This window comes from Pan troglodytes, chromosome 3 (assembly GCF_028858775.2).
Source record: "Pan troglodytes isolate AG18354 chromosome 3, NHGRI_mPanTro3-v2.0_pri, whole genome shotgun sequence".
In the NCBI taxonomy this organism is placed as follows: Eukaryota; Metazoa; Chordata; class Mammalia; order Primates; family Hominidae; genus Pan; species Pan troglodytes.
Genome location: NC_072401.2, coordinates 172627183 through 172699271, shown reverse-complemented (window position 1 = coordinate 172699271; position 72089 = coordinate 172627183). Strand labels below are relative to the sequence as shown.

Genomic DNA, 72089 nt, shown 5'->3' with positions numbered 1-72089 from the left:
TTCAGAGCACTGTTTCTGTAAGGTGTTGGTCACAAGTGCCCGTGGTTCGTTGTGGAATACACAAACTGAGAGCTCGGCAGTTTGTCAGGACAGGGGCACGCTTCCTAGAAGTGACTGGTGGAGGTCTCCCAAGAGAATATCTCCAAATTTCCGGAGACATCATTTACCTCTCATGTGGTTCCCTTAAGCAGAACATCTTCATGCCATCTCTGTGATTGAGTCCCCTAGGTCTGTTTCTCTCTCACTATGTTTTTACTTTCCATTCATGTAACTGGAGTGCCAAATAAGCTGTAGTTCACACACGCAAAAAAACTGCTCTTATTCTAGTTGGGTAGAAAAAAGTCTTATAAGCAAAAAGAACACATGGGTGGAAAAAGTCCTTTTAGGATAACAGATGAATCAATGTAAACACCTACTCATTCACAGAGCCAGAAGTTTTCAAGGTAAGGGAAAGAAAGAACTATGAATAAGAGCTATTTTTCCCAATATAAATTTGTTTTATTATTCCCATTTATTACTATTTTTGAGAAACATTTTTCAGAGTCAGAGAGTGTTTAATTTTTTAAAAGAATGAAGCACAAGAAAAAATAATTTATGGTGAAAAAATGTTTTTATATAAAATGCTGATCCCTCCATAAAACTTTAAAACAGTGAGGTTTTAAACTCACACCAGTCCTTGAAAGCAGAAAACTGTCCACAACTCAAACAAATTTACTTCTAATTGCTTAAATTAGGAAAGTTTGTATGTTTTCAAGACGTTTTGGTGTATTTAATTGTAGACTGATTGCAACCTAAATTGTTTTAATTAGAGAAGTTCATATATATCATAGATTTTGGAATAGAAGAATTTAAAAAGACAAAATAATTGAAACATTAGAATCCATCTGAAAAAAGCAGATTCTAGGGCCATGCCCCAATAACAGTGTTAAAATTTTGGTCAGCAATATAGAAATAAAGCTCATAACTTTAATAGAAATATACCTGAACAGAATTTAATTAAGAAAAAGTGAGCCAAAGGAAATTGCATTGTTCATGGCCCTCAAAGATTGATGTGTGAGGATAATCATTTTGTACTTACGGAATTCTTCTTATGTATACTTCCCATTTATTGAGCATGTGCTATATTCCATACATTTCTCTAAACAAACCCACAAACAATGACAACAACAAAAATACAGATTAGGTATTATTTTTATTATACAAAAGAAGAAACTGAAAACAGGTTAACTACTTGCCCATGGTCAAATAGCTAGGTAATGCGACGCCAGGACTCTAACCCTGGCAGGCTGGCTCCAGATTCAGCATTCTTCACAAATGTGCAACACTGAATCCCATATATGCTTCCCTGTAGTGTCAAGGAGACTTTCTTTTCCTTTTTTTTTTCTTTTGAGATGGAGTCTCACCCTGTTGCCCAGGCTGGAGTGCAATGGCACCATCTCGGCTCACTGGAACCCCCACCTTCCAGATTCAAACGATTCTCCTGCCTCAGCCTCTCGAGTAGCTGGGATTACAGGCACCCACCACCACACCCAGCTAATTTTTGTATTCTTAGTAGGCACGGGGTTTCACCATGTTGGCCAGGCTGGTCTCGAACTCCTGACCTCGTGATCCGCCCACCTCGGCCTCCCAAAGTGCTGGGATTACAGGCATGAGCCTCAACACTGTCTGCCAAGGAGACTTTCATAGCTTGTCTAGGCTGGGTCCTTGTTTCAGAGAATTCTGCCCAATATTAACCCATCACATTTTTGACCTCCCTCCCTTGTGCCTTCATTAAAACCTAAGACTGAGCTGCTTTTCTAGACTGTAAAGCCTGTGTGCATTATTGTTTGATATCAAGGAAATAAGATCAAAGAGGGAAAGACTTTAGAATCCTATCAAAGAATTGCCTCTAAGTCTGTTCTAGAAATGTCTCCAAAGAGCCCATGTGGCTGTCCTCTCTTGCAGTGCACACAAAGGACTCCATACAATCAACAATGGTGGTGACAGGTGCTTTCAATGTTCATTATATAGCTAACCAAGGGCATATTCAATCGATTCTGAACTTCTGATAGTAACATGATTAACAGCCATGTTAAATCAAATGTAACCAGCATATATTAGCAGTCAAGTTTTTCTGGAGAAGTGAAATATTCCAGAAACAAAAGCAACAACAACAATGACAACAACAAACCACCATCCCACTGAGTTCTGTTTCAATCAGGGCGTTTGTCTTGTGGTTGTTTTGTTTTGTTAATGTTAGAATGTTTTTCAATGTGCTGCTCCAGCAGTCAGGGCCTCATTGCTTTGATTTCAAATGTTAATGCTGCTATTTTGCTGAGGTTATTGTTTCTTAGGTTTGCTGCATGCATTAGTCTCTTTTAAATTATATTTTAAGACTGTAAGACTATTTGATAAATCAGAACTTTTTATTTCCCCCTGTAACCCTATCTAGAGTATTTAAATTAAAAAAAATCTCATTGTTTTAGCCTTTAAAAAAAATGAAATCGAGTTTTTTTTAGAAAACTTTTTTCTTTAATTTTTTATTTTAAGTTCTGGGGTACATGTGTAAAATGTGCAGGTTTGTGTAAAATTTGTAAATTTTTAAAATGTGCAGGTAAACGTGTGCCATGGTGGTTTGCTGCACAGATCAACCCTTTGCCTAGGTATTAAGCCCAGCATCCATTAGCTGTTCTTCCCAATGCTCTCCCTCCCCACAGCACCCCACAAACAGGCCCCAGTGTGTGTTGTTCCCCACAATATGTCCACATTTTCTCATTGTTCAGCCCCCACTTATATGTAAGACAATCCAGTGTTTGGCTTTCTGTTCCTGCGTTAGTTTACTGAGGATAACGGCTTCCAGCTCCATCCATGTCCCTGGAAAGGTCATTTTTAACCTCTGTAAACAAAAAAAGAAAAGTTTTAAAAGGAGAATTTTCTTTAAATCTATTTCATATTTATATATTTAATATTATAATGTTCTATATTATTTTTGTATGACTTCTGAAAAATATGCATAAATTAAAACAAGGAGTAAATGATGTTTTTTTAAAAGCTGCTCAGTTGGCTCATACACCTTTTCTTCACCCTGTTCTTCATTCTGGACAAAGTCATATTTACTGCTCTCAGTTCTAAGAAGAAAAAAGGTCTGAAAATTTGCCCAATTTAAACCGATGCATATTACAAATAAAAAAGATTTTGTTGTTGACATACCAATAAAGAACAGTAAGTTCTCACTTCATGTCATTGGTAGGTTCTTGGAAACTCTAACGTTATGCTAAATGACTCACAGCAGGTCCTTGAATAATATCATTTCCTTTAATGTCCTTTCTCTATAATGTTAATGAGAAAAAAATGGTTTTGTTAAAAATCATTTTCCTTAAAGTTGCAGTTTCCAAGGACATATTGACAATGCATACATATTCTCTCAATTGATTGCGAATAGCCTTCTAAGACATTCAATTGATGTAGGCATAATTAATTACCTTCACCATGTAAATGTAGGGTAACATTTAACATTCATATTTTCAAGAAAAGATTATAGCTCTATAAAAATTTAAATCTAAAGAGAATTTATTCTAAAGCATAGATAAAGTTAACTGCGAAAATTACCATTTTAAATGACTGGAGTCTCTGGTCTTGCTTTACTGTACCATTTTCCTCTCTTTCATAGAAGTCCCATTCTTTGCTTTCAGGTATTTCAGACTTTTAATCCTTTCTTCCTTTCAAAAGTCTCCTAATCACTATATGCATTCAGAAATTTCCTGTTTACAGAGATAGTAGATAGGTCATTCAAGATATTTTTCCAAATAAAAAATCGCTGAAAATCACATAAACAAGCAAATCCTTGATAAACTAATTTTTAAAATCTTAAATCATGAAAGTGTTACTGGAAAGTGGTTCTGATCCAGACTCCAAGAGAGGGTTCTTGGATCTCACGCAAGAAAGAATTCAGGGTGAGTCCACAAAGTGAAAGCAGGTTTATTAAGAAAGTAAAGGAATAAATGAGGGTTACTCCATAGGCATAGTAGCCTTGAGGGCTGCTGGTTGTCCCTTTTTATGGTTATTTTTTGATTATACGCTAAACAAGGGTTGGATTATTCATGCCTTCCCTTTTTAGACCATATAGTCGTTAAGTTCCTGATGTTGCCGTGACGTTTGTAAACTGTCATGGCGCTGGTGGGAGTGTAGCAGTGAGGACGATCAGAGGTCACTGTCATCGCCATCTTAGTTTTGGTGGGTTTTGGCCAGCATCTTTACTGCAAACTGTTGTATTAGCAAGATCTTTATGGCCTGTGTCTTGTGCTGACCTCCGATCTCATCCTGTTAAGTTAGAATGCCTTCAAGATCTGGGAATGCGGCCCAGTAGGTCTCAGTCTCATTTTACCCAGCTCCTATTCAAGATGATGTTGCTCTGGTTCGCATGCCTCTGACAAAAGTCAAAAGTAGTGACAAGACAGTAATAATTTACCAAGTAAAAAGTTAAGAGAACACTAGAAACAAGCACAAATATCACTACCACTTTTTGCTACAAAGGCATTCTCAGATTAAGGGAAAGTAAAACGTTTAGTTTTATGGCCTCAGCGAACAAAGGTAATTGAAATAATATCCTAGGACTTTTGTAAGTGGTCTAGCAGTATAACCTCTCCATGATAAGCCTGGACAGCTATGAACTAAACCCTTAATGCAAGAATGAATAAGTGAAAAAGCCCACATAATAATATAGTATTGGATTGAATTTCTAATATTAAGTTTGAATTTTATGTAACATGTCCTTATGTTGGTAATGTCTCCAGAAACTTTGTAAAAACAAGTGTAAATTCTCTCTGGAGGAATACATATTCATTTTATGTCTTAAATTATTCCTGCAAATAGTTTTTGACATGCAATATTCCGTAAAGAGTCGAAGATAATCAGACAGACAAAGAAACTACACCATATGATAAAGAACCAACAGAAACAACATACAACAGAAAAAGACTTATATTTGTATATGTATATGTCCTAGGTGCGTGTATGTGTATATAAATAAATAACAATATCTATGTCATATCCAATACTTATCCATACTATAAGCAATTATGCACACACTATGTGTATGTGTATACATATTATATTACATATATATACTAGAATATATACATATGTATAGTATACACACACTATATGTGTGCATATATATGTGTGTATATTTAATATATATAAAATTATATATACAAATGTGTATATAATTATATAATATTAATTATATATACACACATACAGTATGCATAGGTATTGGCCTTAATATATATGAAATACTATGAAATACTTTTATTTCATATGTATTACTTTTTTTTCATGAACTCTGTATATGAAGTAACATTCAGGCTATTTAAAAACATAGAGGATAAACTTAAAAATATATATAAAAGACACAGATTTGAAAAAAAAATAGGTAAAAAAGTTTTTTAATTAAATTAAAATTTTAGTTAAAGTGTATAAGGCTTCCAGTAAGAACAAAATGAAATACATCCATATTTTTTAAAGTCTGCAAGGCACATTAGACACAACATATGAGCAATAAACTAGAAGGTAGATCAGGAAAACATATGCCAAATATGGCATATATGCACACGTTAGCATAAAGGAGAAGACAGAAAAGGTGAAAAGGAGGAACGTAAAGGAGAAAACATTATCTTAGTAGGAAAAACAAAAGAGTACAAAGAGAAAGCCAAATTGCCTTCAGAAGGTGATTTACACACCCACTGGCCATGTAGATATTAATTGTATACGTGTTTGATTTTTATCATTTATTTTCATCTCTTATTTTAGCCAAATTTGGATATAAGAAAACCTCAACAAAAAAATAAAATAATTTATTAGTTCACCTCAGTAATATTTAGTTTCCTGAAGTACTGATAAAACTTGCAGATTTCAGAATACAATTTCAAGGGTCAGATTGCTCGAGTTTGAAACCACGTAAATTACTATGTAATTGTTGAAAAATAAATAAAGTGCACTTCTCCGAGGCTTTATTTACTCCTGTATAAAATGTAGATGAAAACATTTCTCATCCTTTAGATGATATTGTGAACACCATAAAAAATTGCACAGTGTCTGGCACAAAGTAATTGCTATTTTTAGTAGAATTATATTCACAAGTCATGTATGAAAATTGTAATAGTATTTAATATATAAAATAAGTAGTATAGGTCTAAGTATTTGCCTACAATACAATTTCTTTGTGCATCTCAATGAGAAAATCCCTAAGGAGAAAGTCACAACTTCTTCCTCTTTCTTCCTTGGCTCTCTGCAACCTCCACCTCCCAGGCTCAAGAAATCCTCCCACTTCAGCCTCCCATGTGGTTGGAACTACAGGTGCATGCCACCTCGCCTGGCTAATTTTTGTAATTTTAATAGAGATGGAGTTTCGGTGTGCTGCCCAGGGTAGTGTCAAACTCCTGAACTCAAGCCATCCGCCTGCCTCAGCCTCCCAGAGTGTTGGGATTATAGACGTGAGCCACCGCGCCCGGCCTCTTCCTCACTTTCAAACACATACTCACTGTTTAGCACGTCATTCCTTGTCATGATTATAACTTGTAGAATAGCTGCACTTTCTGCTTTGGTAAAGCTTAATTTTATCTAAATTGGGTTGGAAAATGCTATAAGATTATGCAAGGATATGTATTTCTAGTACTAATGCCTTTTTGAAATTTACAAGTTGCTAGTTGCAGATACAAAATTATCTTAGTTCTTCTTAAAATTGTTACACATTTACAGATGTATAGTTTTCCCTTCCACAGTTGCAGCTACCAAATTCTTTTTGCAGCTTCGCTTTGTCTTTAAGAGCATTTTTTGTAGTCACTCCCAGACTCTGCTCAATGCGTTTTCTCACATTTTAAGCTTTAATCTATCATTTCAAAAATAAATTTACACAATACCAGGATATATTAGTTTTTTTAGACCATATAATTCCTACATTTGATTATTTAGAGGAGTAATTTTCAGATTTCAAAATTTACTATAATCTATACCCTGCTTACATCAACATATTTCACAAAATGTCAAAAGATGATGTAAATATTTAATGGCATAGAAATGTAGATTGCTTGAAAAAGTAGCTGGAATGCTTTCCTTCCATGTAATCACTCATACTTGCAATGTGACTTCTCATGTTTTTTCCTCTAGAAATATAATCTGTCTGCTTTTGTGGCTCACTTGAATCAGGATTGTCTTTTGAATTCTTTTGACAAATAGAATGCAGTGAAAGAGGCATATGTCTCAAGAGGTCTTTTGTTCATCATCTTGGAATGCTGCTCAGACACTATGAGAATAAGTCCAGGCTAACTAACCTGTTGGATGATGAGAGACAATTGAGAATCCTACTGTCCCAACAGACAGAGAGCCAATCACCAGACATGTGAGTGAGACTATCCTACAGGAGCCAGTCTCCAGCCAACTGCCATCTGACTACAGATGCATGAAGGAGCTAAGCTGAAATTACCCAATCCTAGAGCATGTTGCAGAACTGCTGAGTGCCCAGTTAACCCAGATTCCAGACTCATGAGCAATATATATATACACACACACACACATATATAGTATATAATGTATAGTGTGTGTATATATATATATATATATATATATCTTGCCGATGAGTCTGGAATCTGGGTTAACTGGGCACTCAGCAGTTCTGCAAATGTGCTCTAGAATTGGATAATATGTATATATCTATACACATATGCATATGTATATATACACATATATGTATATACATATATACGTATATATGTGTGTGTATCTATACGTATATACACGTATGTACGTGTGTATATATACGTATATACGTGTTTATATATGTATATACGTATATATGTGTGTATATATACGTATATACGTATATATGTGTGTATATATGTGTGTATATACGTATACATGTGTATATATACACACATATGTATATACACACATATAGATATATGTGTGTATATATGTGTACATATATGTGTATATATATACAGACACATATATACAGAGACACACACACACATACATATATATATACTCAGACACATATCAGTCATTCTGTTACACCAACAGATTTTAGGATAATAATGAAATCAATCCTCTAAAACCGATTTAGCATGAGTTTAAACCTGGTAAGTTAATGTAACTCTTACCATTAATTGGCATTTTAGTATGTATCTTAATTATGATGTTTTTGTTGTTTTTATTTAATCTCTGAAGTTTTTTAAAACCTAAGGATTTTCATATTACTTAGAACCTTTAGTTAACCATTATCTTATAAGATTGTCATTTTTATTATTCAATAGATTTAGTTTTCAAGTTTGATAGATACTAATTTGATACCTCTTTAGGTCCACCTACTGGCTTTTTCTGTCCAAAAGAGATTTTCAAAGATTTAATTTCTTTATTATATGTATTTAAATAATTGTGCTTTCTGAACAATAAATGTTAATACTGTCCAAACAAAGAACTCATGTATAATATAGCTGTTTAGATAGTGTGTCTGAATTCCACTCTTTCAAAAGACAACTTTGTTCTCTTCTTTTAGTCACTTTATGGTATGTATTTGTCTATATCCTTTCTATATTCCTTAAAATCAAAGCCCAATTCTTTTAATTAATTTGGGATGTCCTAAAGTTGATGGAGTCTTTAACTGAGTTTTCCTGGAAATTCAATATTTTTAAATATTTAATGGTTACTTAATATTAATTTAAAGATTAATTCATGGACATTAAATATTCAACATAAAGAAATATTAAATAAAATAATACAACTATTTCTAATTTTATAAATGTTAATTTTTTAATTATTAAAAAACTATCTAAACACAGAAATGATTCTCCAGGAATCTTAAGCAACAGACCATTGTGCAGAAATGTTTTGTTTCCAGTGTAAACAAAAAGTACTCTAACATATAATTTTCTCTAACAATACTTTTTCATGTGTTACATTACAGAACAAAATTAATATTTTCCAAAAAAAATCTTTTACGGTTCTCTCAAAAAGAGTTAGCGCACATATTTCTGTGCTCCCAGTAAGTTTTTCTCTTTGTATTTATTTACTTGTCTCCCCAGTTCAACTATTTCTTAGGTTTCTGAAGCTGATGCCATTCTCATACTAAGGACTTTACAGAATTGTACAATCTAATGGCCCCTCAAGAGTGAATAAATAAATTCAGTCTGCATTAAGCAGCCTTACTGTTAATAAATGTTTCTGCTACTCAATTACTATGGCCTTTAAAAATGTGTGGTTTTTTTTTGCTTGAACTCTAGAAGTAAGAAAACATTTTATGTTTTCATTGGAGGACAGAGTTAAGGGACTAATATTTTATTAGCTTTTGGAATAGATAAATTAAAAGATTACATCTTCTCATTTGAATACTTCTTTCCTTCCTTCCTTTCTCCCTTTCTTCGTCCATGTAGACACAGCTAGACCACAGGAAGATATGTTGATAGTATTTGCAAGCTTACTAGTCTGGGAAAATATGATAAGTATTTTTCCCTAAAAGTTTGAAAAATGATAGAATAAATATGCAAAGGGAAAGTATAAAATTGAAGAATACACTTTGGATATTGCTATATCTAAAATTGCCATGTTCTTAAGTACACAGAAAAGACAAATTCTGATATACAGTCTCCATTTTTTTAAAGAGGCGAAAGAGATTAAATGTGCTCTTTGATTTTCTACAGAATGATTGGGTTGAAGCAGCAAATTTGACAGAGACACAGGTATCTCTTTTTCAATGCCATTTCTTATTCATTTTTATACAATATATAAGTATATATATGATAGACAAATTAGAAAGATAAGTTATAGATAAATGGATAGATAGATAAGCAGATAGATGTAGTACAATCTTTAAGTGCATAGGGGTAGTTTGCTCTGTTTTGTAAACGTTTGCTTCAGTAAACCCTCCTAGCATAATTTCTAGTTTTGCCAATGATTTTTTGGATTGTTATATGTACTTACACATATGCATACTCACAAAGGTCTTTGACACACTGAAGGCTCTTTTCTAAAATCTACTCTTACTATGACAGTGCATTCTTGCTCCCATCAGAGTTTTTTCTAGGTTTCCTTGATTTTATGTCTTGGAGCAAAAGCATAAAACATTGTTTTGATTTCAGATTTCATAGCAACTAAGAAACTGGGAAACTGATGTAGTAAAACTATTGTTCAGTGTATAGGCCTGTTTATGCCTTTGATACAGCATTCTGTTAGAGCCAGTGAATTATTGGGGTGTATATGTCCTTCAATCTCCTAGAAAACTTTTAGAGCTCTGTGTGCTGTTAAAGAAATTTGCCCTTTGCCTCTCTGTTTCCTTAAATTAAAATTTGTCAACAGTTCTGAAAGAATGTTCTAGTGGAGATGTGAATATCTTATATCAAAAATTGCAAGGTTTTAGTCCAATAACAGGGACTAAAAAGAAATGATGTTTATTTATTAGTGTAACATTCATTATGTGTGAATACTAAAGCGTATGTAAGAATTTGACATCTATAACATACTTGAATTATGGGAGGTCTTACATGCTTATCTATGCATAGGAAAAGGATATTCGATGTCAAAGAGGCATCTAATTCATTTGAACCAGTCTCATACTGTAGGATATTTCAATTATTTTGTGCGTAAACACCATTCTAGGAGTTTGAATAAAATCTGGGGCATCAATGTTCAGAAGTGTGTGAATTTTCAGGGATATTTTTAAACCTATGCAAAATATTCATTGGAGGAAGCCTAAAGGAAGAATCAACTTGTTATATACTTATTGATTAGAAGTTAGCATTTTGGAACATATTCTTAAGAAATGACTGCATAAGATACAGCCTCTATTCACTTGGTTGTAGGCTGACAATAATGAATGATATGGACAGAAGCTGTCAGGAGGGATGCCCATAGACAGGGTCTTCATTAAGAATAGTAATGGTGATACTTACAGCTCCCTGCAGTGACACCACAAAGACAAATGTCCATACATGGATACTGACAGATGGTGAATGACAGTTTTATAGTTCGATAGTAAGTTGGAAGCTAGCAGATAATGTTCATGTGCTAGATTTATATTTTACTCACTTGTGGGCTTTTGAGAAACTTACTTTCTATAAGAATTATGTCCGCCTTTGTATTCTTTATCTTCTCTACTGCCATGTATTCATTGCATTTGTTTCCTTTTTAAAACACCGAAAATATTCTTTTTGATATTTTTTCCAGAATATTTCACCATGACCTTTACAAAATGAGCTTTCTGAATTATTTGAAAGAAAGCATTAGACAAATGAGAGTGAACTGAAATTTACTCAAATTTCTCTAGATATCATGATGAGTTTATTTTGAAACATTTTTGTAATGTATTTGAAATCAGAACAGTTCCAAATCAAGTGTATAATGGAGGAAAAAATCATATTTATTCCTTTTAGAGAAGTGGAATAAATCAACATTAGCAGGATTGTAGACTCTCAATTCCCTTTAATCACAAAGAAGTTTAAAATATACACTTTTATATCCTTGTACCAGTAGAAATATCTCACAGCAGTTTCCAATAAAATATAGTTGTACAAAATAATGAAAGATTTATTTATTTGATTTATTTTATTACATAAGTGATTGCTTATAATAGACTTTTTCCAGTTTTTTTTAAACCACAAAATTCTAACAAACTGTATGAAAAATTTCAAAATAGTATAATAGAAACATTTCCTAGTGACCCCAGGTAGGCGTGTGTGGTATAAATATGAAATAATAGGGTGTACTAGGCCGTTCTTGCATCGCTATAAAGAAATACCTGAGGCTGAGTAGTTTATGAAGAAAAGGGGCTTAATTGGCTCAGCGTTCTGCAGGCTGTGCAGGAAGCACAGTGCCAGCATGTGCTCTTCTTCTCATGAAGGCCCCAGAAAGCTTTCAATCGTGGCGGAAGGCAAAGGGGAGCAAGCACACTACATGGTATGAGTGGGAGCAAGATAATGAGGGATAGGGAGGTCCCAGACTTTTAAATAACCAGAGTTCATGTGAACCACTTAAGGGCGAAGTCACTTATAACCAAGGAAATGATGTTAAACCATTCATGAGGGATCCACTCCCATGATCCCATCACCCCTCCTCAGGCCCTACCTCCAACATCGAGGATTACATTTCAACATGAGATTTGAGGGGACAAACACTCAAAGGACATCATTCTTCCCCCGTCTTCAAATCTTACATCCTTCTGACATTGCAAAATACAATCATCTACTGCCAGTAGTCTCCAAAAGTCTTAAACTTGTTCCAACCTCAAGTCCAAAGTCCTAAGTCTCACCGGAGACTTATCTCCTTCCACTGATGAGCCTGTAAAATCAAAACAAATTGTTAACATCCAAGATACGATGGTAGTACAGGCATTGACTAAACATGACAATTTCAAGAGGAAGAAATTAGCCAAAAGAAAAGGATAATAAGCTCGACAGAAGTCTGAAACCCAGCAGGGCAGTCATTAAATCTTTAAACTCCAGAATTATCCCTGACTCCATGTCCTGCATCCAGAGTGATAATAGATTGCGTATCCCCTCCAAATCATGCTGCGATGTAGTCCTCAGTGTTGGAGTTGGGGTCTTGTGTGAGGTGTTTGGATTGTTGGAGCAGTTTTCTCATGTGTGGCTTGGGCTATCCCCTTGGGGATAAGTGAGTTCTTGCTCTGAGTTCACACAAGGTGTTCTTTAAAAGTGTGTGGCATCCCCCCACTCCTTGTTCCTGCTTTTTCCATGTGATGTGCTAGCTCCTGCTTTGCCTTCTGTCATGTTTGTAAGCCTCCTGAGGCCTCCTCAGAAGCAGATACCACTAGGCTTCCTGTGCAGTCCACGGAACTATGACCCAATTGAAAAATCTCATAAACTATACAGCCTCAGATATTTCTTTATAGCAATACAAGAATTGACTAATATACAGAGCATACTGGGACAAGGGGTGGACTTCCAAGGCCTTGGGTAGCTCTGCTTCTGTGGCTTTGCAGGATGCAGCCCCTGAAGTTGCTCTCACAGGCTGGAGTTGAGTGTCTGCAGCTTTTTCAGGAGCAGGATTCAAGCTGCTAATGGATCTACCATTCTGGGATCTAGAACAAGGTGATACCCTCCTTGGCATTGCCTTAGTAGAAATTCTCTGTGAGTGCTCTGTCCTTTCAGCAAGCTCCTGCCTGGGCACCCAGGCTTTCCCATACATTCTCAGAAACCTAGGTGGAGGCCACCAAGCCTCCTTCACTCTTGCATTCTGTGTACCTGCAGACTTACCACCTCCTCCAGAGGGCACCAAGGCTTACAGTTGGTGCCCTCTGGAGCAGTGGTCCAAGTTGTACCTGGGACCCTTTGAGCTGGAGCTGGAGCAACCTTGATGCAGGGGGCAGTATCTCAAAGCTGTGCAGGCCTGCAGTGTCCTGGACTTAGGCCCTGAAACCATTCTTTGCTCCCAGGCCTCTGGGCCTGCAATGTGAGAGTCTGTCTTCAAGATCTCTGACATGCCTTTGAGGGTTTTTTTTTCTCATTATCTTGAATATTAGCACTTGGCTCCTTTTTAGTCATGTTAATTTCTCATTCTGCAAGTAAGTGGTTGCTCCACATCCTACTTGGATTTTTTTTTTTTCTCTGCTACATGGCTAGGCTGCAAATTTTCCAAACTCTTATGTTCTGCTTTCCTTTTGAATGTAAGTTCCAAGTTTAAGTCATTCCTTTTCTCCCCTATCTGATTATAGGCTGTTAGAAGCAGCCAGGCCTTGAATGCTTACTGCTTAGAAATTTCTTCCACCAGATACCCCAAGTCATCACTCTCATCTTCAAACTTACACAGATCCCTAGCACATGAACATAAAGTAGCCAAGTTTCTTGTTAGGGCATAACACAGATGGCCTTTACTCCAGTTCCCAATCACCTCTTTATTTCCGTAAGACCTTGTCAGCCTGGACTTCACTGTCCATATTTCTATCAGTATTTTGGTCACAACCATTTAACTAGTCTCTAAGAAGTTTCAAACTTTCCTTTACCTTCTTGTCTTCTTCTGAGACCCTCAAGCTCTTCCAACTTCTGACTGTTAACTAGTTCCAAAGTTGGTTCCACATTTTCAGGTATCTTTATAGCAACACACACTCCTCCATACCAATTTGCTGTATTAGGCCATTCTTGCATTGCTATAAAGAAATACCTGAGGCTGTGTAATTTATGAAGAAGATTGACTGGCTGGTCGTTCTGCAAGCTGTACAGGAAGCATGATGCCAGCATCTTCTTGGCTTCTGGTGAGAGCTGTAGAAAGCTTTTTTTTTTTTTTTTTTTGAGATGGAGTTTTGTTCTGTCACCCAGTGGCATGATCTTGCCTCACTGCAACCTCTGCCTCCTGGATTCAAGCAATTCTCATGCCTCAGTCTCCAGAGTAGCTGGGACTACAGGCATGTGCCATCATGCCTGGATAATTTTCATATATTTTTTTTAGTAGAGATGGCATTTCACCATGTAGGCTAGGCTGGTCTCAAATGCCTGACCTCAAGTCATTCACTCAACTTGACCTCTGAAAGTGCTGGGATTATAGGTGTGAGACACTGCCCAGCCTGTAGAAAGCTTTTAATCATGGTGGAAGGCAAACATGAGTAGACACATCACCTGGTGAGAGAGAGAGCAAGAGAATGAGGTGGGAGAGGTGCCCTGTTTTTAAACAACCAGATCTCAGGTGAACTGAGAGAGAACCCACTTATGACCAAGGTCAGCCTTAGCAACATAGCAAGACCTTGTCTTTAAAAAGATAAAAAATAAATATTAAAAAATTAGATAATATTAAACAAATAGCAAGTAAAACATATAATATTGATCAAGAATGCAAAAAACCTTTATATTTTAGTAACTTTAATAGCACTTTCTTAATAACTTTTTTTGAAAATGGGACCCCACATTTTTGTTTTAGAGTAAGTTTCACAAATTTAGTTGCTGTACCTTATTAGAGGCATTTTCCCTTACTGTGAAAAGAGATTACATGCATTTATTTCTAAATATGTGCTAATTATAATTCTGCTCACTATTAATTTCTCAATATAAAAACAGGGAGTGTTTTAATGCATTGTGTGCATTGTTCCACGCCATTTTCACACATGTGAAGGTATGTGTAAGCACTGACACAAACGAAATTTAAAAATACTCAGTGATCACAAAGCTATCTGTCATGGAACCCTTTGATAGTCTCAATCATGTTCCTCTCTCCAAGCCCATGTAACCCGTGGTCAACACTAACCATGTGTATGTACCTCTTTTGTATAAATATTTTACTAATCACTCTAGGTATTACATTAGACATATAAAATTTATCACAATCTACAGATGTCAACATTTTACTAGTTTGTATGAAGTGTAGAAAACTTGAGGCCAAGGGGTGGATCAGTTGAGGTCAGGAGTTTGAGACAAGCCTGGCCAACAGGGTGAAACCTGTCTCTACTAAAAATGTAAAAATTAGTCCAGGTGTGGTTGCAGGCGCTTGTAGTCCCAGCTACTTGGGAGGCTGAGATGAGAGGATTTTTTTAACCCCGGGAGGCAGAGGTTGCAGTGAGCCGAGATCGTACCATTACATTCCAGCCTACGTGACAAAGCAAGACTCCATCTCAAAAAAAAAAGTAGAAAACATCTACCTTTAAGTTTTCCTATTGTACTCTTGCTATAGAATTGTCCTAAATATTTTCATTACATACATTGAGAATGACATCAATGTTTTAACATTTGTTTCAACTGTCAAATATAATTTTTAAAACTCAAGAAACTGTCAAGTCTATTCTGTTTACCCATATTTTAAAGTTTGCAATTTTTTTTTTTTTTTTGCTTACTTCCTGATGTTCCAGGGTTTCTTTTTAAATAATTTCTATTTTGTTTCAAGAACTTCCTTTGGCTATTTCACTAAGGGTAACTTTTCTGGTGACAAATACTCTCAGCTTCCTTTCATTTGAAAATGTCATGATGTTTTCTTTTATTTTCAAGGAATATTTTCACTGGATTTAGAATCCTGGTTTGATAGTACTTTTTCTTTTAGGATGTCATCATTTTTCATGAAAAATCCACTTTTATTCAGATTGGTTTTCCCTTATAAATAATGTATTGCTTCTTTCTGGATGCTTTTAATTTGCTTGTTTGTTTCTTTTTAGTTTCAAAAGTTGATTATAATGTTTCTTGGAATTTCTTTGGATTATCTGATACAAAGGTTCACTCAGTTTCACACATTTTTATTTTAAGGTACTTTTTGGACCAAATTTGTGGGAATTTCAGCAATTATTTTTTAAAATTCTTTTTCAGCCCTCCCTTTTTTCTCCTCCCATTTTGATACTTCCATTTTACAAATATTAGATATTTTGTTATAGTCCTACAAATTCCTGAGTCTCCAACAATTATTTTTCAGTCTATGTTCTCTGTTATTCCAACTGGGTCATTTTTAATTATCCTCAAGCTCACTGGCTGTTTTCTTTGTCCTCTCCATTCCACTGTAAAGCCCTTCTTTTGCATCTTTTATTGCATGTATTGTATTTTTCAAATCTAAGTTTTACGTTTGGTTCTTTTTATGTCTCTATTATTCTGCTAGGATTTTCTTTTTAGTTGTTTCAAACAGGTTTGTAAGTGTTTAGTGATTTTTATTGTTACTGCTTAAAGATCCTTTTCGGAAAATCTCTTTATCTGTGTTATTCTTGGTGTTGGCATTTATTATCTTTTCTTGTTCAAGTTGTGATTATTTTATTTCCTGATATGATAAGAGTTTTCCCTTGTATCCTAGACATTTGTGATTATTATATTGTAAGACTTTGAGTAATGTTTAGATCTCTCTTAGCTGACTTTCTATAATGCCTGCCAGTAGGAGAAAAGAGAATACCCCACCTGCTGTTGTCAGGTGGGAGTAGAATCCAAGTTTTTCATCTGGCCATTGTTTACACCCTAGGGACTGCTTTCTTACTGCTGGATAAAGGATGGGAGTTCAGACTCCCCAGTAGACCTCCACTTACATATCTTGGCTGAGAGTAAGGGTACACCTCATTATTGCTTCCACGTGGCCTCCACTAATACCTTTGTTACTTTGGGGTGGTGTTAATATTTATGGGTTCCACTAAGCTTGTGAGACATCCTCTCGCAAGAAAGGGGAGGAGTACCTCCTTATTGCTGGGTGAGGGTGGAAATCCAAGCTCCAACATGGTCTCCAGTGATACTGCTGGGGGGAATTGGGCTTGCTATTATGAGGGGAATACGGAAGTCTCAGTTCCCAATTTATTCTTCTCTGAAACCACATGACACACAGAACAACAAAAACAAAGACAAAGAACACATTAGAGTAGTCCCCCTTCTACAGGGAAAATACATTCCAAAAGCCCTGGTGAGTGCATGAAAGCACAGACTGTACTAAACCCTATATATACTATATTTTTTCCTGTACCTACATACCTATGATAAAGTTTAATTTGTATATAAATTAGGCACCATAAAAGATTAAAACAGTAACTAATAATAAGATAGAACAATTATAACAACAGTGTAATGAAAGTTATGTGAATGTTGTCTCTCTCTTTCTGAAAATATGTTATTGTATTATACTAATGGTAAATGAAACTGTGGAATTTAAAACTACAAATTAAAAAACAAAGCCTGCACTTACAGAAGCACAAAGAATAGAATAGCAGCTGACTTCTTACTAAAACCTGTACATACCAGATGACAATGCATTTATATTTTAATTAATTTATATTTTAAACAATACTGACTACAAAAGACAAAACAATAAAAATGCTCACCTTAAAATTCTATTCTCCACTAAATAAAAATGTTTTAGATCCGTAAGAGCAGAGAAAATGAATCCCTACCTGACCTGCACTACAAGAAATGTTAAGGATGTTTATTACTCAACAGAAAAATCCTACCTGATTTATGTATGTATCTACATGAAAGAATAAAGATGGCTAGTAATGATACTTTTGAAAGTGAATATACAATATTTTATATTATTTTTCTTTATAACTGTTAAACAAATAATAATAATGTTATTTTTATACCATATGAAGAAAAATATATGGCAACAATAGCACAAAGAATCAGAGGGAGCAAATACTGGTCATATTTTAAGATTTTTACATTATTATTGATGTAATATAATGTTATTTGATAGTAGAAGGCAATAAGTAAAAGATGTGCCTTGAAATCCTAGAACAACAATTAACTAATAAAATACAGACATATAGCTAAAATGCTAATACTAGTGATCAAATGAAATTATTAAAAAATAATCAAACCATGAAAGGCAAGAAATAAAAAGAAAACTGCACATAGAACAGATGGGAGGCACAGAAAATAAAAAGCAAATTGGAAGACTTAATATCAAGTATATTGGTAATTACATAAAATATAAATTATTTAAACATGTGAATTAATGTGGAAGGCACAACCCACAAGCCTGACACATAAGAATTATGTGTTTTCTCTGCCCCTGGTTTGTCTCATTTGGTCATTACGAAGATTTTAAGAGGAGTCAAAAAATTCTGACACTGTTAGCATCTTTGATTAATTAAGCCTAGGGCCTACAGTAATGTAAATTAAATCTTATTTGTGAATTCAATTGTAACTATAAGTAAAAAATTAGATAAATCTGTTTTCTTTCTTGTGATCAGGTGCTTTTCTATTCAGTCCTCTGGAAACCAGCCAAAGTATTCCATACCTTTGTTTATGTATATGTTATCAAATGAACTAAGATCTCTAGATAGTAATTGAGTTTGTAATTCCTTTTGCAATTAATTCTATCAGAAAAAATGTTGTTGAATTTTATTTCTTATGCAATTTTCTCTATTTATATTTATACAATATTGTAACATCTTGGTTTTGTCATTCATTGACACTGTTTTGTTAACATTAATTTTCAAAACACTTCTGAGAATTGAAAGTTTATAATAATTGCCATTTGCAGTGGATAACTCTTCCCATTTGAAAGTATAAAGTTAGTCAGTGAGGTGTTTAAGCCTATAAATTACATATCCTTGATTAAATAGTGTCTATACAGTGTAATGAAGATTTTGAACAATTTGACAAGAATGGGTTTCCATTACACAAACAAATACAATGAAGATATATGCACAAATTAGAAAATCTAGAGAAAATGGATAAATACCTGGAAACATACAAACTCCCAAGATTGAACCAGGAAGAAATAGAAACCCTGAACAGACCAATAACAAGTGATGAAATTCAATTAGTAATAAAAAAAATTCCAACGAAAGAAGCCCAGGATCAGACAGTTTCACAGCTGAATTTTGCCAGACATACAAAGAATGGCAGATAACCAATCTTATTGAAAAATCGTATCAAAATAACTGACAAAAAATTTATCTATAACTCATTTTACAAATACAGTATCACCCTGATACCAAAATCAGTCAAATACAAAATAACTCCAAAATAAACAAACAAAAAAACCAATGGACCAATATCCCTGATGGATATAGATGCAAAAAATTCTCAACTAAGTACTAGGAAACCAAACCCAACAGGACACCAAGAAGATAATTCATTACAATCAAATGGGCTCTATTTCAGATATGCAAAGATGGTTCAACATATGCAAATCAATAAATGTGATTCACCATATAAACAGAATTTAAAAGAAAAACCATGTGGTCATCTCTATAGATACAAAAATAATTGTATAAAAATCCAACATCCTTTTATGATAAAAGTCCTCAACAAATTAGAAATCAAAGGAACTTACCTCAAAATAATAAGAGCCATATATGACAAACCAATAATCATCATCATACTGAATGGGGAAACATTGAAAGCATTTTTCCTAAGAACTGAAACAAGGCAAAGATGTCTACTCTTATCATTCCTATTAAACATAGTAGTGGAATTCCTAGCCAGTGTAATCAGGCAAGAGAAAAAAAAATAAAAGGCATCCAAATTAAAGAAGCGATAGTCAAATTTTTTTTCACTGTTGACATCATCCTACACCTACAAAACCTTAAAGACTCCTACAGAATACTCCTAGACTTGATAAATGACTTCAGTAAAGTTCCCAGATCCAATCAATGTAAAAAAATTAGTACCATTTCTATACACCAATAATGATCAAGCTGAGAATCAAATTAATAACTCAATTCCATTACAGTAGCCACACACACACTAAGAAAACCTAAGAATATACTTAATCAAAGCAGTGAAAGATCTCTACAAGAACCACAAAACACTGATGAAAGAAATTGAAAAAGACACCAGCAAATAGAAAAACATCTTATGCTCATAGATTGGAAGAACCAATATCATTAAAATGATTATATTGCCCAAAGACACTTATATATTCAATGAAATTTCTATCAAATTCATTTCATTTTTCACGGAATTAGAAAGAACAATATTAAAATTCATGTGGAACCAAAAAAGAGCCCAAATAGCCAAATAAATTCTAAGAGACATTACATTGCCTGACTTCAATTTATACTATAAGGCTATAATAACTAAAACAGCATGGTACTGATACAAAAGTAGACACACAAATCAATGGAACAGAATAGAGCACCCAGAAATAAAGCCTCATCCCTACAACTAACTGATCTTCAATAAAGTCAACAAAAATAAACAATGGGGAAAGGACACCATATTTAATAAATAGTGCTGAGAAAACTGGCTAACCATATGCAGAAGAACAAAACTGGATCCCTAACTCTCACCATATACAAAATTCAACTCCAGATGAATTAAAGACCTAAATTTAAGACCTGAAACTATAAAAATTCTAGAAGAAAACCTAGGAAAAATTCTGGATATCAGCCTAGGTAAATAATTCATGAAGAAGACCCTAAAAGCAAATGCAACAAAACAAAAAATAGACAAATGGGAATTAAACCATAAAACTTCTGTACAGAAAAAGATAGAATCAACAGAATATACAGACAACCTACAGAGTTGGAGGAAACATTTACAGATGATGCCTCTGACAAAGAACTAATACCCGGAATCTACAAGAAACTCAAACTGCTCAATATGAAGAAAACAGCCTAATTTAAAAACTGGGCAGAGAAAACGAACAAACATTTCTCAAAGAAAGACATGCAAGCATCGAACAAAAACATTAAAAAATGTTCCACGTCACTAATCATTAGAGAAATGCAAATTAAAACCAAACTGAGATCTCATCTTACACTACTTAGAATGTTAAAAAGTCAAAAAACAGACATGGATGAGTGCTGAGAGAAGGGAATGCTTATACACAATTAGTGGGAATGAGAACTAGTATAACTTATATGGAGACTAGTACGGTGATTTCTCAAAGAACTACAAGTAGAACTACCATTCAACCCAGCAATCACACTACTAAGTATCTACCCAAAAGAAAATAAATTTTTATATAAAAAAGACAACTGCACTTGTATGTTTATCACAGCAGTATTCACAATAGCAAAGTCAAAGAATCAACCTAAGTGTACACAGACTGTTGACTGGGTAAGAAAATGTGGTGTAAACACCGTAGAATGTGATGTAGCCATAAAAAATAAAATGGTGTCCTTTGCAGCAACATAGATGGAGCTGGAGGCAATTATCCTGGTGAAACAACTCAAACAGAAAGTCAAATACCACGTGTTATCAATTATAACTGGGAACTAAAGAATGGATACATATGGACATAAATACGACAATAATAGACACTAGGGACTCCAAAAAAGGAAAGGGTAGGCAGGAGCGAAGTTTGAAAAATTAACTACTGGGGATAATGTTCAATATTTGAGTGATGGATACACCAAAGTCCAATCCCCATCAACACAAAATATACCCATACAACAAACAAACATATGTATCCTTTGAATTTAAAATAAATATAATTTTAAAAAGAAAAAAATATACAAAAGGAAATTCTTTCCAACTTGGTAGCACGGTCTCATGGGTGTACCACACACTGAAAACAACAGCATTAGGTGACTTTGGCTAAAATTCCATTATAAAAGAGGTTTTTGAAACTGGATTTATGGGATTTTACCATCAAAATCACATATGATACATTTATCAGAACTTTCATGACTATAGCTCAGGTCTACCAAATCAGAATTACTATAGGTTTGGTCAGGATTCCACAATTTTAACTAAGTAATTCCTGTGCACTCTAAGGTGTTGCTAACACTGATTAAGATACAACTTCCTTCATGGTCCCCAAATGGCACCTATTTGCCTTAGGTAACCTAGAAATAGCATAATCATTGGATCGCCTTCATGTGCAAATAATTGTAATATTTTTCTCCGTAAAAGTTGGACTGTAAGTATATTGAATCAAATCGTGCAGTACCCTTGAAAAGGTTGGATACCAACCTGAAGTTATTATATTGCTTCCTTATATTTTTAACACTTTTTGATATAATTAATGATTTCCTGATGTTTATAAAATTATATTTTTCAAATATATTTCAAAAATTTAGCACAAGATATGTTTTAAAAATTTATAACATAATGAACAACTTTCTTATGGCTATGAAATATACTCTTCAAATATATTTCAAATATTTAACACAAGATAGACTATAAAATGGGAAATGATTCGTATTTTATCTCAGTGAAACACTCACTTGACTTTAAAGTAGCAACGCAAGTGATCTATTTTTGCTTCATCAGCTAAAATGACCTTGATGATTTATAAAATTGTTATTCATTTACTTATGATAGAAAACTGATAGTCAGAAAACTTACAAAGGGAAAAAGAATATTGAAAAGCTGATGAGTAGAAGATGGGAAATTTTCAGAATCATTAAACTCTTTCACACAGTATTTTATCTATATCTTTCCAATATAAATAAAATGATAGTATATCAAATAAAAGGACATAAATTTAATTGTCATCCTGATATAATTCATTCTAGGAAACTAAACAATTCATGTAACAATTTTATTTCATAAATAGCTTACTAAATCATTGAAAGTTAAGGACAAAAGCATATATTTAGAATTGTAGATTTCATTAGCAATTTCATGCAGACCATTTTTACTGCTTATGTGGAGTTTATTTCAAACACATGGATTGATACACTATCACTGTTCTCTAAATCTAGTATTCTGTCAGGGGATTGTATGTCTTTTGAGTTTAAAAATAACCTCATTGTTAGATATATGTAAAGGGGAAACAATACTTTGAAAGAAAAAAACAACATATTTCATTGAAATATTTCTGAAGCAGCAAATCAGAGTAAGTTTATAAAATATAGTAGTAAAACAATTTTATTTTCATTTTTAATTGAAACATGAATTTTAAATAATCCTTTGTTTTCATTTATGTTAGCACAATCTTTAGGAATAGAAATTACATAGACCTTTCATGTTCCCATGAATCTCTATAATTTATCAGTAGCTTTGCTTACAATAAAAGTTTTAGAGGTAGAGTTTATATGTGTGACATAAATTATAATTCTTCAGTAAAGGAATGAAGTCTACAGTCAAGAAATAAATGCCAAGAAAGGTCTGTAATGAGAGACGTTTAGCAATAAAAAGAAAGAAAAAACACGCTCAAAACGTTGAATATTTTCATTTGTTTAATTTAAAACATCTTTATAGTATTTTTAAGTGATGCATACAATGTAATAAATTAATCTTGACTCAAATAATTTTGTGGTGTCTAAATCTGAGTTTAAACAAAGAATCACCATTAAATTTAAAGGATGGGCCTAAATTAAGTATAAACAAATACAGGATTTCAAAGACATTGGATTAATTCTTTTGTTTTGTTTTGTTTTTGAGATGGAGTCTCACTCTGCCACCCAGGCTGTAGTGCAGTGGCATGATCTCTGCTCAATGCAATCTCCGCTTTCCGGGTTCAAGCTATCCTCCTGCCTCAGCCTCCTGAGTAGCTGGGAATACAGGCGAGAGCCACCATGCCCAGCTAATTTTTGTATTTTCAGTAGAGATGGAGTTTCACCATGTTGGCCAGGCTGGTTTCAAACTCCTGACCTCAAGTAATCCACCCGCCTCAGCCTCCCAAAGTGCTGGTATTACAGGTATGAGCCACTGCGCACGGCCAGGATTAATTCTTTTTTTTTTTTATTTTGAGATGGTGTCTTGCTCTGTAGTCCAGGCTGGAGTGCAGTGGTGCGATCTTGGCTCACTGCAACCTCCACCTCCTGGGTCCCAGTTCAAGCAATTCTCTTGCCTCAGCCTTCCGAGTAGCTGGGATTACAGGCACAAACCACCATACCCAGCCAATTTTTTTTGTATGTTTTAGTAGAAATGGGGTTTCACCATGTTGGCCAGGCTGGTCTTGAACTCCTGACCTCGTGATCCGCCCACCTCGGCTTCCCAGTGTGCTGGGATTACAGGCGTGAGCCACCATGCCCGGCCAGGATTAATTCTTAACAATCTAAAAGTAGTATGCCCTTTTCCTTTGTCTTTAAGCCACTCTCGCTTTTGCTGCTTTTACTCTGCTATAGCATTCCCTGAAGAGAGTATTTATGCTAAGGCCCATTTTGGTCCCAGAGCAGTAGGCATTTCCTTATGCTTTCACACTGTTGGGGCTAAACTCTCTCACGGCCTTCAACTTTGCCTGCATTTCTGAACACAACTGTCCCATACTCTTCTGAGATAGAAATGATGTCCCAGACCTGGATTCAGGAAACATAATCTTTGCTAGTTCCCTCTAAATCTTCACTTGTGTGTACATTCTACATCATTCAGAATAGTCTACTTAATTTTGCGGTAGCAGGTAATTCTCAAATCTTCATAGTTTAAATTTACAAGCATCTATTTCTTGTAAAGTGTATTATCACCTACAACCGTGCTTATTATTGTAGTTACTTAGGTTTCCAGGGAGAAGAACCTGAGTGAATATTTCAAATATTACCAGGTGAGGAAAAAAGAGAGCAAGGAAGGATATTGCATTTACAATTGTCTAGCCTGGAAGTGAAAAATGTAATTTCTACTTCAAGTTCATTGGACAAACCAAGTCACAAGGTTCCATTCAACCACATGAAGCCTAGAAAGTGCATTGTTGCCATGATATAGAATAAAAGTGGAAACATTTGGTGAACAGAACAGAACTACCACACTCCCTGGCATCTTTACCCATTTGAGAGAATTTAACACCCCTCCAACTTTTTCTACCACCCACCCACACCGCAAGACGAATGGGATTCCGCTATTTTTTTTTAATTTATGAGATTCCTCTCCAATGAGACCACTAGAAACTATTAAATTACTTATTTATAATTGTTGTTCTTGTTTTAGTATCAACAGTAGAGGCTTTGCTAATTAGCACTATGAACTTAACACTGGGTAAAATCAGTGTTGTTCAAGATATGTGCATTAACTAAAATAGTTCATATACATCCCTCACCATTATATTTTAAAAGCATAAAAATGTACTACACACTTTACTATTTGTATTAAGTTTCAATTTCTGTGTTATCAAATTACCAGAACCATAGACGCTTAAAGAAACACAAATTGGCTCACAGTTCTCCACTTCAGAATTCTGGCAAGTCTCAGCTTATTCCTACTTAGGGTCTCACAAGGCCAAAATCAAGGTGATAGCACGGCTGGGGTCTTATCTACATGTTCTAGAAAAGAATCCACTTCCAACCTAATTCAGCTTTGTTACCATGTTCTGTGCCTTGAGACTGCAAGAATGAGGTCCCTGTTTCTTGGTGGTTGTCAGCTGGGCATCTCTCTTGACCCCTGAAGTTTGCCTGCATTTCTTCTCATATGGTCCTTCCACCTTCAAAGAAACAATGGCACATTAACCTCCCCTAATGCTTCAAATTCATCTGACTTTCTCTCCTGCTTTCTTCTCTGTCTTCCTCCTCTGCCACTACCTGGAGTAAGTGTTCTGTTTTTAAAGAACTCAGGTGACTGAATTAGGCCCACCAAGGTGGTGTCCCAATCTTAAGATCAATTGTGTTATATAACATAACATAGTCATAGGAATGAAGTCTGAAGATATCTATGGGTTTTCTCCTACTCAAAGTGGAAGGGATTATACAAAGATAAAGGTCATTGGAGGTCATTCATAAATTCTGCCCATGGACAATTTTTTCTTAGATTTTGCATTCTATGCTTGATCTTTAAGAGTTCCTGAGTCCTACTGCTAATTCTGAGGATTTAGGTTCATCAATAGGTACTTAACAAAATCTTATCACTATGATTTTATGATTTTGCTATGAGAATCTTACTTTCAAGGTGCTCAGGAGCACAAAAAAAAAAACCAAAAAATAAAAACAAACAATAGTTTCAAGTGAGAATACGTTAAGAATGTATGCAGTGTTGTCACTGATACTGTTGGTGAGCTCTCCCAAGTCTCATCCTTCAATTTAGATCACCAGGAGCTACAGCAGGCTTTTTGCAGCACACGTGGTACCTACCACTTCAATCACAGCATTTCTCTTCTCCGTTTGAGGTGATCTCTGGCTGACACTAAGGAAACGTTTTCTCTCAGCTTCAAGCAGATACAACTAGGAAAATGTGAGCATTAAATTTCTTGTGGTCAACACTTATTCAATGGTGGCATAAGTTTCTTAGGCTGCTACAACAAAGTACCACAAACTGGGTGCTCTTCACATGATATTCTCCTTCTCTGTGTATCTGTTCCTATGTTTCAACTTCCAAGAGACACAGTCAAATTGGATTGGAGCCTACTCTGATGCCTTCATCTTAATTTGGTAATCTGCAAAGAGCCTCTTTCTAAATAAGGTCACATTAGCAGTTGCTGGAGGCTAGAGCTTCAACAACTTTTTGGAAGGACATAATTCCATCCATAACAATGGGGATAATAGCAGGAAAATGTCTCAATGCTCAAATAACAAGATTTTGAGGTGTATGATTTCACACAGGATCGGTTGCCAGTTTCCTCCATAATAACCAGCACTACATTGTGTGTTGAGCAGGGGGTGGTTTCTGGCCTTCTCTGTGTCACTCTTCTCACTTTTTCACATGTACTACCTGAGATCACATTCAAAATAACTTATTTGCACTCAAGTCCTTGTCTCATGATCTCATACTTCTAGAATAAACCCAAATAAATCTGTAGATAGCACAAGTAGCTCTTAAAAAAATCATAGTGCAAGCCCAGTATCAGACTACTTACTTGCCAGATGACAATAAAAACCATTTTGCTTATGGTAAAAGACCTTGTGCTACTCCTGGCATGCTGTTGAATAACAATTCGTAAGACTCTCATCTATAATAGATTAAAGTGAGATACTGGTGAAAATGGAAGACTGTTTATGCCTTAACTTTAGCACTTTAAATATATGGTAAAATAGTAATTGTAGTGATTGTAGAGTTGGCTTTTAATCATCTGGGAAGTACTGCAGAGCTCAGGTGTGCCAGCTCTCAGCTCATGGGTGGAAACCAGAAGACCTCCTTGGCAGAGAATCTCATCTTCTGAAGCTGGACAGAAAATCATATTGACGATAAGGCCCAGGATTTAATCATAAGAGCATTGATGGAAAAAGAGGCTGACATGTTCTTAAAACAAAGTCTGGCAGGTCTTCTAAGCTATAGACAGGAAAAGAAAAGGAAGGAGTGGGAGCTAGAGATGTGGACAAGAACATCTGTGTATATGCACTTGGCACTTTTATACCCTAAGATATCCCAGAATCCTGGAGACGGGAAGAAGAAGGAAACACTTTACCAAAGGAAAAGGTCCTTGCCATTCACTGAAGAACACTTAAGGCCATACCTAAGTCAGATGACTCCCAAGATCATGTGTATTCTTTTCAAGATCTACCATACCTCTCCATGGCATATAAGCCATTGGCTGTCTGGTTTTTGCACAGTTTGAGTAGAGAAAAGTAATCCCAGCTATAGGATGCATTAGCTTGTTTACTAAAATAGTTGCAGGACTTCAATACTACATACCAGCAGGAATTGAGGGAACATGATGAGAGTAGATATTGAGGGTGTTGAAAAGAAGTGAGAGGTGTTGACCAGAGACAGAATAAAGCCCTGGAGGATATGTTTATGGACAAAGGGACACTTTCTCATAATTTTGTTTTTAATATAATAAAAATGATACCTATAGTTGATAATAATTCCCTTCAGGGACCATTTCTTAAAATTCAGACATGACAATGGCCTATAGAAAATGAGTTGGAAATGCTAGAAATGTGTTGTCAAAATATATAGGAAGATGTCAGTAAGCTTAAAGGCTGGAGCATGGTAAAAATAAATTTTACCATGTGAGAATAGAGAACTCACCCTATGTTAATGTTCTTCCCGAGAGTCCATAAAGCATGCCCTTCACCAAAGCACAAATATTTTGCATGTGTATCATTCCATAGTCAGTGGCAGCTGCAGCTGTAGACTATGGTTGAAGGTAGGAGATACTTTCATATAATTGAGTCCATTCTTGTAAACAAGAATGTTTTATTGGTGACGGTTCTCCACAGAAATAGAACAAATAATATATAAATACGTATGGAGAGAGAAAGAGAGAAAGAGGAAGACATAGACAGAAAGACAGATCTATTTGAAGGAATTGGCCCTGATAGTGGAGACTTGCGAATCTAAAATCTTCAGGGGGTCTAGCAGTCTGGAGATCCAGGGAGGTTTTTTGGCAGAACTGCCTTTTCTTCAGAGGAGGTGAGTCTATTTATTTATTCTTTTCCATTAAGGCCTTAAACTAATTGGGTGAGGCCTACTCATATTATGGAAAGTATTCTGCTGCACTCAAAATCTACTAATTTAAATGTTAATCTTATATAAAAAAAATACCTCATGGAAACTTCTTGAATAACATTTGACGAGATATCAAGGTACTGTGGCCTAGCGAAGTTGATGCATAAAATTAATCATCACATTGTGATTAAATTGGAGAGATTAGCCAATAGTACCTAACCATCCAGAATAAGGTAGATATAATTAATTATCACAGTGGGCCACTAAATGTCTACCAGGGGATTGTGACCCACAGGAATCTGTAATGACGGCTAATAGATAAGAATGATAGAATGACAGTGAGGCTATAACAAAAAAATAAATATCTGGTGAGCAGAAAGCTAGTATCAGCCAACATAATGGAAAACTATAATTTGTTTTTCAATATCCAGAGTACTCATGCCCAAATACTATTATAAGTTAGTTCCTCTATGGAAGGAACCTTGAACACCACTGCAATTATATACAAAAGCTGATCTTTCCATCTTTCACCAGTATCTCTATAGCCATTGTTCTGTGTGACTGTTTATTAGAAAGAGGGATATCAGATCTTTTTGAGGTTATTAGATACAGGACCTGAACCTCCATTAATTCTAGGGAAACCAAAATGCCATCATAACTTAACTGTAGGACTGAGGGTAAATGGTGGCATGATAAAATTTTAGCCCAAGTTCTTCTCACAGTGATGGATCTAAAAAAGCTGTAGAACCACCTCATTTCTTTTCCCCACCACCAAAGTACATAATTTAGATAAATATAACTTGCAGCTGGAACAACCTCACATTTGTTCTCTAATCTTTGAAGTGAGTTCCCTAATGAAAAAATTAGGGTAACTGATAAGCCCTAAAACTCTACACATCTTTCTCCTGGGAAAAAATAGTAAATCAGAAGCCAAATGATACTCTGGGTGAAACAGCAGAGGTTAATGCTGCCTCAAATACACAAATGATTCAGTGATATTTCACCTTATTGTATTCTCAATTTAATTCACTTACATAGTTCTTAAAAAGGAAACAGATGGATCATGGCAGACGACAGAGAACTACGGCATAATTAAGCATGTGAAAACTCAATTGCAGCTCTGTGCTGGATGTAATATCATTACCAGAAGAGATCAATACCTACTGTAACTTTTGGTAAGCTTTTATTGATCTGGAAGATACGTCCTTTTTAATCGCACAAAGAGTGTAAATGTAGTAGTTCAAATTCACCTAGGAAAATATAGACAACACTCACTATTGTATCACAGGGGTAGACTACCTCCATCCTCTCTAGAAGAAGATACCGTTTTCATCTTGGCATTCAACAGAGCATCATTGTGGCCCTCTATTGTAATAATATTGTGTAAATTGGATTTGGTGAGCAGACCATGGCAAATAATTTCCTAGCAAACATGGCTGCCAAGAATCAGAGATAAAACCTATAATCATAATTACACTGCCATATTGGTTATTACTTTAGTGATTTAATGATCTAGTCCACATCAGAATATGTACTCTAAACTCAAGGTCAAGTTATTTTTCTTTGTACCTACTACCTCCAACAAAAAGGCACAGTCTTGTGTGGAACTTCTTGGATTTTGGAGGAAGAATATATCATGTTTAAGAATATTGTTTTAGCCTATTAGTTAGATAATTCTTAAGGCTGTCAGTTTTGAGGTTCATAGAAAAAGAACTCTTAGGAATAGATTTAGCTCTGTTGCTACTTGACCATGAGACCTAGAAGATTCTATGTTAATAACCAAACTGTAGAGTTTCTATGGAGTGTTGAAACATGCTTTTTAAAATTTATTCATTTTATTTTTATAGATTCAGTGGGTATATATGCAGATTTGTCACATGGATATATTGTGGAAAGCTGAGATTTGGGCTTCTAATGTTCCTATTACCTGAATAATGAACATTGTATCCAGTAGGTAATTTTTCAACTCTCAAGTCCCTCCCAAGCCCCTCTTTTGAAGTCCCCAGCCTTGATTATTTTTCTCTGTTTGTACATGTCTCCCATTTATAAGTGAGAACATGTGGTATTTGATGTTGTGTTTCTGAGTATTTTGACCTCCAGTTACATCCATGTTGCTGCAGAAGACATAATTTTTTTTTCTATAGATGTGTAGTATTTCATGGTATTCCACATTTTCTTTATCCAATCATCTTTTGATGGAAACTTAGGTTCATTCCATGACTTTGTTACTGCGACTAGTGCAGTGATAAACATATGAGTGCAGATATATATATATAACAATTTCTCTTTCTTTGGGTAGATACCCAGTAGTGGGATTGCTGGGCCTAATGGTGGTTCTATTTTTACTTCTTTGAGAAATCTCTATACTGTTGTCCATAGAGGTTGTACTAATTCATATTCGCACCAACGGTGTATAAGTGCTCCCTTTTCTCTGCATCTTTGTCGACATCTGTGGTTTTTTGACTTTTTAATAATGGCCATTCCGACCGGTGTGATGTGGCATCTCATTGTGGTTTTAACTTGCATTTCACTGACGGTTAGTGATATTGAGCATTTTATTTTATGTTTCTTGTCCTCTTGTATATCTTCTTTTGAGAAATGTCTGTTCCTATCTTTTCCCCACTTGTTAATGAGATTATTTTTTCTTGTTGAGTTTAGTTCCTTGTAGATTCTGGATTTTAGTCCTTTGTCAGATGCATAGTAACAGGCATTCCTGAGGGAGAAAAAGAAGAAAAATTAAAATATCTGGAAAACATTCTGGATAGGATAATTCAGGAAAACTTCTCTAGTCTATCTAGAAGCATACTTCTTTAAAGATGTTTCTTACCAAGAAGGTGAAAAGCTTTGTTGCAAACAGTGTTATTTCAGGGAGTGGATGTATCATATGTAATGAAGTTGTCTTGAGATGCATAAGAGCTCTGTGTAAAGGGCAAGCCCATTTATACAATTCACAATACATACCCCCAGTGCTTTGGAACAAGGCTCTTCTTTGTAGCATAAACCACAAGGTTAGGTGACTGCACCTGTTCTCATAAGCTCAGATCTCTCAGATACACCATATCCCAAGGTGAGACAGGTACAGCATCAATCTATCACACTATGAAAATAACATTTTGGGATCACACCAAGTAAGTCCAGAGGACAGAATTAATTTATGCAAATAGGCGGCTAGAATCCTATGCCACTTCTCACTTTAACACTGACTCCTCTCTCTAAATTTAGCATCTAATAGCTTCATAAACTTTCTTTATGATGAGTTGAAGAAAGAAAAAGAAAACTTGGACCAGGTTTGCAGCTGGTTCAGCTTAATGTGTTAATGGGACCAAAAAATACTGGAGCTGCATTAAGTGGCACTTAGGGGTGACTGTAAAGAAAAATAATGAAGGAACAAATCCTTCCTGTACACAGATTTATAAGTAGTGCACTTGGGCATTTACATTGTATATAGAGGGATGGTCTGAAATAAAGATATAGACTCTTGGTCAGTGGTAAATAGTAAATGATTGATTGGTCACTGGTATAGATTAAAAGATTCGAGACAAGCAGTTTGAGGGAAGAGGTATTTTGGCTCAAAGTGCTCAGATGTTGTACCTTACATCAATTTCCACCTGAGATCATTCATTACAGAGGAGACAGTTATCCAGTGATGGTAAGTCACCCTCTATCGTCAGCAACCCCAGTACTGCACAATAGGCTCATGAGTAGGAAAGTCACAGTGGCAACATGTACTTCTTTTCACAAAATATTTTAAAGCAGCTGTTTCTACTAAATTCCAAAATTATTAAGTTGTATGGATCAAAGAGTTCGATGAAGGTCCAAGACATTATAATAAACAAACAGCCACTCAGTGGCAACTCGATTACACCAAACATCTTCCAAGTATAAAATTCAGATGTATCTGATATAATAAAATAAAATGACTCCATATAATATCAAAAGGAAACTTTGGTGAATTCCTCTGTAGAACAGAAGATTGAAAAACTTTTCTATGACTCAAAATCCTAAAAAAAAAATAAAGGAAGAGTGAGGTTTCACGGAACTAAAATAAAAGGTAGGAGGAAGAAAGGAAGGAAGGAGGAAGAAAGAGAGAAAGATAGATGATAGATAAGGGAAAGAGAAAGAAAGAAGAGAGAAAAGGAGAAAGAAAATAAAAGAAAAAAATAAAAGTAATGAAAGAGGGTTTTCTGAAAGATGGATGACTAGATGCAACCAGGAAGTGCCACTCCCACGGAGAGGGACCAGAATTTTGACTAAACCAACATAATTTTAACACATTTTCAGAGAGAAAATGCTGAATGTGGATGGAGAAAGGATGCACACACCGAGCCTGAAGAGGAAGGAAGCTGGGAACCCCATGTCGGGTACCGAAATGGTAGGGCTGGCTACTGGCCCTGAATGGGTCCTGGAGAAGGGGTGAGTGAAGGAACTGGGGGACTGCCCACTCTCTCCATAGACCTCTGGTATCCTGGTTCCAGAGATTAGATGGAGATAAGGCTTCAGCAGGTATGGAGTGATCTTTGTGCATAGGACAGCTTCTATGGAACCCAGCCATAAGTGCCATCCCCCAGGGCTCCCCATCTTCCTCTGAGCGACTTTGGCACCAGCTAATAGATGAACTGGAAAGAACAGGGCTGGCTTCGCTGCAGGGTTGGGGTACCTCTGTCCTATAGGCCTACTTACCTGCCAGCCTCTCCCAGGCTCCTGCTTGGCCACTCTGCAAGAACATGTACACAATGCAGCCCCCACTACCCGGTACTGATGCTTTGCTCCATCTGAGTGCAACCTAGCAGACCAGGAGCCTTTCAGATCCTCCAGCACATCCAGAACTCAACCCTAAGTATCTGGAGCAGGGAGCTGAGAGCAGGTCCTGGTGCCTAAGAGCTCTGGCTCGTGATTCAGGAATACTAAGTTGGGATCGCTGCCCAGCACTTGAGGGAGGAAGGAGGCCACACCCCCATAAAACTAAGAGAGGTGAGTTCCACAGGTTGCAGGCTGTTGTGGGACCTGGTTGTGCCTCCCTCCACAGGGCTGGTCTAGTAAGAGTGTGACCTGTCTCCCTGAAAAACCTCTACCTAAGGGAGCCCCCACTCTGAAACGCCTAACAACAACAACAACAACAACAACAAAAAGTCAGACACAGTGCCAGTGATCGGAAGTGACCCAGGAGTGTAGCCGGTGAGAAAGTCACATCTCTCCTGCTCACAATACAGAGCACAGCTGCAAACCAGAAGATGCACAAAAGGCTCATGCAACAGAGTAAGAGCCTATCTACTACTCATTGCTCACAAGCGCTATCTACTGGATCACAGTCCAAACTACAACACCAAAAAGCAGCTGCTTCTCTCTCTTGGGAAGCCGAGGGCAAGAATTCAACAACAAAGACCCTGTACAGAGCATTATAAAAACTTTCAGAAGTAAAATAAACTGACTATACTCAATTTACCTACAGTTAAAGCAACACCAACCCTCCCAAATGAGAAATAATCGGTGTAAGAATTCTGGCAATTGAAAAAGCCAGAATGTCCCCTTACATCCAAACAAGCTTAGTAGGACTTCAGCAATGGTTCTTAACCAATCTGAAATGGCTGAAATGACAGATATGGAATTCAGAATCTGGATAGCAAGGAAGCTCATCAAGATTTGGGAGGAAGTGGAAACCAAATCCTAGGAAGCCGAGCAATCCAGTAAAATGATTCAAGAGCTGAAAGACAAAATAGTAATTTTAAGAAAGGCCTAAACTGAATTTCTTGAGTGGAAAAGTCAATACAAGAATTTCATAATGCAAACAGAAGTATTAAGAGCAGAATGCATCAAGCTGAAGAAATAATTTCAGAGCTCAAAACTGGTTCTTCAAATTAACTCAGACAAAAATAAAGAAAAAGAATTTTATAAAATGAACAAAACCTCCAAGAAACATGTCATTATTTAAAGAGGCCAAATCTATGACTCGTGTGCATCCCTGAGAGAAAAGGAGAGAGAATAAGCAACTTGGAAAATATATCTGAGTTTATAGTTGATGAAATTTTCCCTAATCTCACTAGAGAGGTAGACTTGCAAATTCAACAAATATAGAGAACCCCGGATATATACTATAAAAGATGACCCTCCCCAAGACACATAATTGTCAGATTGACCATGTTCAACACAAAAGAAAAAATCTTAAGGTCACCTAAAGACAAAGGTCAGGTCACATACACAGGGACCCCCATCAGGCTGCCAATAGATCTCTCAGCAGAAACTTTACAAGCTAGAAGTGATTGGGGCCTATTGTCAGTATGTTTAAAGAAAACACATGCCAACTAAGAATTTAATACCTCATTAAACTAAGCTTCAAAAGTGAAGGGAAATAAAATCCTTATCAGACAAGCAAATGCTAAGGGAATTCATTTCAACTAGACCACACTTATGAGAGGTCCTTAAGGGAGTGCTAAACTTGGAATCAAAAGAATGACACTTGCTACCACAAATAGTCACTTAAGCACATATCCCACAAACACTGTAAAGCAACTACACAATTAAGTCTACATAACAACCATATAACAGCATGACGACAAGGTAAAAATATCACATATCAACACTAACCCTTAATGTAAATGAGCTAAACGCCCCACTTAAAACACATATGAAATGGCAATCTGGATAAAAAGATGAGAATCAATAGTATACTGTCTTTAAGAGACCCATCTCACACATAATGACATCCGCAGGCTCAAAATAAAAAGTTGAATAAATATCTGCCCTGCAAACAGAAAATTTTAAAAAGCAGGAATTGCTATGTTTTATATTAGATAAAACAGACTTTAAACTTTTTACAATTAAGAAGCATAAAGAAGGACATGACATAATGATAAAGGGTATAATCCAACAAGAACTAACTATCCTAAATGTCTGCACACCCAGCACTGGAGCACCCGGATTCATAAAACAAGTTCTTCCTGACCTACATGAAGACTCAGACAACCACACAAAAATGGTGGGAAACTTCAAAAATCCACTGACAGCGTTAGACAGATCATTGTGGCAGAAAACTTACAAAGAAGCTCTGGATTTAACTCAACACTTGACCAATGGACCCAACAGACATCTACAAAATATTTCACCCCATAACCATAGAATATACATTCTTCTCAATAAAATATAGAACATAGTCCAAGAAAGACCACATGCTAGATCATAAACAAGTTTCAATAATTCAAAAAAATCAAAATAATACCAAGCAGATGTTGGACCATAGTGCAATAAAAATGGAAATCAGTATTAAGAAGATCTCTTAAAACTACACAGATATATAGAAATTAAACAACTTATCCTGAATAACTCTTGGATAAACTTTGAAATTAAGGCAGAAATCAAAAAAATCTTTGAAATTAATAAAAATAGGGGCATAACTTATCAAAATATCTGGGATACAGCTAAAGCAGTGTTAAAAGGAAAGTTCATAGTGATAAACACCTTCATCAAGAAATTAAGATAGATCTCAAATTAACATTCTAACTTTTTTCTAGTTTCTATCCTAAAGAAACCAGAAAAAAAAACAACCTCAAAGCTGGCAGAAGAAAAGAAATAACTAAAATTAGAGAAGGATTGAATAAAATTAAGATGTAAAAATTCATACAGAAGATCAATGAAAGCAAGTGTTTGTTCTTCAAAAGACTAAATAAAATTTATAGACCCCCCCCCACAGCGAGATTAACAAAGAAAAAGAAAGACAAGACCCAAATAAACGCAATAGGAAATGACAAAGGTGGTATTACAACCAACCACATAGAAATACAAAAGAACCTCAGAGACTACTATGAATGACTCTATTCATACAAATTAGAAAGTCTAGAGAAATTCCTGAAAGCACAAAATCTCCCAAGATTGAATCATGAAGAGAATGAAACCCAGACTAGAACAATATTAAGTTCTAAAATTGAATCAGTAATAAAGATCTTAACAACCACAAGAGCTCTGGGCCAGATGAATTCACAGCTGAATTCTACCAGACATACAAATAATTGATACCAATGCTACTGAAACTCTTCCAAAATATCGGGGAGGATGGGCTCCTCCCTAAATCATTCTATGAGCCAGCATCAGCCTGTACCAAAATCTGGCAGAGACACAATGAACAAAGAAAATTTCAGGCCCGTATCTTTGATAAATACATACACAATAGACACGAAAATCTTCAATAAAATACTAGCAAACCAAGTTCAGCAGCACATCAAAAAGTGAATTCGCCACAATCAAGTAGGCTTTATTCCTGGTATGCAAGCCTATTTCATCATAGACAAATCAGTAAATGTGGTACATCACATAAACAGAATTACAAGTAAAAACCATACGATTATCTCAATAGATGCAGAAAACGATTTCAATAAAAATAAATTTCCTTCATGATAAAGGCTCTCATCAGACTAGGCACTGAAGGAACATACCTCAAATAATAAGAACCATCTATGACAAACCCACAGCCAACATCTACGGAATGGGCAAAAGCTCTAACCACTCCCTTTGAGAACTGAAACAAGACATGCATGCCCACTCACACCACTCCTATTAATAGTACTGGAATACCTAGTCAGAGCAATCAGGCAAGAGAAATAAATTTTTAAAAATCCAAATAGGAAAAGAATAAATTAATCTCTCTTCACTGATTTGTTTCAATACCTAGAAAATCCTAAAGACCCTGCCAGAAGTCTTCTAGAACTAGAACTAATAACTGACTTTAGTAAAGTTTCCAAATACAAAATCAATGTACAAAATTCAGTAGCATTTCTTTACAACAACAATGTTCAGGAGAGTGAAAAAATCCCACTTACAATAGCCACAAGGAAAATGAAATACCTAGGAGTACAGCTAATCAAGGAGGTGAAAGATCTGTACAAGAAGAACTAGAAAATACTGCTAAAAGAAATTAGAGACCACACAAATAAATGGAAAAATATTTTATGCTCATGGAGTGGAAGAATCAATATTGTAAAAATGGCCATACTGCCCAGAGCAATCTGAAGATTCAACACTATTCCTATCAATCTACCAATGTAATTTTTCACAGAATTAGGCAAAACTATTCTAAAAGTCAATTGAAACAAAAAAATAGCCCAAATAGCCAAAGCAACCCTAAGCAAAATGATCAAAACCAGAGGTATCACACTACCCTACTTTAAACTACACTATAAAGCTACAGTAACCCAAACAACATGATACTGGTACAAAAACAGAGACATGGACCAATGATACAGATTAGAAAACTCAGAAATAAAGGCACACACCTACAACTATCTGATTTTTGTCAAGGCTGACCAAAACAAGCAATGGAAAAGGACTACCTATTCAATAAATGATTCTGGGATAACAGGCTAGCCATATTCAGAAGACTGAAGCTGGAACCCTATCTTTCACTATATACAAAAACTAACTCAAAATGGATCCGATTTAAATGTAAGACTTCAACCTATAAAAATTCTAGAAGACAACTTAGGAAATACTCTTTTCAACACTGGCCTTGGCAAAGAATTTTTGCCTATGTCCTCAAAAGCAACACAATGAAAACAAAATCAGACAAATGGGACCTAATTAAACAAAAGAGCTTCTACACAGCAAAATAAACCATCAACAAAGTAAACAGACAACCTACAGAATGGGAGAAAATATTCACAAACTGTGCATCTGACAAAGGTCCAATATCCAGAATCCACAGGGAACTTAAACAAATCAACAATAAAAAAAAAGAATAACCTCATTTAAAAGAATAGGCAAAGAACATGAACAGACACTCTCCAAAAGAAGACAATACAAGCAGCCAACAAACATATAAATAATGCTCAGCATCATTGATCATTAGAGAAATGCAAATCCAAACTTCAAGAGGATACCATCTCACACCAGTTAGAATGGCTATTATTAAAAACTCAGAAAACAACAGATGCTGATGAGGCTGTGGAGGAAAGGAAATCCTTATACGCTCATAGTGGGGATGTAAATTAGTTCAGCCACCGTGGAAAGCAGTATGGAGATTTTTCAAAGAATTTAAGATAGTGTTGCCATTTGACCCAGCAATCTCATTAGTGGATGCATACCCAAGGGAAAACAAATCATTCTACCAAAAAGACACATTAACTTATATGTTCATTGCTACACTATTCACAATAACAAAGACATGGAATCAACCCAGGTGCCCATCTGTGGTAGACTGGGTAAAGAAAATGTGGTACAAATACACCATGGAATACTACACATCAGTAAAAAGAATGAAATCATGTATTTTACAACAACATGGATGCAGTTGGTGGCCATAATTGAGCAAATTAACACAGGAACAGAAACTCAAATACCACGTTTTCATTTATAAGTGGCAGCTAACATTGAGCAAATATGGGCATATATATATATGAACAACAGATACTGTAGACTACAAGAGGCGGGAGAGAGTGAGGTGGCCACAGGTTGAAGAATTACCTATCAGGTACTATGCCCTCTGCCTGGGTAACGGGATTCATACCCCAAACCTTAGCATTATGCAATATTTCCATGTAAGAAACCTGCATATTTACCCCTTGTATTTAAAATAAAACTTAAAACTTAAAAAATAGTTTTAAATTTTGATGACAAGTAAAAAGAATAGAAAACATAAAGAAAGAAAAAATGGCCGGGCATGTGGCTCACGCCTATAATGCCAGCACTTTTGGAGGGGGAGGTGGGTGGATCACTTGAGGTCAGGAGTTTGCCACTAGCCTGGCCAACATAATGAAACCCAGTCTCTACTAAAAATACAAAAAATAGCTGGGCATGGTGGCAGATGCCTGTATTCCCAGCTACTCGGGAGGCTGAGGCACGAGAATTGCTCGAACCCGGGAGGCGGAGGTTGCAGTGAGCAGAGATTGGAGTGAGCAGTGGAGTGCACCACTGCACTCCAGCCTGGGCAATAGAGCAAGACTCAGTCAGAAGGAGGAGGAGGAGGAGCAGGAGGAGGAGGAGGAGGAAGAGGAGGAGGCAAACAACAACCGAAGAAAGTCATCATTTTTGAATGGCGAAATTATTCTAGACTTCCTCTACAATACTTTAAAATTCCTTCTTTTAAAAAAATCAGCACTTTTATTACAATGTGAACATTTTATTAAACATTCCTTCATTTTACCATTTTTAATGTATTTAGTGGCTTTGAAAATTTTCATGGTATTATTACATTTTTAAAAGTGAATTTGTTAGCTATATTCCAAACTTATTATGTGCGATAGCAATCTACTTTGAAAAATTCCTCATGGAACGTGGTAATTTGTCAGGTGCCTCCAGTGAGATAACTTGTGTTGATAATATAAAGAAAAAAAAACTTGTCCCAAAGCATAAGCTTGTTCAGTGCGAAAGTGGCTATCTTCAAAACTGAAACAGATCCCTTAATATGTTGCCTCTCAAATGTGGCAGTGATGAACGGGCTCACAACAGATTTCTTTCTCAGTTGAGTTATATTGAACTGTCTTTAATCTTTCTACTGTCTATTATATCCTTGACATACTTGCCAGGTTTAATTTTTTGAAGGGTAGACAAAAAAATTACTCCTCTATTTAAAAGAAAAGAGTCTAGGTTCCCTAGAAAGGCATCCAAGCATCTCTCATTAATCCCAACCATAGTAAAATTACTTTATAAGCAATATTTTAAAAGATAAGTAAACAATCTAAATATAATTGCAACATATATTGTAGAAAAGTGTTAATGTTCTTAATATAAAAAATACAGAATAAAAATATAAAGACCAACAACATATGGAGAAAAATTGCAAGGCATAGGAACACAGCACTGAAAGAAAAAGAAACAAGATGGATAAGATGAATACTTTAAAATGTGGTTACATATATGGTGGGAAGAAATAGTATAGAAGAGCAAGGATAGTAATGGAGAATCTCTAAATCTCCTTTTTTTATTTGACATTGGAACTAAATAAGTTTGTTACTGAAGTCCTTCATAAAAAAGATGAATATAAGTAAAAATTGCATTGTTTGACATGGCTTATTTTTTACATGTGAATTTACAGCTAATATGCTCACAAAATTAGATATTAGAATATAAATTTATTTGAAAGCAGGAAGAATAGATTATTGTTAAATTATTTCACATAAATCCAAAATAAGTAACTTAAAAATAATTCCATAATTGCAGAAAAATTTCAAGAGAGATTAACACTCTTGAAATTTAAAAACTTAAGAGCTTTGTGAACGAATATAACTGGTAGTTAGAATTTCAATTCTATTGATAGCCATAAAATGTACTTTTATTTATGCCTAGATTTATATATATTTTGTTGCTTTAAATGATTCCAGTAAGAGTATCATTCATATTTTAGCCCCTACTCATTTCCACAAAATCTTATTTCTAAGAAATGGGTAATTAAGAAATTCATTCATAGGAAAAAAATAGAAGTTATCACATATTTTTTGCTTACAGGATTCTGTGAATTTCTACTTTTAAATTTCTTACTCTACTTAGCTTTAGATATTAACATATAGTTAATAATACAACTAGATTTTAAGATTTTTAAGGGATTCTTGGACAAATTTTTTTTTAATATAGCAAAAGTATCAACAAGAAAAAACAATCCAATTTTTATTTATTTTTATTTTTTATTTTTTGAGATGGAGTCTCACTCTGTCCCCCAGGCTAGAGTGCAGTGGCCTGATCTCTGCTCACCGCAAGCTTCGTGTCCCAGGTTGAGGCCATTCTCCTGCCTCATCCTCCCGAGTAGCTGGGACAACAGGCGCCCGCCACCACGCCAGGCTAATTTTTTGTATTTTTAGTAGACATGGGGTCTCACCGTGTTAGCCAGGATGGTCTCGATCTCTTGACCTCGTGATCTGCCTGTCTTGGCCTCCCAAAGTGCTGGTATTACCACCATGAGCCACCAAGCCCGGCCAACAATCCAGTTTTTAAAATGTGCAAAGGATTTGAATGCACGTTTCCTCAAAGAACATATGCAAATGCCCAAATAGGCACAGGAAAAGATAGCATCACTAATCATTAAGAAAATGCAAATCAAGCCCGGTGTGGTGGCTCACGCCTGTAATCCCAGCACTTTGGGAGGCCAAGGTGGGCAGATCATGAGGTCAGGAGATCAAGACCATCCTGGCTAACATGGTAAAACCCCGTCTCTACTAAAAAAAATACAAAAAATTAGCCAGGTGTGGTGGCGGGCACCTGTAGTCCCAGCTACTCGGGAGGCTGAGGCAGGAGAATGGCGTGAACCCGGGAGGCGGAGCTTGCAGTGAGCTGAGATCGAGCTACTGCACTCACTCCAGCCTGGGTGAGAGAGCAAGACTCCGTCTCAAAAAAAAAAAAGAAAATGCAAATCAAAACTACAGTAAGATGAGCTATCAATTCACACCCATTAAAATGGCTATTATTATTCAAAAAAAAACCAAAAACTGAAAATAACAAATGTTGAAAATGTAAAGAAATTGGACCCCTTGTACATTGCTGTGGGAAATGTAAAATGGTGCAGCTACTGTGGAAAACTGTATGGCAGTTCCTAAAAAATTAAATAATATTACCATATGATGGATGGAGCAATTCTGCTTCTGAAAATAGAGTTGTCCCTCAATATCCTCAGAGAATTTGTTCCAGAAACCCCCGAGGATAGCAACATCTGTGGATACTCAAGTCCCTTATGTGAAATGGCATAACATGTGCATATAATTTATATACATCCTCCCGTATACCTTAAATCATCTCTAGATTACTTTTACCTAATACAATGTAAATGCTATATAAATCATCATTATACTGTATTTTAAAAAATTTGTATTATTTATTGGTGTATTGTTTATTTTTATTATTTTTATTTTTAAAAAAATATTTTGGATCTGCAGTTGGTTGAATACGCAGTTGCAGAGCCCACAGATACAGAGGGATGATTGTTTACCATAAAAGAATTGAAAGCAAGGACCAAAACAGATATCTGCATCAATAGATAAACAAAAGTGATATATGCACACAATTGAATATAAATAAACCTTATAAAGGAATGAAATTTAGATATATGCTACAACTTGAATGAACCTTGTGGACAGTGCACTAGGTGAAATAAGCAAGACGTATTTCACTTATATGAGGTACCTAGAAAAGTCAAATTTATGGAGACGGAAAGTAGAATAGAGGTTACAAGGGGCGAAGAGGAGGAAATAAATAAATGAGGAGTTACTGCTTCATGAAGACAAAGCTTAAGTTTAAGATGATAAAAAAGTTCTAGGCATAAAAAATAGTGATGGTGAGCAACAATGTGAATATTACTTAATGCCACTGAACTTTACACTTAAAAATTATTCAGATGGTAAATATGATGTACACTTTATTTTACCATAATAAAAGTCTTCAAAAATAACTTTCTTTGTAGCTAAAGAAAAACAACAAGATATATTTCTGTGTAATTTTTATTATTTGATTATTTGACCCTGTCTCTGTATACCCTTGAGAGCAAGAAATGTAGTTTATATTTGCAAAATCACCTGAGCTAGATGGTTTTAAGGAATAAACATTACTTATTTTTTCATTCTGAGTAAAAATGATTCATATTAAAAATGATTCATAAAAAGTAAAATCAAAAAATTAGATATTAAAGATTGAAAACATTGCCTCTCTCAATAATAATGTAATATCTGGTGAATACTATTCCAAACATGACTCTTGAATATAACTTTAAAAATTAACTTGAATTTAACTTAAAAATTTTAAGATGAAGGAATTCCTAATTTTTATACAAGCATTTTTCTACAACAAAAATATAACTACTACAATATAACTGCTGGGCCAAAAACCAAGTCTTAAAAGACTGTAGAACATTAAAATCATCATATCCTTTCCAGCCACAATGGTATGAAATCAGGAATAAATACACAGAGGAAGATTTTCAAATATGTCCAAATTAAACAACATATTCCTGAATAATCAATAGGTCAAAGAAGAAATTAAAACTGAAGAAAAATGTATCTTGAAACAAATGAAAATTTTTAAAAAATGTGAAAGCTTATTGGATACAGCAAAAGCAGTAAAACTGCAGCAATAAAACCTGCATTAAAAAAAAAAAGTCAAATAAAAACCCTAATGTTGCACCTCAAGGAACTAGAAAAAGAAGAACAAAGTAAGCCCAAAGGTAGCAGGAGGAAGAAATAAGAAAACTTCAATCAGAAATAAATGAAATAGAGACTGGAAAGACAATAGAGAAGACCAACAAAACTGAGAGTTGATTTTGAGAAAAGAAAAACAAATTTGACACATTTTTAGCTATGCTAATCAAGAAAAAATGAGAAACAAGTCAAATCAATAAAACCATAATTGAGGACACATTAAAACGGATACTACAGAAATACAAAGGATCATAAAATAATACTATTATGAACAATTATACTCCAACATATTAGATAGCCCAGAAGAAATGGATAAATTCCTATAAACATACAATCTTCCAAAATTGAATGATGTAAAAATAAAAAGTCTGAACAGGCCAATAAAGTACAAAGATATTAAATCTGTAATCAAAACTTTTCCAGCAAAGAAAAGCTCGGGACTAGATGGCTTCACTAATTAATTCTATCAAGCATTTAAAGCCAATTCTTCTCCAACTCTTCCAAAAAATTTAAACTTATTTGATAAAGCCAATTATACCAAAGCTAAATAAGGAGACTACAGAAAAAAAAAATTATAGGCCTAATAAACACACATGCAAAACCTCAACAACATACTAGCAAACTAAATTCAAAAGCCCATTAGGAGGATCATACACCATGATCGCATGGAATTTATCCTTAGGATGCTAGGATGGTTCAATCAATAAACAAGATACATCACATTAACAGAATGAAGTATAAAAAGGTCATCCCAATAGACACAGAAAAGTCTTGGACAAAATTCAACATCCTTTTGTGAGTAAAACTCAACAAATTAGGAATAGAAGAAACACTTCAACATAACAAAAGTTATGCATGTCAATTTCATAAGTTCGGAGTCAGTGTTATAAACTCAACAATTAAAAGCTGAAAATTTTTTCTTTAAAATCAGAAATAAGACAAGGGTGGTCACCTTCATCACTCTTACTCAGCATAGTACTGGAAGTCCTTTCAGAGAAATTATGCAAAAGGGAAGAAAAAGGCATCCAAATTAGAAAAAAAATGAACTTGTTGATATTTGCAGATGACATGATCTTATATATAGAAACCTCAAAAGACTTCATCAAAAAAACTGTTAGAACTAATAAACTAATTCAATAAACTTGCAGGATAAAAGTCAACATACAAAAAATGAGTTGCATTCTTATACACTAACACGAAACTATCTAAAAAAAGAAATTTAAAAAGAATACCAGGAAAATAGCAGATAGGAAACAGCACTAACTTTCAGCTCCCATTCGGATAAACAGAGCAGCCTCTGGAGACCCACAGTGTGAACTTTTGCTCCAAGAACTATCGCAGGAACATACCAGGAAAGCCAAGAGAATCCACAGACCCTTTGAAGGAGGTGGATAGCCACTGCAGGCTCTGTGGGAGAGCCAAGAAACTGTGAGTCAGCTTGCTTTTCTAACTTGTATAAGATCATATACAAGCCAGGAGTGAGAGTGAGAGTATATATAAGATCATATGCAAGCCACACAGTGGGAGTGAGACCAGCCTTTCAGGCCGCGGGCTGCGTGGGAGCTGGGAGAGTTCTGTGACTGGCCGCTTTCCCCCACTTCCCTGGCAACCTGTGTGATGCAGCAAAGGCAGCCAATACCCCCAGGAACATAAATCCATTGGCATGAAAACCACACCCCCATTCCCTACAGAAGACACCTCAAGCCCCACCAAAGGAGAATCTGAGCTCAGACACGCCTAACTCTGCCATCACCTGATGGTCTTTTTTTTTTTTTTTTTTTGAGACGGAGTCTTGCTCCATAGCCCAGGCTGGAGTGCAGTGGCGCGATCTCCGCTCACTGCAAGCTCTGCCTCCCAGGTTCATGCCATTCTCCTGCCTCAGCCTCCCGAGTAGCTGGGACTACAGGAGCCCGCCACCGAGCCTGGCTAATTTTTTTTTCTGTATTTTTTTAGTAGAGATGGGGTTTCACTGTGTTAGCCAGGATGGTCTCAATCTCCTGACCTCGTGATCCGTCAGCCTTGGCTTCTCAAAGTGCTGGGATTACAGGCATGAGCCACTGCACCCGGCCACCTGATGGTCTTTCTTTACCCAACCTGGTAGCCAAAGACGAAGGGCATAATCCCTTGGAAGCTCTGTGGCCCCACCTTACCCTAGGGCAAGCTTGTATCCTCCCTATACAACAGCAGCTGATGTAATCTTGAAAGCGCCACCTCCTGGCTGGAGGCCAACCAACAGAAAACCAGTGTGCCTAACAAAAATACAACCAAGGACCGTCATAAAGTCCGCTTAACTTCCCCTGTTACCTCCACAGAAGCAGCTGCTGGTATCCATGGCTGAGAGACCTGAAGACAGATCACATCACAGGTCTCTTTGCAGACACTACCCATTACCAGCCTGGAGCCCAGTAGCTCTGCTGGGTGGCTAGATCCAGAAGAGAAATAACAATCACTGCAGTTCAGATCTCAGGAAGCCCTATCCCTAGGAGAAAGGGTAGAGCACCACATCAAGGGAGTACCCCATGTAACAAAAGAATCTGAACAGCAGTCCTTGAGTCCCAGACCTTCCTTCTGACACAGTCTACCAAATGAGAAGGAACCAGAAAAACAAGTTTGGTAATATGACAAAACAAGGTTCTGAAACACCCCCAGAAGATCACACTAGCTTACAAGCAATGGATCCAAACCAAGACAAAATCTCTGAATTCCCAGAAAAATAATTTGGAAGGTCAACTATTAAGCCAATCAAAGGGGAACCAGAGAAAGGTGAAGTCCAACTTAAATAAATCAAAACAATTATACAAGGTATAAATAGGAAAATCTCTAGTGAAATTGAAAGCATAAATAAAAAACAATCACAATGTCTGGGAATACGCAACACACTTAGAGAATTGCAAAATGCACTGAAAGTCTCAGCAATAGAATTGAACAAGTAGAAGAACTTCAGAGCTTGAAGTCAAGGTTTTGAATTAGTCCAAACCCACAAAGACAAAAACAAATTTGGAAAAATGAACAAAGCCTCCAAGAAATTTGGGATTATGTTAAATGACCAAACCTAAAAATTATTGGTGTTCCTGAGGAAGAAAAGAAATTTAAAAGTTTGAAAATCATATTTGAGGGATTATTTGAGGAAAACTTCCCTGGCCTTGCTAGAGATCTAGACATCCAAATACAAGAAACTCAAAGAACACCTGGGAAATTCATCACAAAAAGATCATTACCTAAGCACGTAGTCATCAGGTTATCTAAAGTCAAGATGAAGGAAAGAATCTTAAGAGCTGTGAGGCAGAGGCATCGAGTAACCTATGAAGGAAAACCTATCAGATTAACAGTAGATTTCTCAGCAGAAACCCTACAAGCTAGAAGGGATAGGGGCCCTATCTTTAGCCTCCTTAAACAAAACAGTTATCAATCAAGAATTGTGTATCTAGCAAAACTAACCTGCATATGAAGGTTAGAAGGAAAGACAGTCTTTTTCAGACAAACAAATGCTGAGAGAATTCACCACTACCAAGCCAGCATTACAAGAATGGCTAAAAGGAGCTCTAAATCTTGAAACAAATCCTCAAAATATACCAAAATGGAATCTCATTAAAGCATAAATCTCACAGGACCTATAAAACAACAACACAATGAAAGAAAAAAAAAACAAGCTATTCAGGCAACAAATAGCAAGATGAATAGAATAGCACCTCATATCTCAATACTAGTGTTGAATGTAAATGACCAAAATGCTCCACTTAAAAGACACAGAATGGCAGAATGGATGAAAATTCACCAACCAAGTATCTGCTGTCTTCAAGAGACTCACCTGACACATAAAATCCCACATAAACTTACAGTAAAAGAGTGGAAAAAGATATTCTAGGCAAATGGACACCAAAACTGAGCAGGATTAGCTATTCTTACACCACACAAAACAAACTTTAAACCAACAACAGTTTTAAAAGGCAAAGAGGGACACTGTATAATAATAAAAGGTCTAGGCCAGGTGTGGTGGCCATGCCTGTAATCCCAGCACTTTGGGAGACTGAAGCAGGTGGATCACCTGAGGTCAGGAGTTCAAGACCAGCGTGGCCAACATGGTGAAACCTTATCTCTACTAAAAATACAAAAATTAGCTGGGCATGGTGGCAGACGCCTGTACTCCCAGCTAATAGGGAGGCTGAAGCAGGATAATCTCTTAAACCTGGGAGGTGGAGGTTTCAGTGAGCTGAGATAGTGCCACTGCACTCCAGCTTGCATGACAGAGTAAGACTCTGTCTCAAATAAATAAATAAATAATAGAAGGTCTATCCGACTGGAAAATATCACAACCCTAAATATATACGTACCTAACAGTGGAGCTCCCAAATTTATAAAACAATTGCTGCTAGACCTAAGAAATGAGATAGAGCAACTCAGTAAGAGTGGAGTGCTTCAATACTCCACTGATAGCACTAGACAGGTCATCAAGACAGACAGCCAATAAAGAAACAATGAACTTGAACTATACCCTAGAACAAGTGGACTTAACAGATATTTACAGAACATTCTACCCAATAAATGGAGATGTTGGTTTATAGCAGGGCTACTGATTTGGTAACACTAATTTTATATCCAGAAACTTTGCTGAATTAATTTCCCAGTTCTAGGAGCTTTTTGGATGAGACTTTGGGTTTTTCTAGGTGTATGATCATGTCATCAGCAAACAGCAACAGTTTGACTTCCTCTTTACTGCTTAGGATGCCCTTTATTTATTTCTCGTGTCTGATTTCTCTGGCTAGGACTTCCAGTACTATGTTGAATAGAAGTGGCAAAAGTGGACATTCTTGTCTTGTTCCAGTTCTCAGGGGGGATGCTTTCAACTTTTCCCCATTCAGTATAATGTTATCTGTGAGTTTGTCATAGATGGCTTTTATTACCTTAAGGTGTGTCCCTTTTATGTAGATTTTGCTGAGGGTTTTAATCATGAAGGGATGCTGGATTTTGTCAAATGCTTTTTCTGAGTCTATCAAGATGACCATGTGATTTTTGTTTTTAATTCTGTTTATGCAGTGTATCACATTTATTGACTTGTGGATATAAAACCAACCCTGCCTCTCTTACGTGAAGCCCACGGTCATTGTGTATTATCATTTTGATATGCTATTGGATTCAGTTAGCTATTATTTTGTTGAGGAGTTTTGCATCTATGTTTGTCAGGGATGTTGGCCTGCAGTTTTATATTTTTGTTATGTCCTTTCCTGATTTTGGTATTTTGGTGATACCCACTTCATAAAGTGATTTAGGGAGGATTCCCTCTTTTTGTATCTTTTGCAATACTGTCAATAGAAAAAGTAAAAATTCTAATTTGAAAGTCTAGTAAAATTCAGCTGTGAATCATTTTGGTCCTGGAGGTTTTTTTTGTTATTAACTTTTTTTTTTTTTTCCCACATGGAGTCTCACTCTGTCACCCAGGCTGGAGTACAGTGGCATGATCTTGGCTCACTGAAACCTCCACTTCCTGGGTTTAAGCGGGAAGCCTCAGGCTAGGACTACAGGTGCATACCACCAAGACCAGCTAATTTTTTTATTTTTAGTAGAGATGGGGTTTTGCCATATTGGTCAGGCTGGTCTTGAACTCCTGAACTCATGATCTGCCCACCTCAGCCTCCCAAAGTACAGGGATTACAGGTGCAAGCCCACCAGGTCTGGCCTGTTGATAACTTTTAAATTACCATTTCGATATCACTACTTATTATTGGTCTGCTCAGAGTTTCTATTTCTTCCTGGTTTAATCTATGAGTGTTGTATATTTTAAGGAATTTATCCATCTCCTCCAGGTTTTCTAGTTTGTGTGTATAAAGATGTTCATAGTAGCCTTGAATGATTATTTGTATGGCTAAAACAAGATAGGCATGGTGGCTCACACCTGTAATCCCAGCACTTTGGGAGCCTGAGGCAGGCTGATCATAAGGTCAGGAGTTTGAGCCCAGTCTGGCCAACATAGTGAAACCCCTTCTCTACCAAAAATACAAAAAATTAGCCAGATGTGGTGGTGTGCACCTGTAACCCCAGCTACTCAGGAGGCTGAGGCAGGAGAATCACATGACCCTGGGAGGCGGAGGTTGCAGTGAGCCAAGATTGCACCATTGTACTCCAGCTTAGGTGACAGTGCAAGACTCTATCTCAAAAAAAAAAAAAGAAAAGAAAAGAAAAGAAAATCAAGACTAAGCAAAAAGAACCAATCTTGAGGCACCACACTACCCAACTTCCAACTATAATATAAGGGCATAGTCAGCAGAACAGCATGGTACTGGCACAAAAATTGGTGTAAAGACCAATGGAAAAGAATAGAGAACCCAGAAATAAAGCCAAATACTTACAGTCAACTGATCTTTCACAAAGCAAACAAAAACGTAAAGTGGGGAAGGGACACTCTATTAAACAAATTGTCCCAGGATAATGTGCAAGCCACATGTAGAAGAATGAAACTCAATCTTCTACCTCTCACCCCATACAACTCAAAGTGAATCAAAGACTTAAATCTAAGACATGAAACCATAAAAATTTTAGAAGGTAACATTGGAAAAACCCTTCTAGACATTAGCTTAGGCAAAGACTTCATGACCAAGATCCCAAAAGCAAACACAACAAAAAACAAAGATAAATAGATGGGACTTAATTAAACTAAAAACCTTCAGCACAACAAAAGAAATAATCAGCAAAGTAAACAGACAACCCACACAGTGGGAGAAAATTTTCACAATCTATACATCCAACAAGGACTAATATCCAAAAGCTACAAGGAACTTAAGCAAATCAGCAAGAACAAAACAAACAATCCCATTAAGAAGTGGGCTAAGGACATGAATAGACAATTCTCAAAAGAAGATATACAAATGGCCAACAAACATATGAAAAAATGCTCAACATCACTAATTATAAGGGAAATACAAATTGAAATCACAATGTGATAGCATCTCACTCCTGCAAGAATGGTCATATAAAAAAAATAAAAAAAATAGATGTTGGTTGAAGTGGTAAAAATGGAACACTTTTACACTGTTGGTGGAAATGTAAACTAGTACAACTACCACTATAAAAAACAGTGTGGAGATTCCTTAAAGTACTAAAAGTAAATCTACCATTTGATCCAGCAGTCCCACTACTGAGTATCTATCCAGAGGAAAATAAGTCATTATACAAAAAAGATACTTGCACATGCATGTTTATAGCAGCACAATTCACTATTGCAAATATATATAATCAGCCCAATATAGAACCATCAATCAATGAGTAGAAAAAATATAGAACCATCAATCAATGAGTGGATAAAGAAAATGTGATATATATATATATAATATGTATATTACCTGAATATATATATAATGTGTGTGTGTGTATATATATATATATATATATATATATATATATATATACCATAGAATACTGATAAGCCATAAAAAGGAACAAAATAATGGCATCTGCAGCAACCTGGATGGAATTGAAGACCATTATTCTAAGTGTATTAACTCAGAAATGGAAAACCAAACACCTATATTCTCACTCATAAGTGAGAGTTAAGTTATGAGAATGCAATGTCATAAGAATAATACAATGGACTTTGGGGACTCAGGGAAAGGGTGGGAGGCAGGTGAGGGATTAAAGTTTATACACTGGGTACAGTGTACACTGCTCAGGAGATGGGTGCACCAAAATCTCAGAAATCACCACTAAAGAACATATTCATGTAACCAAACACCACCTGTTCCCCCAAAACCAATTGAAATAAATTTAAAAAAGAAAAAGAATCCTACTTAAACTACCACAAATAAAAATGAAATACTTATGAATGAATTTAACCAAAGAGCAGAAAGATTTTTACATTAAAATCTATCAAAGAAATTGAAGGAGATAGAAATAAATGGAAAGATGTCTTATGTTCTTGGATTGGAAGAATTACTATTGTTTAAATGTCCATACTACCCAAAATGATCTAACAGTTCAGTGCAATCACTATCAAAATCCCAATGACATTTTTCACAGAAAAAGAAAAATAATCCTAAAATTTATACAGTATTACAAAAGATTTCAAATAGCTAAAGCAATCTTGAGAAAGAAGATCACAGCTGCAGACATCACATTTCCTGCTTTCAAGCTATATTACAAAGCTATACTACTAAAAACAGTATGCTACTAGCATTAAAAAAAACACATAGAAAAATATAAGAGAATAAAGAAAAGAGAAACCCATAAGTGTATAGTCGACTAATCTTTGACAATGGCATAAAGAGAACATAATGGGGAAAAGTATAGTATTGTCAATTGATAGTGTTGGCAATAATGGTTATCCACATCCCAGTGAATAAAACTGAATCTTATCATACACCATATACAAAAATTAACTAAAAATAAACTTATATGTGAGACCTGAAAGTATAAAATTCCTAAACAAAACCGTAAGGAAAAAACTCCTTGACACTGGTTTTGACAATTATTTTTAAAATATGACCTGAAAATTACAAGTAACAAAAGCAAAGACAAACAAGTAGTACATCAAACTAAAAATTTCTGCACAGCAAAAACAAACAAACAACAACAAAACAATAAGCAGAGTGAAGAGACAATCTATGAAATTAGAGAAAATATTTGCAAGTTATGTATTTGATAAGGGGTTAATATCAAAAATATATAAGAAAGTCATATAACTAAATAACAATAAAATAAATCATCTGACTTTAAAAATAGGCAAACGACTTGAATAGCAATTTTTCCAAAGAAGAACTATAACGGTCAACTGGTAAATCAAAAGATACCCAACATCACGAATCATCAGGAAAATGGAAATCAAAACTCGAAAAAGTTATTACCTCATGTCTGCTAGGTTAGTTCTTCTCAAAAAGACAAGAGATAAGTTAATGATGATGTGGAAAAATGCAACTCTTGCCCACTGTTGATCACAATGGTACAGACATCACGGAAAATGGCATGGAGGTTTATTTTAAAATTAAAAATAGAACTACCAAATGATCTAGCAATTCCACTTCTGGGGATACATGCAAAGGGATTGAAATTGGTTTCTCCCAGAGATATCTGTATCTCCATATTCACTGTTGCATTTTTCACAATAACCAAGATATGGAAACAATCTAAGTATCTGTCAACAAATGTATAGATTACAACATGTTGCATACATATAATAATAAAACAAAATATTATTTAGCCTTAATTCAGAACGAAATCCTGCTGTTTGTGACAATAGGAATAAACCTGGAAGACATTGTACTAAGTAAAATAAGCCAGAAACAGAATGAAAAATGCAGTATGAACTCACTCATATATGGAATCTAAAAAAGTCAAACTCAGAAATACAGAGTTGAACAGTGATTACCAGGGACTGGGGTTGGGGGAAACGGGGATATGTTGGTTAAGGGGTATAAACTTTCAGCCATAAAATGAATAAGTACTGTGAATCTAATCTGCCACAGGATGGTGACTATAGTTAATAACACTGCATTGCATACATAAAATTTGCTGAGAGAGTAGATCTTAAGTGTTCTCGCTGCGTACACACACACAAAATGGTAACTCTATGAGATAATGGTGTGTTAATTTACTGGATTTTGGTAATCATTTCACAATATGTGTGTATATATACACACACATACATATATACACACACAAATATATATATAATCATGTTGTATACTTTGAATATATACATTTTTGTCAATTATGCCTCAGTAAAGCAGTGGAAAAGAGATATAACTCCATAAAATCAGAATGTGTGTGTTTGTACATGTGCTTTTGTGTGTGTGCGTGCACAGGAGCATACATGTACATGGTGGTGGGGTTAAAAGTGGTTGCAGGTTGTGTTTCTTGTTAAGTTTATGTTTCAATTTTAGGTTCTGACTCCTGATTTTTTAAAGCAATAAACAAAAACACAACTATACATGCTCCCACTTCATTTTCCCCACATCTCCTGTATTTTGTTAGATTATAAACTTTACCATGTCGAGTTTTATGAATGTTATATTCTCTTATGCTACTATACATCCCCCGTCAGTGTAACTTAGTTGTATATAGAAATTAATTTAGTGTTCATCATTTAACTTTTGTATTTCGGGGAACTATAGCTTGATTCAAATCATAGTTGTCTCTGACTTTCACCATCAAATAGTTTGGTCTAGGAAGTTGCATGTGATTTATACTCCCTGACTGCATGTATGTTTGAAAACGTTAGTCTATTACCTTCATACTGAAAAACATCTCCAACCACCATGTTTTATGTTTTATGTACCCCCATAGGCATTACTCCATACAGCTTGTTATTGTAGGTTGCTCTAAAGAAGTTTGTATCCAACCTTCATAGATTATTTGGTTTTTATATATGACTGTTCTAAGAACATTCTTTAGCCAAAAAGTTTAGTAATGTCATGAGGATAAGCTTTGGTGTTATTTTTTAAATCAATTTTTTTCCAAATACTACACAGTGTTAATTTACAGGTTTACATTTTTTTCTTTATTTCAGGAAAATGTCTGCATTTATCTTAGCATAGCTTATTTGCCTATGGTTTCTTTTGTTTAAGTCTCTTTTTTGGAAACGCCAGCAGATAGTGGCATCAGTAAGATGACAAAACAGGAGGCTCCTGACTTTTCCTCCCAGAAACACAGAAAATAAACATCTACACATATATCAGATACCTCGGAGAGAAAGCTGGAATCTAGTTGAGAGACTTCCACACACTGGGCAACTGAGAAACTATCCACGCCAAAAAGGGCTTGAAAAGTGAGGCAACACCCCCACCCCAACCACAGCTCAGTACAATGGGAAGGAATTCTCAAAGTCCCAGCTTCTCCCCGACCAATGAAGGGATTGCACCATAGATAGAGCATCCCAAGTTTTGCAGTTCCCCTCCACCGCGGGTATGACTCTTAATCACCTAACTCCGAGAGTGGAAAAGATCACCCACAAGAGGTGGTTTTAAGTGAGTGCATGTGCACCTCCAGCTGTTTTACCCCAGGATCAGTGCAGAGAGAACGGGATAGAATACCCAGCTCTCAGTTTCTCCCTAAAATGGGTTTGTCAGCATACTTTCCCAGCTGCTGCCTGAGGGCTGGGCTTCTAATGAGCCTGCATCTGGAAGTGGAACAGATAGGGCAGGTATACAGTGAGCTCCAGGAGCCCGAGTAGGTAGTATGTGGGTACATTCGGTGCTTTCTCCCCACCAGCTTCCTACAGGAATGAAAGCAGGATTGCAGATTCTTCTTGAAAAGAGTTTTTGCATGCATCAGGCACCTCAACTTTAATAGTTCCCATCCAAGAGCCAGTTCCTAAGTCACCTTATTCTGATGATGGGGCTCTGCCTCCGTGAATCTCCCCAGAATGCAGACAACAAAGAAGTGGTTTCTAAATAAGCGCATTTCCATCGGCCATCTCCCCAGGCTCAGAGTGTGCAGTCTGCACCAGAGTGAAAGGATTTGCCACAGATTCTCTCCCAGGCTTAGTGCAGAATGAATGTCAGATAAACCCCAGCTCTCAGATTCACCCCAAGGATAGAAGGCCCTGAAACACACATCTAACATTCCAACTTTTTGAGCTGCATTTTGAGAAACTGGCCAACGTGTGAAGAAAAGAGAACCTCTGTACCCTGTTGAGGGGAATGTAAATTGGTAAAGCCATTATGGAAAGAGTATAGAGGTTCCTTCCAAAATTAAATTTGAGCCGCCAAATGACCAACCATCCCCTGAAAAAAATAAAATAAACTAGCACCTCATGGAGATATTTGTGTTCCCCTGCTCTTTGCAGCATTATCATAATAGCCAAAATATGAAAACAATCTGTGTCCACTGATAGATTTTTTTTTTTTTTTTGAGACAGGGTCTCACTCTCACTCTGTCACCCAGGCTGGAGTGCAGTGGCCGATCTCCGGCTCACAGCCACCTCCGCTGTGGGGTTCAAGCTATCCTCGCATCTCAGCCCCCCAAGGAGTTGGGACTATAGGCATGCATCACTACAGCCAGCTATTTCTTTTTTTTTGTATTTTTTGTAAAGACAGGGTCTCCCTATGATGTTGCCCAGGCTGGTCTTAAACTCCTGGGCTCAAGTGATCCACCCACCTGGGCCTCCCAAAGTGCTGGGATTACAGTTGTGAGCCACCACACCAGCCCTGAGTGGATACATTTTAGCATAAATGTATATTTATATGCATATATTTATAAATATATACCTATATATACACATAGGTGTACATATACATATATACATACACACATGCACATACACCAAATGGAGTATTATTCTGCTTTAAAAAAGGGAGAAACAGCCATTTGCAACAACATGGATGAATTTGGAGGATGTTTCATTAAGTGATATAAAGTAGACACTGAAATAAAAACACTGCATGATATCATTTATATGTAGAACCTAAGAAAAGTAGAATACAAAGAAACAGAATAGAATAATTGTTACAGAGGAGAAGAGGGAGAGGAAATGTGGATATACAGGTCAAAAAGTACAAACTTGTAGTTATGCAAGATGAAGAAGTCTGGAGCTCCAATGTAGAGCATGCAGGCTATAGTTAGTAATACTGTATTGTATACTGAAAATTTACCAAGAGAGTAGATTTTGGGTGCTCTCACCATACATCACACGCACACACACACACACGCACACACATAGTAACTGTGGAAGATGATTGATATCTTAATTTGCTTGACTGTAATGAATCATTTCACTATGTGTATGTCTATTAAAATATCGTGTGCACTTTAAATATATACAATATTCTTTTTAAAATAGAACACCAGTATATGCGTATATTCAACTTCTTTTCTCTGTCTTATCTATCATCTTTTATCAACTTATTCAATTTGTTTTCCTAATTTTGTTTTGTTGCCCAGGTTTTCACAAGCTCAGCTTCTGTGCTTCTAATTTTAGCCATTTTTATAAAGTAATTTTATTCTCTGCAATTTCTTTTATTTCATCTTTCCTGAATGAAATCAACCATATTTTCTCTATTTGCTATATTGTAATCTCTTCCCTGAACCATTGTATTTCATTTTTGTACCCCTCCTTTTTTTGGTCTTAAGGGAGAAGTCATAGTGTCTGCAATTTTCTTTGATACTAAAATAAAATACATTTTTTTCTAAAATAGTCATGATTTCATTGATTAATTACCTTTATTATATGTTCTTCATCTGATTTTTGCTTACGCTGTTCTCTGCCTCTCTCTTTTCTTTTCTTTTTTTCTAATTTAGAAATTTTTTGAGCCTCAGTCAGGTATGAATTCCTCTGGGATTGTTACATTTGAGTGAGGCAAAGTGTATTGTGTACAGGTGTGGTGTATGTGTATAAGTGTGCATGCATCATGTTCTGGTGGAGACATGGGCAGCTGTCTTGGTCTGCAGGTGTTATGAGGGTTTATTATCCCTAATATCATGTCAATAAATGGTTTACTTTGGAAGCCGGTACCTTTTGTTCATTCAAACTTCACATTAGTGGTCAGGTGCCCTATAGGGTTATTGAGTTTTAGTTGCATCCATTTTTTTCTTTGAAAAAAGTAGGTAATTTTTAGAATTTTTTTTTTTTCTCTGAAATTGGAAATAGGCTGTGGAGCAAAAATGCCTTCATTTAAATAGGTTGTGGAACAAAAATGCCTTCATTTGATTGTTTGACCCATGGTTTTACAATTTATAACTCTTGAAAAGTCTTGAATAGAATTATTACAAAAGTCTTATTTTTTTAAAAAAAGTTCACATATTTGCTTCTTGTTGCCTAAAATCTGCGTGAAAGAATGAGCTAGAGAATGTCTGTGTAAAACATAATTAAAGGGAGTGAGGTCGTAGACATTTGGGAACATTAAGATATTCAAGGCAATAAGTTAGTAAAACTCCCATAATTTTGTAAATTGTTATTTCAAGAAAATATTATTGAAGTAATTGCTACAACTAACGAAGCACATAACATAAGCATTCTTATTCAGTTTTAAATTTTGTTTTGGACATAGTCTATATATTTTAAAACAGTACAAGAAAACTGCATGTCTAGAAGGAAAATCAATTGAAAACTTTTCTAGTAGTAATTTTTTCTTTGCATGCTATTCATGTCAAAATTACAAAACCAGCTACAGTCCTCAATTCTAATTAAATAAATTTTAACATGTACTTCTATATACTTTAGTGTTATCATTTGCAAAAATAAATTGTGTTTGACTGAAATTTAGGCAATCTTTAAAAGGTTTTGATTATATTAGTAGAGCTGTAGTGGTAAGTTGTAAAGGACCTAGATACACATTCTAGCTTGGTAAGCATATTTTCAGATACCTAGGAAACATGGAAATGTGAGATTTATAAATTTAATTAAAATGGATGAAAATACAGAATTACTTATAAAGCTTTATGGTGATACTTTTCCTGCATTTTTTTCTCTAGAATCTTAAAATTGTGTCTTCATATTACTTACTTTAATAATTTCTGTTGCTTTTCGACTAGAACCAAAACTTTCTTTTTCTAAACCATTCTAGTTTATAAGGTATGAATAATATAAAAATTTGAAACATTAGTATCATATTGACAAACTGGAAACAATTTACTTTATTGGCAAATACATCTATTGTTTCTATTTTAGGGATTTGAAATCATTGTGAAAGTATGTTTTAAGTATTAGTTACAGTGCATAACAGAGATTATCACTGGACCAAAGAGATTTTTAAAGCAGGAATACTAGATTCAGGAAAATCACATTTCCAATAGTATTTGACTGTGGTTGTGATGAATATAATTTGTTCTTATATTTTATAAAAAATTATTGGAATAATTTAATACACAATATCTGGCCCTAAACTCTGCATTGGATTATGTATTTGCATTAGTTTCAAAAACAAACAATTCTAATTGTAAAATTATTAGAAATATTCACATCATCTTATTAAAATATTTTGCAGATATACTCTGCATGTCAGTTTTCGAGATGAGATATTCTGGGTTAGTATTAATGATTCTTATTGGGTGAAGCTCTACTTACCTTTCCCCAGAACCAAATATTAATAACTGACAAGTAAAGTTGCTTCAAGATGATAATTACCAGAAGGATGAAAGATAAACCTTATGTTACAGTGGTGTGGTAAAGCTGGTTCACACTGGCTTTCCCATTGCATATTTAGTGACGTTACATTGATAGCTCTAAATCAGCCCTTATGGGAATATTTACAACATGAAAATCAGGAAATGCTATAGAACAGAGCTTTTAAGCAAAAGTAAAACCCGAGAGATCTGATTATTTAGGATTTGCCAACATACCATTGCGTAATCACTTCAAGGAAAAATAAAATTTTACATTAATTTAGGTTGTACCTAGCAGAGGGTGATAGGCTGTTGAGTCTGTGGAAATATCAATATATCACCAGTACTTACAGTAGGCATTATTAAAAAAAACTGTTAATTATAAAATGTCACTTAGAAGGCAAGCCAAAGTTCATTCAGTAAAGTCTCATTTCTTTGATAATTGCCTTTCAGGCTCTGTAGCATACAACTTGAGATTTACAAATCTGCACAAAGCTGGAAGGAATTCTTGTGAACCCTACAGCTACCAATTCCTAGATATGTTACTTTAAGAAGGTTCTTCGCTATGTCTAGACCTATTGCCTAATGGGTTTTTTCAAGTGGGTCATGTCCAGATATATACGTAATTCTAGAGGACTCGAATAGAAAAGATCAAAGGCTTTTGACAGTTCATACATGCACAAATTGCATTTTAGAAGGAACAAATTAAAATGCTTATTCCTTTTAACTTATCTCATTTCCATTCTGTTGACATTTATTTTGTTATATTTGATTTATGGTCTTTTGCATGTATGTGAAATAAATGATATAGGTCATGGGTAAATAAATTTGAAAAAACATATATTCAATCTTTTATAGTTTTAATTTTTTCTGTATACTATTTATTTGCAATTGTTAAATATGATTAAATGAGGGAATGTGGTTTCATACTCATCAAAATAATTTGTTGACTAAAGTAAATTGAGAAACAGTGTAAAGCTACAGATGATTGCATCAAATGGATTTTAATCAAAGTAGCTCTTCCTCTAATATCATTGAATTCTGCTTCTCTTTTACTTTGTCCATCTTTATTATAAGATGTAAATTTACAGGTCTTAAATTTCATATTGCTTCTTTACATTGTCATGTATTTTCAATTTGTTCTTTGACTACAGTCTGAATACATTCTGCCTATTTTTAGGTTTTACTCTGTTACATTTAACTTATTAAGACCTATGTAATGTTTAAACGTATTTTCATAGAAAGCAAACATAGGCTTTTTTACTGAGGCATTTGAAATTTTAACAAAGCCTTTGGGAGGAAGCAAGTGTTTTAACGCAAAGGCCCACTGACACCTGCAGTCCTTACTATGCATTTTTCTTAATATCAGGAAAATCTGGAACTTTGGTTTTCCCATCTTGAAGTAAACTCATATAAAAGAAAAACCTTTTACATGGCTCAGTGTTGTGCAAACTTTCAACATGTTTTTTTTTTTACCAACTCAAACAAAAATAAAAAGAAAAAAATCAAACTTTTATTAACCCAGGAAATATAATTCAAACACATTAAACTTTCTTGTACCTCCCAAAAATGAATAAAGCAAATACTTTTGAAAACCGTCTTGGCTGAAGCTCTGGCAAGAGCAGGTAAGACAAAGCAAACAGAAATTCCTTTCAACCCTAACATTTATACATAAGAACTGCGTGTTTGCTGGGCAGGATAAAATGTAATATATAAAGTATATGTTGCATTTTCTTGTTATGGAAATTTGTATAGCGAGAATAAGTTTATGAAATAAGTTCTATAGGCCAGTAAATGACCACTAAAAAGTGAGCTCAGGATTTGAGGAGATGCATAAACTCTATCATGCCATTAGGCTTCAGTTTAGCATACCAAAAGGCAATACTTTATAGGACAGTGATATCTATGCTTAGTAACAATAATGAGGGGATATTTATGATTTATAAAAACACAGTGAATTAGAGAAAAGGTTTTCCATTTTCTCCCATTCAATATGATACTAGTTGTGGGTTTATATGTGTAGTTTTTATTACCTGGAGGTATGTTCCTTCTATACTCAGGTTTTATCATGTTGAGTTATGTTTCTTCTATACTCAATATTTTGAGAGTTTTTGTCATAAAAGAATATTGAATTTTTGCAAATGCTTTTTTAGCATCTGTTGAAGTGATTGTGGGTTTTGTCTTTCATTCTGTTAATATGATATATCAATATTAATTGAAAATTAGAAACTAAAAACTAGCAAATTAATAATCAGTTTAGTAAGAAGATTACTATATGGGAATCATAACAAATTCCCCTTACACAATTTCTATATTACACAACACAGAAGAAAATATTCTGGTAATTAAAATTGTCCACACTAATTATTTTCTCATCCAGAATCAATAAACAAGTAGAGGTCTCATTTTTAAAGTGAAAATAGGATCTTGCATATTTATCTTGAAGTAATTTAAATATTTTCCAAATTTCCTTTTGTATTAGTCTGTTCTCATACTGCTAATAAAGAAATATCCAAGACTGGGTAATTTATAAATAAAAAGTTTAATGGACTGACAGTTCCACGTGCCTGTGGAGACCTCACAATCATGGTGGTAGGTGAAGGAGGAGCAAAGGCATGTCTTACACGGTGGCAGGCAAGAGAGCATGTGAAGAAACCATCTAATTTCTTGAGACTTATTCACTATCATGAGAACAACACGAGAAAAACCTACCCTCATGGTACAATTACCTAGTACCAGATATCTCCCATGACACATGAGGATTATGGGAGCTACAATTCAAGATGAGATTTGGGTGGGGACGCAGCCAAACCATATCACTTTGTCTGCCAGAATTCAATATATTCAGAGTCAGTACCAAAATTTTCTTAGATGAAACTGTTGTTATTTTAACTTTTCACATGTCACATGTTTCTAATATTTAGTGAATTTTTTGAATTGTAAAACATTGGTCTTCAGCTCTTTTGAGTATAGAAAATCTTTTAAAATTTTGCAAATCAACTTAGTAGCAATTAATTATGCATTCAATATTTGTTAATTGAAGAAAATACATATTTAAAAAATTCTATAGTGACTTCAGTATGTCTTTTAAATCTCTCTTCCTTTTATATAGCCAATATTTCTGAAAACTAATATTCTCCATATATAGAGAACTGAATGTGAGTGCATTCAAGGGCCACTTCTAGTTACTTTGCAACTTTTCAGGGATTCATGGCCTGGGTATGGTAACAAATGTGCTAAAATGAATCTTATAAAACCTAACTATTGAGATGGTGGGAGAATGTGTAAATATAACACATTTAAAATACATATAGGCACATTATATTTTATCAACAGCAAATATTCTCATTTAACTTTATGTATACTTCCAAACTGTGGTACAAAATGAAAAATGAATTTACTTAGTTTTTGTTGTTGATTTATGAGTGCTATTTATATTATAGGTCTTGTGATTTATAAAAAGTCTAATTAACTTATAAATGGTATATAAATCATTTTCTTCTTTGTTTACTTCAGTTTAATTTTTTGAGTGCCAAATTGTTCTGTAGCATTTAGGGATTCTTCAGACAGTTATGGAATGTTTTGGCTGAAATAACACTTTTTAAAATAAAAAATCTAGAGACAAATTTTAAATACGAATTTTTATTAAAGTTCAGTAAAACTGAAAAAAGTCATCAGTTCCACATTCTGCTTTTTAAAAAAGTATCAATATATTCTACATGTGTAACATAAACCTTTATATTAAGAATTTTACTAATTTGTACTTTTGAGGTCTGAATTAAATATCAAGATGCAGTTTTTATATTATTATCTATACCTTAAGTAAAACTGTTAAATTTCTTGCATTTTTTCTGTAACATGTACATTAATATATGGTTTACAATGTTTACTTTAGACGTAACATTAAAATAATCTTGGAAGAGTCACTGATTTGAAAATTGTCTATGAATTTATTCTGGTTTTGTTACTGTTGTCATTATCACATAATCTCAATTATTTTTTTTAGAGTTCTTCCCTGGAATCCAACAAGACTATTTTGAAACTTCCTAGTCAAGTCAGTTGGCCCCTCTTTGTAAGGCCTTGTATGTGTGCCAATGCCAGGTTCCATACTACTTAAATAATAAAATTGCAAATAGGCCATGCACAGTGGCTCACACCTATAATATAGGCACTTTGAGAGGCCAAGGTGGGAGGATCACTTGAGCTCAGGAATTCAAGACCAACCTGGGCAACGTAGTGAGAATTCATCTCTACTAAACATCAAAACTGTTAGCCAGGTATGGTGATACATGCCTGTACTTTCAGCTACTCAAGAGGCTGAAGTGGGAGTATCGCTTGAGCCTAGGACGTAGAGGCTGCAGTGAGCTAAGACTGTGCCACCACACTCCAGCCTGGGCCACAGAGTGAAAGACTGTCTCAAAAGCAAATTTTCTAATTTAACTCTATGTGTACTCCAAAGCTGTGATGTAAAATGAAAAAAAAGAAAAGAAAATATTCACTAAATTATAAATTCTTTTTTAAATTTTATTGTAAATTTACAAATTATACGTTCATATACTTATGGGATACAAAGTGATGTTATAAGCACAATGTGGAATAATTAAATCAGGTGAATTAATGTATCCACCACCTCAAATACTTATCTCTTTTGTGGTGAGAACATTTAAAACGTACTCTTAGAAATTTTGAAATGTATAATACACTATTATTAACTATATTCATTATACCATGCAATAGATACTTTAAAAATATTCATTCCCCTGTATGCTTTGACTAATATCCCCCTATAGTCCCCACTACCTAGCCTCTGGTAACCACCATTCTATTCTCTGTTTCTATGAGTTTAATTGCTTTAGATTCCACTTACAAGTGAGATTGTGTGGCATTTGTCTTTCTATCCCTGGCTTAATTCTTTACTGTTACTGCAATGTCCTCCATGTTCATCCATGTTATTGGATGACAGAATTTTCTTTATTAAGGCTGAATAGTATTCTTGGTATTCTATTGTGTGTGTGTGTGTGTGTGTATGTGTGTGTGTCTGTGTGTACACACATATATGCCACAAATTGTTTATCCATTTATCATTTAATGAACACTTTTTGATTGGTTTTATAACTTACTTTAAATAATGCTGCAATGAGCATGTAGTATAGACATCTCTTCGTAAGGATTTCAGATATTTTGAATAAATATCCAAAAGTGGAACTGTTGGATCATATGGTAATTGTATTTTCAGTTTTTTGAGGAAACTTCATACAGCACTGCATAATCGTTGTGCTAATTTGCATTGTTACCAATGGCGTGTAAGAGTCCTTTCTCCACATAATCACTAACATTTTTCTTTTGTCTCCACTTTTACTCCTCCCCCAACATTTCCTGTATTTGATGTCAAAATTTACATTATTTTGTAATATATATCCCTTGACAACTTATTTTAGCTATAGTTGATGTTAATAGATTTGAATTTTAACCCTCATACTAGAAATAACATTACTTTACAAACCATCATTACAGTCAAAATATTCTGAACAACTCTTATTATTTATATCATTGAGTGTTGTACTTTCAAATGTTTTACGTTATTAATTAGAGGTCTTTCTTTTTTTCAGCTTAAAGAGCTCCCTTTAGCCATTCCTATAAGCAGGATTAGTGATGATGAACTCCCTTAGTTTTTATTTGTCTGGAAAAGTGTTTATTTCTCCTTTACTTCTGAAAGACAGCTTTGATGGTAATCCTTGGTTGGCAGTTTTGGTTTTATCTTCACCACTTGGAATACAGTGTCTCACGCTCTCCTGGTCTTCAGGATTTCTGCTAGGAAATCCACTGGTAGTTGTGCTGAAACTCCTTTGTACCCAATGCTTTTCTAATCTTTTGCAGCTATCATAATTTTTTCTTTATCTTTCAATTTTTATAGCTTAATTATTATGAATATTGGAGAACTCCTCATTGGGGTTGAGTTTGATTGGACACGCTTGCTCTTTCTGTACCTGGATGTTGGCAACTTCCTTTAGATTTGAGAATTTTTGTCATTATTTCTTTAAATATATTTTCTAAACCTTTTTCATTTCACCTTCTTGAAGTTTTATTATGAATATGTTAGGTCTCCTGATGGTATCCTGCTACTCTCATAGGCTTTCTTTATTCTATTTTACTCCTTTGTCTCTTTGCTCCTTTGACTGGATAATTTCAAACATACTGTCTTCAAGCTCACTGATTTTTTCTTCCGCTGATCAAGTCTGCTGTTGAAGCTTTCTATTAAGTTTTTCAGTTCAGTCACTACATTCTTTATATTTTAAATTTCTATTTTTTATTGTTTCTATTTCTTTGTCAAACGTATTTAGTTTATGTATTTTTAAAATTATTTAATTTTTATATGTGTATATTCTTGTAGTTCACTGAGCTTCTTTTTTAATTTTAAGTTTAGGGCTACATGTGTAGTTTTGTTAGTTACATAGGTAAACTTGTGTCACAGGGGTTTGTTTATTTCATCACCCAGGGTTTAACCTAGTATCAATTAGTTATTTTTCCTGATCCTCTCCCTCCTCCCACCCTCTACCCTCCAGTGGGCCTCAGTGTCTGTAGTTCCCCTCTTTGCGTCTATGTGTTCTCATAATTTAGCTCCTATTTACAAGTAAAAACGTGATATTTGGTTTTCTCTTCATGTATTAGTTTGCCCACAATTATGACCTCTAGTTCCATCCATGCTCCTGCAAAGGACATAATCTCATTCTTTTTTTATGGCTGCATAATATTCCATGGTGTAATACGTACCACATTTTCTTTATCCAGTCTACCATTGATGGACATTTAGGTTTATTCAATGTCTTTGCTATTGTGAATAGTGCTGAACACTTACTTTCTTAAAGAGAATTTTTCTCAATTTTTGGTCAATCATTTTACAGCTCTCCATTTCTTGAAGGTCTATTATTGGAGATTTATTACTTTCTTTTAGAGATGTCATGACTTCTTGATTCTTTGTAATCCTTGTGTTCTTGCACTGTTGTCTGTGCATTAAAAGAGACAGCATCATTAAGAGTAATCATGCTCTCAATGGCTAACATCTGAAGAATGGGTCTGAATCTATGATCTTTCTACTTTTATAATCGAAGTCAGAGCTGCTTCACTTACACCTTTGATCAACTCCAGAAATTTTCTTAGATACTGCTTCAAGGTTTATTTTACTAACATGGAATTTTAATACATCCTAACTGTACCATTTACACAGGTAAACTGAGGGGGAGCCTAGATAAAATATGTTAGTGAGGTTGATTCATGAATGTATTTTACTCAATAGATGTGCTGCTGTTAAATTATTTTGATAATTCTGCTGATTATATACTTTTATGTTTTTATTTTTACCAGTATTTTTAAGGGAGCTATAGTAAAAGGCACATAAAATAAACACTATTTTGAGTGACAACATCGAGAAACAATTAAAATAACTCACTAGGAAAAGAGAAGTCTCAAGTTTATAGGCTGATTACATAAATATTTTAAATGCATTGATTTATTTAATACTATTTCACTGTATTCATATTGTTAATTGCACCTTTACACTAATTTCTGTCTGATAATTTGCCTGAATATTTTTTAATCGTGTTGCAGCAGATATTTCATTAACACAGAATAAGGATGTTAATATCAACTTTTTTAAAAACAACTATTTGATTCGAAAAAGTAGAAAGAGTGTCAACCTACAACGTCTCACAAAATTAAGAAAACTGAACTATTTACATCAAGCTTGTCCAATCTGCAACCCACATGCTACATGTGGCCCAGGATGGCTTTGAATGCAGTCCAACACAAATTCTCAAACTTCCTTAAAATGATATGCAATTTAAAAATAATTTTTAGCTCATCAGCTATCATTAGTGTTAGTGTATTTTATGCATGTCCCAAGACAATGTTTCTTCTTCCAGTGTGACCCAGGGAAGTCAAAAGATTGGACACCCCTGGTTTGCATGGCCTGGGTATACATTTTCAGCATTATCATATGAAACATGGCTTCAATTGGTACATGTAGGCTAGCTAATTTGGACACTCAGCATATCAAATCTATTAACCCTTCTTAGAGAAAAATACTTTAAATAAATACTACAATTATAATCTGTTTAATATCCACAAAATTATGTTTTCACAGGAAAAACAAAGGAAGTTTTTTCACCTGTTAAACAATAAAATTGAAATGAAGATACTGAATAGATGTGAAAATTGATTAAATGATCTGTAATTAAAAATTCTTTCAATGAGGCATGGTGCTCCTTTACTTATTATCATTCCATTTCAGTCTAATATTTGCATGATTTTATGAACAAAATTATTGTTGATTCAAAGAAACATCAAAATACATTACTGTCAAAATTAGAAGCCAGTAAATGTTCTTTCATTAACTAGATCAATGTGTTTTAATTGTGAAATATTAACTCACCCTCCCATAATTGCCTTTAATTTTACAAAGATAGTTTAACAAATACTTTCTTCCATAAAATACATTACAGAAATTAATAGTTATTATCCCTATATAGTATATAAACAGAAACAATACTCTTTATCTTTGCTTATTAATTCACGTTAGATAAGTAAAAACAGACATTTGCCAACTTTTCACTTTCAATATTAAACATAATTTGAATATTTCTCTCAATAGCTTGTTTCCTTAAAGATCATTAGAATAGATTATATGGTTAACATGTGGATTTAATTACTTTCAAGTCTCTTATGTTTTAAAAAGATTTATATACACCTACATTTTTGTCATTCTTTTACTTTTAAAAACTTTAATATATTCTGGAATAAAAAAACTGATATTTGAAGAATTTAAGAATCTCAATATTTTCTCAGGAATTTTAACTGTAAGTGTCAGACCAAACTAGTCCAGTATAAAATGCCTTTCAATGAGTCATTGTTTGATCCATAACTAAAATTGTTACTTGGGCCTCACTCAATATTAATAATGAGATAATTAGTTACATTTTATTATTTATAATTATTTTACCTTTCTGAAGAAAGTCTGGGCATTTCATTGAAGTAATATAGAGATGTTCTTATATTTTATAATAGCAGGAAAGAACACAGAAGGTAACAAAGCTCTCATGAAGGTCAGATATCTGTCCCATGTTTCATAAATCCCTCTACTTAATGCATTCATATCTGAAATCCCTTATGGTATTCTAATTTTTCTTTTGACTATAGGACTTACCATCTTCTTATATACTGTATAATATACTTAATTATTGTGTTTATTGTTTATTGACTGCTTCTACCTCCATGATGTCAGCTTCTTAAGGAAAGGAACTTTTCTTAACTTGTACAATTGTTCTGAAAATATTTGAGATCTGTTCTGCAGAACACCATGTGCTAGTTATCAATCCCAGGGAAGGACTCCATACACTTCTAGCCATTGCATGTTGGTATCCACCAAGAGAAACAGCACAGTCAAGCATTGGATGGACAACACTTTATTTACATAGAGAAGTGACAGAGCAAGATCAATGTCAACTGTGTGCATTGTTTCCCCATGGCCAGGAGGGCTCATCCTTGCATCAGATGCAAGCCAAATGGCCACCCACACCCCTTTCCTGTCACAGATTGATCCTGTGACTTTCCAGAGGAGGACAAAAGGAGCAATGGGGTTGGCCACGTGCCATGCCATGCACATGCTTACATAGATACATTGAGGATACATTGAGCTTGCAATAGGCAAAGATAATCCCTCATAATGTGATAAACCCAGTACAGGTCTTACGGGCTCCTTATCTCTTGGTAAGACAGGGTTCTAGGCTCAAGATCCATTCCTATGCACCCAAATGGGGGGCAGAGAATGCACACAGACTGTCTTTCCCTGCAACACTCATACGCAGAAAAGGAATAATGATCTGTCTTTAGTATCATACAGAAAAACTAACTCATAATAGATCATAACCCTAAAGTAAAAACCTAAACTATAACACTTCCATAGAAAAATACAGATAAAAATCTCTTTGACCTTTAATTGTTGGGTGAAATTTCTTAGATTCCACACTAAAAGTATGATTTTGTAGAAAGAAAAACCTCATTACCATTAAGGAATTACGTTCTTCAAAATACACTCTTAAGAAAATTAGGGGAAATATGTAGACGGCAGGCTACATTTGCAAAATATATAACTGACAAAGAACTGATATCCAGAATTAACATAGAAATTTCAAATCTCAATTCTAATACACTATCCCCCCAAAATGGAAAAACTTTTGACAATGCACTAAAGAAGAACATAAAAAGAAACTCGACATCATTAACTAAGAAAATGAAAATAAAATCCATAATGAGATGCCATTACACACCATCATAAAGGAGGATAAAGAAAATAACAAATATCAAGTTCTGTTGAGGATGAAGAGCAACCAGAAAGCTAATACAGTACTAATGTGGATTTATAATGGTACACCCATTTGAGCAAATGATTTCTGAGTCTTATATAAAAGTAATAATACAATTACTTGATGACCCAACAATTTCACTTCTACATATTATGAAATAAAATAAAACATATTCACATGAAATATTTTGCAAATCTTTATGATGACTTCATTTCTATTCACCAAATACTAGAAAATCCCAACGTAATTCAAAGGGTGTATGAATACAAAAACTGTTGCATATTCATAAAGATGGAATACTATTCAGAAATACAAAGACATGAATTCTAGGTACACTTATAATATGAGTCATTGTAGAATACTTTATGCTAATTTTATAAGCAAAATTCAGAAGGCAACATGAGAATGATTAGATTTGTATGACTTTCTAGGAAAGCAAAACTACAGCGGCAGAACACAGATCCGTGGATATCATAAGACAGGTTGGCAATCACTTTTGAGTGGTAAATTACCGTAATAGCCAGCATCCAAGAGAAGCTGAGTTATCAAACTGTATTTCCTATTATCATGGTTGTGTATGATTGTGTTCGATTTAATGTTTTTATTTTACATAGGCATATGGCATACATCATCACTGTGCATTTTGCTAAAAGTTAAAGCCAAAGAAAGTATTTGATTTGTGACTTGAAATATTAGCTAGCAATGTCATAATGATTTTTTAAGTCGTACATGAATTTGGAACTATTTTGTATTTTTGTTTCAAATAGTACGGCTAATCCTTATTCCTGAGCAATAATTTCTGGATACAACCATTTTTTAATAGAGTCATCTTTCACTGTGTTCTTGAAGCACTATTGCAGAAAGGTCCCATCTGTGAATAGGCCTCTGATAGTTCCTGTCTAAGTCAGCAGAAAAGAATGATCAAAGCCAAAACCAAAAATCCATTTGTGGATATAAAAAAGTGAATTTTATAGAATACCATAACATAACCTCAGTTACTTTTCAGTGGTGTTTTGAGGATTATTAGGTCATTATGAAGGTTTAAAAAAATACCTCAGGAAAAGTAGAACCAGTTACAATTTTGCGGCATAGGTTTTTAATAAATAATTTTTTAAAAAACTTTAAATGATCTCTTACGATGGTTGTAGTAGAAAATTTAACAGATACTGTAAAGGTAGAGCTCAAGAGATTTTGTTTGCTTGGGATTTTGATTATGATTTTGTTTCATTAAACTTTTATTCTTAAAAAGACCTTATACAAGATAGAACTTAACATTTCAAATTCAAGGGAAAAGTACATTATTTATTTAAACAGCTGTATTTGAGAAAAAAACTCCATAAGAGTGCAAATCTGAAAAATTGCATTATGTAAAAATGGGATGCATGTAAAATGGTTACTCTATTTTTAATTTTAACAAGAATACTTATAATGCATAAAATTTTAAACAGCATGTACTATAATTTATTTAATATATAAAAATATTTACTGTCAAATTCAAAGTGCAAATGTAGTCATGAGGTGGACTATCAAACTTTAGAAAGCAATAAATTTGTAAGCATTTTACCCATATCCATTTTATGCCAAGGGGTGATATGCTGATATTGAACTGGCTTTATCTTTTCTTTAAAGCTAATTCCACAGGGTTCTCTGTAAAATAATTTGTTATTCTATATTAGTATTTTTCCAGGTGCTCTATAAGTTGAATTTAAATATTAAATTTTCAATCCAAACTTTCACTGCTTCTCACATAATGTGCTTTTATTCTATTATAAAACTTTTGATTTTTATTAAGAATTTAATGCTCATTCATGAGAGAATAGAAATTATAAAAGGTGAGAAAGAATTCCTCTTTATTGCTGTGGAATTCAAAATGGTATAAGCCATTTTGAAAAACAGGCATTTTCTTACAAATTTAAAACACAGTAATTTCATACAATTTAATACTCGTGCTCCTTGTGATTTACCCAACTGATTAGAAAACTTACATTCACACAGGAACATGCATGCGAGTGTTTACAGCAGCTTCATTCAGAATCACCCCAAACTAAAGTAATGTAGATGTCCTTCAACAAATTAAACTATGGCTTATCCATCCAATGAAATATTACTTATAGAAAAAATATATGCACAATTAAGCCACCACAAAGGGACATGAATCAAACTTAAGTACATATTCAAAACAAAAGAAGGCAATCTTAAAAGGCTATATACTACAAGATTTCAATTGTAGAATATTTTGGAAAAGAAAAAACTATAAAAACGATATTTGAAAAAAGATAAGAAATTTTCTAGAGTTTAGAAAAAGGAGGCAATGTCTGAATATGTAAAGTGCATAGAATTGTTATGGTGGTGAAGCTATTCTGACTGGTACTATAATGGTGGATAAACAAAATTATACATTTGTCAAAGCCTATGGAACGTTACAGCAGAAAGAGTGAGCCTTAACTTATGCAATTAAAAAATCATGTACAAGGTCAGGGAATAACAGTTGAGAATACAGATTATGACAAAAGAATCTAAATATATTATAAATGCATGAAACAACTTTAATGAAGGCACGAGTGAAAGGTTCATATTCTAAGTAATGTTGGAAAAGAGTGGGATCTCTAAGACTAAAGGTAAAATAAAATGTACACGAGCAATGTAGTCTAGTTAATGAAGTTATTTCTCACAAGATACGGGTTAACAATTGTGATACCATAACCTGGAATTAAACAGTGTAGTAAATATATGGTGGGTGGTGAAAGCCAGATTTCTCACTGTCGGTAATGGGAGGTTACAGATAAGCAAGAGGAGGAGGCTGGAAAGCATCATGCAGTAATGGATTAGAGTTGGAGACATCAGTATGAACACATATATTTAACTTAATATGGTTTAAATGGTCACATATAAATATAATTATAGATATCTGTATATACATGAGTTAGTATATACACATATATTTTCTTTCTCTTAGCTGAGAAGGCCTACAAGCAATGACATTCTAGTGACAATGAGCATACTTAAACACCCAGCTCTTGGTGTCTAATACC

The 72089-nt window shown here is 34.8% G+C and overlaps 1 long non-coding RNA gene across 1 annotated transcript; it reads right to left on the bottom strand.

The window, feature by feature from the left end:
• Window positions 1-29743: 29743 nt before the first annotated feature.
• On the bottom strand, window positions 29744-45343 carry LOC134809929 (uncharacterized). The gene is made up of 2 exons (XR_010156743.1): window positions 44940-45343; window positions 29744-31290 (listed from the first exon to the last, which is right to left on the bottom strand). It is a non-coding gene; the product is annotated as an uncharacterized LOC134809929 (long non-coding RNA).
• Window positions 45344-72089: the final 26746 nt, after the last annotated feature.